We start from the raw sequence: 72,089 nt of genomic DNA, 5'->3' as shown, positions 1-72,089 counted from the left end.
GTGTCACTTTACTACAGCATGGAAAAATTCTGGGTTCAAAGCTTAGCTGGATTCTGTTTTGTAATTATTCTCTATCTTTTAATAATGTGCTGAAGTGAGTGAGAAAACACAAATATGAAATTACTGACAGCACATTTGCAAATATTTAGTGGTTCATTTTGTTAAACAATAGTGTAACATTTACAAACAGGGTATGGTAGTCCACAAAATATCTGTGTAGCAGTAGTAATGTTGCTTTTGTATTTGACCTCTCTGTAATATTGCAGATGAGAGGAAAAATTTTGCAAAGAAGCAAAGGATCTAACCTCTCTGGTAAAACAACAAAGGCATGCTCCTCACAGACTAAGATTACAGGTATTAAAGAAATTTACAATTATTTCACCCCCCAACCCCACATTCCCCATTCCCTTATCAATTTCCCTTATCAAGAGTGAAGACTTGAGGGCTGAGTGGAAAAAGCTTCATTTGAACTAGCCTGAGCAACTTCTGTGTTCATCATTTTCTTAATTGCTTTTCACTGTCTCGTCCAAGGAAGACTTTGCAAGGCATAGCTGCATGGGCTATGATGTAATGAGATCTTATTAGTTAAACAAGACCAGACCTCAAGCTTAAGCAAAATAAATTCAGATAAAGTCTCTGCCCCCTGACCCAGCTATTTTGCAATCTTTGAACAGTAAAGAAACTTGGAATCTGGTCACAGATGCCAGTGTGAAAATTCCCCTGGCTGAAGGGAGACTGTCAAATGGTGTAAAACCAGAGGAGCTGGTTCCCACTGCTTTCTGCCTTGTCCTGAAAAGCTTCTTAAAGGAGAAAAAAAAGCTGAGAAATGCAAAGGCAAGATGAACTGTATCTTTATTGTGGTGATTTCTGGTCAGAATATGGTCCCATAGGAGCCAAAACCAGCATCATAAAGTACAATCATATAGAGCTAACAAACTTACTTTATACTGTAACTTCAGCTGAGGAGCAAAACAAGACAGGATAGAGCAGACTATGAAAGAGGAAACTGTAACTAGTTCTGAAAGACCATCCAGCATTTCCTCTGAGCACATTTTTGAAGAAGAACAAATATACCCTTCTATGAAGTTTTTTGCAAAATCTGCATTGTTTTTTCCAAAAAACACCCATAGAATAATAAATATATTTACATATATATGCAATATACATACACAAAGATGCAAATATACATAATAACACATATATAATAAATACGCCTGAATAACACTGAAGAAAATACTGATTACAAAATAGAAATAAAGGATCACATATCATGTATACAGTATTTTTAGTAAGAAGTACAATTAACCCATCCTTCTCTGTCTGCTGAAGGTTTCTTTCCCTTCTCATTACTTAATGATTTATTTGAGACAAGTTGGAGGGATAATGAATGAATCAGTGATATCTTGAGATTGTATACAGTCTCCTTACTTTACAGATGGGACAGGATATTCCTACTCAGTATACCTGTAAAAACTGTAATTTTGTACACCACTAGCTCAAATAGCATCTTTGGCTAAATACTAAATCTTTCAGCTTAAGAGGTTTTTTTAACAGAATGGTAAATTTTACATCTACTTTCCAGTTAAAACTCATCATATTATTAACTACTTTAACTAAGATGTGAGAAAGGTTGTTCTAACCAATAGCTGGGATTCAGGAGGACTAATCTTTGCTCTGACACTGCTGCTTTGCAACCGGCTTTGCAAAAAAAAAAAAAAATATAGATAGAGGAGATTTAATTGGAATTTTTAGAATTGCAAAGATAATTTAAAGCTATTTAACTGAGTCTTTGTTTATGTTCTCATAATACATTTATTATTACAGTATCAGTGATGGGTTAATGTAACACAAAGGAAAGACAATTCCTCTTCACATAGCAAGTTCTTGAACTGTGGCATTCAATAACAGGACTATATTGACTACCTTTACTCTGAAAGATGTTTCTTATCAACAGCAATGTGCAAATTTATAACTGGTGGAAGGAAGGTGACCACCTGCCTAACTTATCTCTGTGGTATTCAGATATGTATCTTCCCAAGTTGCTGCTGAGAATTGTATCATTATTATGGGAATATGTTTTGAAAAAATCTTCCTCCATGGGCATTTTGGGCCCAGGTGCTTCACCAGAGCTGGGCTATCAGTGCTCATATTTGAAAACAAAACAGTGACTGCAGAAATGGCCATTACCAACATCAGGTAATCAAATCCCTTGTAAACAGTACCGAGCTTACTCTGGACAATATATTTAACATAACTAACTATCTGAGAACTAGCATTTCAGCCTGTAATTAAGAGAGTTCTGGGAACCAATACTTCTCAAAAAGAGTTGAGGATCAGAGTTCACAGTCATTTGGGTATAATTTCCCAACATGACAGGGTGCACAAAATGTCCAATATGAGCTTAATAAATAGGTATCAGAGGAATAATGAATGAAGATAGGTGTCGAAAGTTATTATGTTACTGTTGTATTTAGCACTGATGAAATCATTACTGTAATATTTTGTCCAGAGTTGGGGTCTATGGTTCAGGAATATTGTTGAAGAAGTTCAGAGAGGAGTCACAAGCCTGACTTGGGGACTGTTAATCATGATTCAGGGTAAAAGATTCAAAGTGCTCAATCTGCTTAGTTTATCAGCTGAGAATACTAAAGATTGATTTGGACCTAACCTCTAAGCTGTTACCATGGGGAATTATACAGATTTGATTATGGACTCTTAAATCTATCAAAACCATGAAATTAGCAATATAAGGAGGTAAAATAGAAGGAAAATCTGGATGAAACCATTCTAGAAATAAAGATGCATATTTTTTGCAAACTGAAGTGAGCAACATCCTATGGTCTATGGCAGATAACCTTCTCAACAGAAATCTTTCAATATTTTTCTAAAAGATTTTTTCTCAAATAAGAATTAATGTAGGCAGCTCTATCAGCTTGCTTTTTACAACAGCACTTCTGGTTTCATCATCTGCAAAAATTTCAAAAGACCAGGTTGAAATACTGAGCTTTGGGACATTGCAGCCATCAAAATAGAGGCCTTCAAATGTATTTGCACAAAACCTGTGTGTCTAAGGAAGAAAAAGAGTTCTCACTGGTAGCATATTGTTCTCAGAACAAGACTTTTTTTTTTTTTTTAATTCTAAACAAAAAAAAACCCAAAACAAAAAAAAAAAAAAAAAAAAAACAAAAAAAAAACCAAGAAAATCCAAAATTATAGGTATGGCACTGGAAGTTGTTTTACAAACATTAGACCAGCTTGTTAAGTGTATACTACTGTATAAATTATTGATAGCTCTGGAAGTAAAATGTGGGACTTTAATATTACTTACCAGCAAAAACACCTCATAGACAACAATTAATGAGTCACATCATTCAGAAATACTGAGAATTAGTAACTTTTACTATTTGTGTTACATAGAGAACAAATGGAGGGACAAGAAGTGATAAAGGTTGAAAAGAAATTCTGGAAAGGAAACAGAAAACTGGTCTCAGAAAAATATTTCTGAAACCTCTTCCTGGGCTTTTTTTTTTTTCCTTCTTTTTTTAGTAGGCAAGCTGTAAAGATGCTGGCAGGTGATATTCCTGTTCATGTGTCAGTACAAAGCCAGTGTTGCTGTGTCCAGTGCAAGAAGGCAAACTGATGCTGAAAGTACCATCTCTTTCCAACAACATATAGACTGAGCATTTACTCTGTAATTTATCCTCACTGCACTCATCTAAGGGAGAGGTAATAATGACCTTGGTTTCTTTTCAAAATGCCAGTTTAGGGCATTAGTTTATTCTTACTTAACTCCTTGAATTTCTCTATTGATGACACTTTTCATAAACCTCCTTACAGGAAAAGAAAATCTGTAATATTACAGATATTAAACAGAAAAGTATGTAGTAATTAATGAACCAAACTGTAGAGCAATATACTGCAGAATAATTTACTTTCAACTTTATACAATTTTTGTAAAGATCTCTGAAGGAAATTAATTAATGGTGCTTCAGTGATTTGAAAGGGGTACAAATAAATTATTAAATTATATTTTTATGCCAGATTGTTCTGTGCTCACAAATCTAAAATACATTTTTGTGCCATTTCTTAGAAAATGTAGGAAATGCCTTCATGTTATCAAATGGCCATTCTTATGGTTATGTTATGGCTGGAAGACAAATTTAAAGATAAATGATGAAAATGACACAACAAATTAAGCAATAATCAGCTTCCTGCACTTAAAGCAGTTTTTCTTTACAAGAAAAAACCCAAGTCCCATCTGTTACTAGCATTGAACAAAATCAACATAAAATGAACCAACAGTATTTTGGCCTTTGATCTCTTGGATGCTTTATGACAGAGGTCATAAAGAATGTAATTATTATTTGATATCAAGACAGCTTGAACTAACCTCATGTTCCTAAGGCAGTGAGAGCCTTCAGCGCAAGTCAAAATCTACTTGTGTGGAATAAATAACCCAGCTGATGGAAACAAATCCCTCTTCTCCCAGTTTAACCTGGGCTTTTGAAAACTTCTTAGTAGCTCAGAAATTGAAAATGTCATACTGAAATTTACCAGATCATGGGCATTTCCTGTTTGTTTCTGAAAGCTGTAGTTGTGATTTTTAAATCACATCATCACGTAGGTTCTGCTACTTTTAATTGTAGAGTTTTACTCCTTTTTCTCCTCTTCATCAATGGAGGTCAGCTCAAGTTGGCTGTATGTTTGGCTGCTGAGGCTCAGGAAAATTTGTAAGGCCTGTAATTCTGACATTTCATTCCTGACATTGATATGAAACAGCCCACATTTGATGAGCCTCAGAAAACACAGAAGAGAAAAGTACACACTTGGATTTTCTTTTCTCCAATAGGCAGTATTGAATAAGACTGGGCTTTGGTTTTTTACCTCCTTGAACAGAAAATTTCCAGGAATATCAGTGCTTCCTTTTTTTCTTTTAAACATTTTAAAAGTTTTTACTGTAAATTGCCCAGCAGGAATGATGGGCACATCATGATTAAAACACCTTATTTTTATGTATACAGCAGACAATCATTTGCAGCAGGCACCGTACATATATATTGTGAAAAACAGGCACACAATAGAAGTTCCTTCACAAAAGAAATGTACTTTTCCAAAAGAGTGATGTACCTGAAATACCATGTAACAAAAATATAGCAGCTAGACTAAGAACGTCAGAACCAGGTCACACAGAACCATGACCAATAATTCAGCATTTTGAGTACAAGAACAAGAAAAGAACACAATACATAAGCTTCATAATGAAAAACATAGCAGAATAAACAGAGAAGATTCCTTAACTGGCAACACTTGGAGCTGAAAGGCAGCTCAAAGGGAGATGGGCCGGGTTTTGTGCATGCCCTCACAGGATCAGGTAGCTCATAGAATAGTCTGTGTCTGAAAAAAGTTATGTGTAACTGCTGCCCAGGCAGATTGCAGGTGCTGTTTTCAGGCAGCCCTTGTACTGGTTTCCCCACCACTGAAATGAAAAACTAACAATAAACACAAATTTGAGAATCGGGAGTTGTTTTTTTTTCCTAGTTGCATGCCACTTTTACTCTGATCAATGTCTTCATGTTAGATTTGACCTCTTACTTTCCAATGTGGTCAAACACTTCTTTGCTGAACTCTACTTTCTGCTCTATTTATCACTATGCCTTAATGGCGCAATGATTATTTCTCTGCTTTTTAAATTTTGGACTTAAAATACTAAAAATGACTGTTCAGATTTCTGAGTCCTTAGCCAGAATTTTATAGACAGTTATTGTATTAGATACTCCCACAATGAGCACAATCAGCTCCATGGCCTTGTGTCCAGCTGGATGCCACAAACTCGACCTGGAGCTCAAGGCAGCATGTGAGCTGTGCCGTGAGCTCCCACACAGACCAGAGCCTCGAGCTAACAGGCAGCACAGGTGTACCCAGAAGCTGAGGTGCTGTGCAGTCAGAGCTACACTGAAACAACCCTTCTGTCTTCTGCAAATTCTGAATTTGTCACCACCTTGGCATTTGAAAGAGATTCTTAGGATCTGAGGAAGATTTCTATTGCCCTTTTGTTCTGCACACGTGCACAAAGTATAGGGACAGACCTAGCTAGTTCACAAAAATCCAGGCTACAAGGCATTGACTGTGAATCACACATCTAATAATGTCTAGTGCATGGGCAATAAAGTCCTACACAAATGGGCAAGCAAAGTTCAGCTTTTTCACAACTGAGACAGCAAAAAGTTAGATTTTCTGAAATATTGAAAGCTTAGTTCCAGTGATTTGGACAGATAATTCTGCTGCTGGGGCCATCATCACTACTTCATGACTCAGTGTTCCTTCTTCATAACAAAGAAAGGGAAAGACAATGTACAGTATGGCAGAGGATCAGGTATCAATCTCAAGCAGAGCTATGAAATTATGAACAAAATTACATAATTGGATATATATATTTCACTATGCAATGAAATTAAATAGTCAAGCTATGCAAATTATGGCATATTGTAAAGTTTATTATAACCAGAAAAAAAAAACAACAAGATTTCTGAAAAAATCTACCATCACTATTACCTAGACAAGACAGCTCTCTTTTAAACAAAGTCCACCTTTGGCACACTAGTAAAAATTAGGGTAAGAGCCCCTGAAAATATTAGACATACTATTAAAATCTGCTGCAAAACACAGTAAAATATGATTTAAGAGTCATGGGAAAATATAGCAATAGCAGTTCTTTCCTATATATTACATATTCTGAGTAGTGTAACATTAATTGGTGCAACTTTTTGAGTTTCCACAGATCTTCAGAAGTGTGTTTGAAAGTTCTTTATTCTGCTATGCAAGCTATGATAGAAAAGAAAAATGATAGTAAGAAATGTGCACACACTCTGTATTTGAGTCTGTGTAATGGCAGATCCCAATGTGGAGTGTGTGTGATGCACATTGGCTTTATGCCACATTTATGTTCTCTTGGAATTGGGGTTGACCTCAACATCAAGTTAAAATAACTTGTCCTTTCTGCAAGTTGCATTTGGTCTAGCTACAAGTAAAAATGAAACTAAGGGAAGCATTTCTTTCTGAACAAAATATGCTGGACTCACCTTTATCTATTTCCTCAATATTTTTTTTGTAATCTAAGTTGCAAATATCTGATAATGTCAGATGACCTCAGGCTTCTTTAAAGAGGTAAATCCTGGGGTAGGCAGTGTCTCATGATTAGAATAATTAATCACCAGAAAGACCAATTTAAAGTCCATAGAAATCAAAAGAAATCTATTGACTTCAGTGAATTTTAGCTCAATCTCTGGAATAACTTTGGGGTGTAACTCCTCTTGCACATCACTTCATCCATCTGCTCAGCAACTACAACTACCTATACATTTTGTGACAAGTGAGAGTCAGTCAAGTAACTCCCACGGCATTTTTCCCTTTCATCCTGTAAACTCCTTCATTAGTGATAAGCCTCTGTGCCCTGGCATCCATGTACCAGCTGAAGGGAGGAACCTGTTTGTAAACCAGATTCTTTGACATAGTTGGAACTTGGAAGGGAGGCAGCAGTACTTGGCAAACAAACTTGTAATAAGTGCACTTTGCTTGAAATGTTTATAATTTGTTCTTGAAAAATATGCTGAGAAGATGGGCACTAGACATCCTGCTCAACTTTGAAGTTCAAGTTTGAAGGTGGGGATCCTGAATACCTCCCAAAGAACATTTGAAAAAAAAAAACCCAGCCTGGTGCTCTATAAAGTAAAGAATGTGCTTGAGGAGAGGGGGCAGAGAATAGTACTAAGTCCCACTGTCATGCCATATACAGAAAAGTTACCAAGGTCCAGAGAAAGGCAGCTTCATTTATGAAGCAACAGGTTCATATGAAACCCTCCTAATTTGCTGGTAGATTCTTAATATCAACAGCTTACCAAACATCCCTTCCAATATATGTGAATACTTTCAAGCTAGCAACACACTCAAAATTTAGGCAAATTTGTAAGCAGAAAAGGAGTCTCATTTTCTGCCTCTTGCTCTCTTGAAATTGGACATGTAAAGAAGAAGTTACTTTGCTTAGCTGAGATGTATGTTAGCATATGTCAGAGATACCTACTTATGATCCACAAAGTGCAATTACAAGGAAAGATCAGCATCTAGAGGTCTTCCAGGACATGGTCTAATCAAGGAGGAAAAAATCCTCACGTGCTCAAAACGTGAAGACCTGAAGGTTTCCTCTCTTTGATGGTACCATTGTTCTGTGGACAGAGAAGAAGTGCAGGTATGGAGGGTAACCTGAACAATTTTCTGAAATCAGGCTCAGCAAACTTACTGACATTTAGAATTTGGCTAAATAAAAAGGGGGAAAGGCATGGTACTTTTATAGCTTTTATCTTTATGAACAAAGGAATTCAGCTCAATGCAGATCTCAAGCTGGCAGCTACCATATGAAGGGGAGTTGAGGAAGGTTCAAAATACTACATCCAGTTTATCTTCCATCCAGTTCCATCCTTCCACCTCCTATCAACTCCATTTCTTTTCCCTCTGTACCCCTCTTTACTGCTTTGTGCTCTTGTAATGTCAGAAGTCCTGCCTTTCCTGTAAGTCTGTAACAATCAGTGTGAACCACAAAGGAGAGAGAGACATAGAGCTTGCATAGCAAGTGGCTATCCAGACAGGAGATACCTCCTCAACAAGAAAGGTGGTTGGTTGAGCAGGGATCTGGCTTTGAAGATGCTGTGAAGCTCTGGAGGCAGGTGGAAGGCAGGAACCTGGCAGGAGCAAGGTGAGTTGGCTGAGGCTGACTTAGTGGGTAAAGCAATAAAGCGGTCCAGGGGGCTTCTCTTGTAAGGTAACTGGCAGGATCTGGAGTAGGGCCGGGTTGGAAGGCTGGACTGAGGCACGTTAGCTGGACCTTGAAATGAAGTTTCATCAAGGAGAAACAGACTCGTGTACGCCAGGCATGGTCAGTGTGACTGAAGGTTACAGACCTAAAATCCCACAGAAAAAATAAAGACCTAAACTGCAGTGACTCAGGAATCACTGCCTTAGAGTCTAAGTCAAAAGATAGATAAGACGCAAAGAGCTAAGGAAGGATACCTGGGGATTGTTGCATAAAAAGCAAAATAATAATATCACAAAAACTTCTGTGTTAAATTAAGCATGTGGCTAGTTTCAGTAATACCTAGTGGGACTGCATGAGTAAAAATAAATACACAAGATAGAAACCTAAAATAGGAAATGGAGCATAAAACTGGGAAGAATTAATACAGACTAGAATGGCCTGAGGAAAACAAAATTGGAGAAAGAAAAGAGCAATCACAATTTTAAAGGAAACAAATTAGATGCAGAAAAAAAGACACTTTATTGATTATTTTCTGTTGATGGTTTAAATATACAAAAACATATTTGCTACTGATAATGCTTTTAAGGGCTCAACTTAGAATATATTAAAGAAAGTATATTCAACTTCTTTGGATTAGTAAGCCAGCAAGATTTGCATTTAAAATAAGTGTCCAGATCGTGCACCCTCTCAGGCAGGGTTAAACCAAACCAGAAAAAATGGCAGGGTCAGGGCCAAGGCAGCTGCCTGCACGCCTGTTATGTCTGTCATTGTTTGTTTTGTCTTTCTGGACTTGTAAGCCCTTCAGGCCTGGAGCACTCCCCATGGGGCCTGGCCGACCTCCACTGCCTTTGGTGGGCACCGAGGAAGGCTTTGTTCGTCCAGCATTTGGCTCAGGGCAGTCAGGGCCTGGCTGAGACTTGTAAGTTATAGATGTGATGGCAGCAAAATATCACATACATTCACTGAGATATGGCTGTGCTTGAATGCTTTGTCTGATATTATGACTCTGTGCAGGCATGAAGTTGCATCCATGTAGAACAAGACAATATTGGGTTGACACCATTATGATTGGTGGGTGTGACTGCGATTTCACCCAGGACAGGTGAAAAGGCAGTTTAAAATCTGCTTTTAAAAGGACGTATGTTTATTTGCTCTCAGTTGTGGTGACAGGAGCTCTGCTGGCACTGGCACCATGGAGCAGCACACAGAGGAGGGTGTCCGGTCACTCTTTTGGTGGACACAGATGAATTGCTGACCTGTTTCCACGTGCTAAGAACAAGCACTACAAAGGCAGAGAAGAGTTAAAAAAGCTGCTAGAGAAACTCTGCCAACACCCACACTCACACCCTGGAGCTGGAAACACTCCATTCACACGAGAAGGCGCAGTAAACGCGCCCTGCCCGCGGCACCCTTCAGACAGCTCAGTGACCGGCTGACGGGTTAGGGTTAGGGTGGAGCGTGACCCCCGACCACCGGGGGCTCAGCCCTCCGCCCAGCCCTCAGCGTTCCGCCGGGCCCTCAGCGTTCCGCCGGGCTCTCAGCGTTCTGCCGAGCCCTCAGCGATCTGCCGGGCCCTCAGCGTTCTGCCGGGCCCTCAGCGCCCCGCCGAGCCCTCTGCGCTCCGCCGGGCAGTGCGGGCAGCGCGGCGCTCTGGTGCCCCCGCGTGGCCGGCGGCGGAGCAGGGAGGGAGAGAGGGCGAGAGCCGCCCCGGGCCCTTCCCCGCGTTCATTGCTCTGCGCCCTGTTAGCGCAGCGCCGGGAGATATCCAGGGTGGGCCTGTGCGGGGCATGCAGGGGAGCGTTCCGGGATTCAGCAGCACTGAACAGAAGGACTCTTATTTGGTTTTGTTTGGCTTCCGTTTGGGTTTGAGTTGTTGCTGTTCTGTGTGGACTAACACTGACCCCTAAGGGCAGGGCTCGGAGGAGGTTGGGGGCAGCCCGTGGTGCCTGGAGTGCAGCAGGCCGAGCTCAGCTTGTCTACTCTTGCTACTCTTTGTTTGTTTGTTTGCTTTTTCCAAACTCTGTATTCTCAGGACATATCTTTTAGAGCCATTGGGTGCAACATTTCTTTTAACATCATGCCAGAGATCAGAAATTGGTTCTGAAATGTTACAAATCTAGAGAATAAATCTCAAGGCAAAATTTTACTTCTGGAATTGGAAGAGTCTTGATGTGAATCAGGTCTGTGCCACCTTATTGGGTGTTTCATCTAGAAGCCTTGGACGTAACATGGTGTAATTTGGGCAGTTTCTCTCCATTCTGCTTATTGAAGTAAACAGTGAATAAAGTCTATCAGAGAAACTAGGAGTAAGCACAATGCTTGCTGAAGGGGTGACCTGTTATTTTATGATGCATCTGCAAAAAGAGTAGCAAAATCTGCTCATAGTGCAGATATTTACTTTTTTGGCCCAGCTTTCCCCTGTCCTTTTTGGTAATTACCATATGAGGAGCAGTATCAACCTCCTTTTCAGTTAGGACATGCAGAAAATGCTGTGGACAGCTGCTTAAAGGACCAGAGGGCCCAGAATAGTCTTCATTGCAGTCTCTATTCGTGGACCTTTAGAGCTGAAACTTAAAGTCTGAGTTCCTGCTGCTGGAAGTGAATTTCAAGTGTTACTTCCTGTGTGCAAATACGTATAATGTTAAGTGTAATTCAAGGTTGTGTTTACTGGGATTTTTTTAGGCTTTTTTTCCTCTTTTTTATTTTTTATTGTAATTTTTCTATTTCTAAGGTGTACTTTGTGGCTATGCTCTAAATTTATGCTCTGAATTTAAGAAAGCACACTGCAATGCTACAACTAGCAGTACAAAGTACTGCTTGAGCATTTGAGCAATGCTCTCAGGCACTTGGTGTGATTCTTGGGGTGCCCTGCACTGGGGCAGGAGTTGGACTCAATCCTGATGTATCCTTTCCAACTCAGCATGTTCTATGATTCTATGAAAATAAAACTTCTGTGAGTTCAGTGATAAATTTCCTCTGCTCCCAGGAAATTCAGATCCCATTGAAAGCAATAGCAGAAATTCTAGTGTTTTCAAGAGTGCAAGAAATTCCTGCTATCCTTTGCTTATACAAAGTTGTTCAGAGGGTGTGACAAACATTGCAGAGTTTTAGAGCTGTTCTTGGAAATAAATTGTTCAGAAACCCACAGGTATTTTATGTGGTCGTCTGTATTATTTCAACTAATGAATCAGCTTTGGGACTGCAGAAAAAGGCTTTATATGCTTGATCCTAAGGTTAAAGTCAGTGTATGGAGTATAAAGGCCATATACTATCTAATCCATATATACATCTAGTTTATGAACAAAGCCACTTTTTCATAGAAATGGAAAAATGCATAAATTTCATATTGGAAAAAAATTCAAACATTGCAAGCCAAGAGAGAAAGAACCAATACCATGTATTGCCTCCAAGTGGAAGACTAAGACCTGTCACATTCTGGAAATTAGTGATGATGACCCATCTTGCATATCTGAACATCTGCACACTACTTAGATCTGGCATTAGCTGGGTCACTTGCTACTTTCAGTTATAACTCCCTCACAGAGAAAGTATATTAGAAAAATCAATAGAGAAATCAATACATTTTACCCAAGTTATCAGATCTTCTCCGGATGCTTAAGTTGCTAAATAGTATTTGATTCAAATAAAACGGATCTCACATCCTTTCTATTAAACTGAAAGCTGGCATATATTTCTCTTTCCTCCCTTCGCCATTCCCAGTTGAGAAGCATTTGCACTCTAGCACCAATTTATGTGGAATTTCAATGTGGTTTTGAAATAAAATTGATTAACATTTTGTCTTCTCAATAACTGTCTTAACATCATCCCAAAAATTATGGAAATTAGATTGTATAAAAAAAATACTTTTAGTTTATTTCCCAAATTAAGTAATAATGCAGCATAATGAGGGGTTGCGCAAGGGATCTCTAGGAGTACTTGGAAAAAGCAACAGTCAGTGAAGTGGAAAAATGAGGGAACAAAGTCTGGATTTCACAGCAAACTGTTTCCATTGGATTTCATCTCTAGATATTACACTGATAGTTTATGTGCATAAAAATTATGTTCCATGGGAACACTGTGGGGTAAATTAACAGTGCATTGCACATGGATTTAAGCATGCAAATGACAAAAATAGGAGATAAGTATGAAGAAATTGTGTCCCTAAACCACCATGTACCTAACTCACTGACAAACAGGAACATTAGGAAAGAATTTTAGGACATTCTACATTTTGCAGGAAGACACATGGCTTTGCTAAAGCTGCTGGTGATGCTCTTATTTTTGGTAATGTCCTTATTCTTCAGTTCTCTTACAACAGCATTAACCTTTAGTGTAAGGCTGATTCTTTTTTTTGGCAAACAAATTCCTTTGGTAGATATATGAAAAAAGCTAAATCCAGTGACTGCATGGTTTCAGGGGTGGTAATGGGACAAAGTGCCTCTCATGGAGGTTACAATCACACCCTGGCACCCTATCAGTGAACTTCCAGTGAAATGGGAATTGCAGTCATTTCCAAAGCTTCATAACCATGTCACCAAAGACACCCACTACTACAATTTGCAATGAAGACAACCCTTACAGACAGTTCTAAGCAAGTGACCAATGTTTGAAGGAATGGAAGCACTGATGCTATGAAAAATCTGGGGAAAGGACGAGGTTATTTATACTGCATGTGCAGTTCCCCCATGCAGTATAAATAGTCTGCTTTACACAGACTTGCAAGAGAGCTGGAGAAGAACTATTTACAAGGGCATGTAGTGACAGGCCAAGGTGTTTCTTAAGCTGAAATAGGGTAGATTTAGATTTGATATTGGGAAGAAATTCTTTACTATGAGGATGGTGAAACACTGGAACAGGCTGCTGAGAGAAGTTGTGAATTCCCCATTCCTAGAAGCATTCAAGACGAGGTTGGATAAGGCTTTGAGCAAGCTGGTCTAGTGTATGGTATACCCTCCCCTGACATGAGTGTTGGAACTAAATGATCTTGAAGATTCCTTCCAAATCAAGTAGTTCAGTGATTCTGTAAGGTACTCACAGAGTAACCTCTGAGTTAGAATGTTGTTGACACAGACTGCCAGCATAGCCCAGTATCTTGTTTCAGATGCAGTCAATGCACAAAAGGGTTTCATCTTCCATCTCAGTCTCTTGTGTCAGTCTTGTGTCACTTGCCTCTATGAAGTCTGATATAAGGCACAACTTGGGATAGCAGGATGCTACTAATTCACTAGACCTATCCAGAACCTTAGAAAGATTGACCCAGCATCCCCCCTTCTGACCCATTGCCAGCCAACCTTCTGCCTCTGAAAATATCTCATTTTGAGCTGACTATTGCTGCTGAGAGGACTGAAAAGCATGATTGTACATGCTTTAATTAAAGGTCACAAGTCTGACAGGCTGTGACGTTATCTAATATATAGCTTTTCCTTTAGAGTGGCAGATCACCATTTTGTGAGGCTGTACATTTCTGAGTTCTGAGCACTGCTCACAGTTCACTCATTCACACCATTGACATGATGGATCCAAAGCAGTGATGAAACTTTGTGAGAACGCGGTATCAGCTCCTACTTGTGCCAGGTCACTGCCACTCTTCCTTTTTTACATTTTCTCCTGACTGAACCAGGTTTTTGAGAGGCAGGTGGAGTCTGTGATAAGCCAGAGTGAGCAATGTCTCTGATTCAGGAATGAACAGACTTTATACCAGAGCCTATCCCTCTCCACCCCATTGTCTGTCTTCTCCCCATTGAACAAGTGGCCCTGTCCCTTCCACATACTCAGTGTGGTGGCTTCATCTGTATAACACCTTGGTTTTCAGAAGTCCTGTTGGTTCCCACAATTCCTCTTACACTGGTGTGCAAACTGCAAAATATTAAAAAGCAACAAACAGTGGAAGCTTGTGGAGCCTTCCAAATCCAAGTCCAAAGTAAAGAGAATTCTCAAAGATAGCAATTCAGAGGACACAGAAGAAATGGGAAGCGCTTTTCCCCTTCTCAGGGCCTCTTTCTGGGCAAGTAGCTGCCAGAGAAAGGATGCAGGACTGGAGTGACACAGGAAAATGCCACAAAAGGACAGAAAGATTCTAAGTCAGATGATGAGATAAAATAGAGCAAAACTTTAGTGAGGACCGTGTACTTACATGCTGCTCTTGTCTTCTCCATCTCTTCACTTCAGCATCCCAGAAAAGTCACATTAACCTTGGCCCTCACTGGCTCCCATTCTACAAATTTGGGAGCATTTCTTTTGTTATCAGCCTTCAATAGTCATGCTGTGCTTGCTTCTCTTTCCCTCGTAACATGTGTCCTTTTGACTCCTCCAGTCAATCAGTGTTATTTGATGCTATTTAAAGATTCTGACCTGATCTGAAATACCTCTAAGAGGCTGGGATAATAAACAACTGTTAAATGATCCACACTGAACCAGGGCTAACACATTTTGAATTCTTCTTTTATTCAAAAATATGGTATTAGCACTTTAAGGAAAATGGAGATGGTTTGTTTAACTTATCAAATGAAATATTTGTCAAAAAAGCCAGGTATATTAGATATGTTGGATAAATTTCTACCACTTAGTTAAGAAAATAGGCAGTTTGACATAGCAGGTACAGAAACCCCTGCATTTAGTCTGTCTCTCTTGTAAGCCACAGAACATAAAAATTCATAAAAGTATATTTGAGGCTGTTGTCTTCACTCATATAGGCACAGAGGGCCCTATTTTTTTGTCTATACTGGCTTGCACTCTTCAGCAAATTCTGGAAGAAGCCAGAAATTATTATTTCACAATAAGTCTACATAGGTACTTTGCCTGGATGAGCCAATCACTAATGTGGAAAAGTCTTAATTATTTTGTTAAGATACTGCAGAGAAGTTTACCGTTCTGCAGACAAAAGGGTAGTTTTGTTTTAGAGTAGTTGCTGTAATAGTTTTCTGGAAAAAAAAGGTACTTGAAAAAAAATTCTGCTTTTCAGTAGAATTAAAATTTTGTTTCTTTTTTCAATATTTGTCTCTTGTAGTACTTGTGTTTCTTCTTGTACTATTTAAATCACAGCATAAATTCACAGTAACATCCACTGGCCATGTTAGGACATGTTTCTTCCTTGGTCTTTCAAGTGACAGTGTTCTGTTGAAGTGCAGCTAGAAAAATTAGCTGTTCTAGCTGCTTTTCACGTGCATACATCAAACTGCCATTCTAGGAAACAATTCACTGGCATGCTGGATGCTGGAAACTTGCCTCTGCTTTTGTTTGCTAATAGATTACTTTATTAATTCTAAAGGTTTAGCAAGCACCTTGTGTTTTTTTTTTTTTTCCCCAGCAGAGTTTAATTCATCTGTTCTCGTTCTATATGAATAGGTGTCTTCTGGTCACTGAAACATAGGACTATGCTTTCACATTCATTCCCCATACTAATTATTTGAAATGTTTGATAGCCCAAATGTACAAACTGTCATTGGTCTCTGTGGAGTTTGTCAGATTGCACACTGATGGTAGATTTTAAAAAAGCTTTTGGGCATGTTCTGAGTCTGTAAAACAATGTATTTATTCACTGTTACACATTGTGCCTATTTTCTGCTGCCTTTCACAGTCATTTATATTGGCACAAAAGGTATAGCTGACTTCTATAAACTAAGAATCACTCTATTAAGGAAAAATATAAACCAAAATATGAATTTGACAAATGAAATTTCAGGTTGTATTCTCAGAGTTATGATGGTTTTTTTCTTGCCTTTTTTTTTTAATTTTTCTGTTGTTTAGATTCTTTTCTTAACAAGCTACAGTGCTACTAACATTCAAACATTCAGAAGTCAGGTGCCTAGAGGACCAAAAGATTGTCCTGAATTTAATTAGATTCTGAAAAAAGAAGAAAGCAAGTTGGAGGAAGAAGGAGTGAGAGTCTGTATTTGTGAGTGTCTTTATGAAATCCATTTGAGAGGTAGAGGAAGATCTCTTATCTGGCCCCTGACATACTATGCATTTGCAGTGAATAGAGAAGGATGTGCTGCAGAAGGGACTGCATTTTCAGACATCCCTCCTTGCAGGAAGCTGCCCTGTGCTACTGGACTGTGGAAAGATAAAACACCCAGTTTAGTTTTCACTGACTGTGAGTTCCAAACCTTTTCAGAGGGAACAGCTTCTGCAGGAAGATCAGCATGCCTGGGAAATATCCCACGACCTGTTGGGTGGTGCATCTTCCTTAAACTGAGGCTTAAATCTTTTGGATATTATAGGAATACAGTTAAAAGCTTTGAAATTGCTGGAAAACAAATTTTGATTTTTAGTTTAAATATATACACACCAAAGAATAGCACTATTTTTTTATCTTAACTTAAGGCACAACAGGTTTACCAAAGTCCTAATATCTCTGTGCTTGTGATGCACAATAGTCATCAAGCCAGCTGCTGAATTATTTCCTTATAAGATCATTTAACTTCAAAACTTCATATTATACAGGTCACGTGCTCTGGTGATATTCAGAAGGGAATTGTCACTTTCAGACAACTAATATCAGTCATTCTTCTATCTATATTTGGATTGCAGGCTCAGGAAAGTGTGATGGCAGTTATTAACTGCTCTCAAGAAATCCACTTGCAAGATGGATTTATTTCTTGATTAATGATGGAGATTATTCAAGTATTAATTCCAGTTTTTTATATCACAAACTTGATATCATCCTTGTTCTCTCCACCCTTAAAATTACTATGATTACTCTAATTGTTAGAAAGCTATTATTTGATTCAGATTTGCAAAGTAATTATCAGCTAGTAGCACATCTGCCATTTCTCACTAAATTTTGGTATGTATTGTTGTATCTCAATTAACAAAAGATCTACTAACTGAAGCATTGCTGTATGAATTCTAGTAAGGCTTTCAAGCATGACATAAATTTTGTCCTGATTGATTCTGACTCTTACTGTGTGCTCTTTAATTTGTTGCTTTGCATTTCAGAATTGTCTGTGAACCTGGTGCTTGATGTTTTAAACAATGATTTCTTCATCTGCGGCAATCAGATGTGCATCTAGAGGTTTTAACTGATGGAGTATCCTTTATGACATTATTTCTACTTCTGCTTCATAAGTTTCATTCTCATTACCTTTTTTCTTTGATTGTGTCACAGGCTACATGGATTAAACAGAATTACAGTTTTTAATCTCATCTTTGAGTTAGTACTAGTAAGATGATGGTAAAATCATTTGTACATATCTAGCTTTTCTGTCATGAATATGAGGAGCAGTGAAGGCAGCCAACACACCAGCTATTAATACTGGAGCATCATTGATGTGATTTTTACACCCACTGTGCTTGCTATATAGATTTTTCAAGCTGTTGCAAGGTCATACCATTTAAAAATGAGATTTTGAGCACTCATAAATAAGCACAAGTGCTTGTGTGCACACCCAAACACACATACTTCAAATGTCTGGAAACATTTCTGTATTAGATAAACAATCTCAACAGCCTACTATTGAGCTGCTTAAAATGTTTCTTGTACTGAAATATACTTAGTTCAGTTCATGTGTAGCATTTCCTAGTTAATACTGTAAACTCTTCTGGATTACCAAATTCTGCTGACATATATTTTCTGTAGAAATAGTCTCATGACCTTTTTTAGAAACTATTACTGAGTTAAATTTACTATAGGTTGAGCTAAGAAATCTATCAGGCACACAGGAAAATTAGTGCAGTATGGTCTTATGACAGAAATAAAGTCTTCAAGCCACAGTTTTACTTCAGGTTCCGTTGCTTCCAATGAAATTAGTTCTTTTTTCATGGATTTTGATAGAATCAGTATCAGCAGCTGTATCTTCTTTCTATATTGTTCTTTCAGGAGTTAAAGCCTGTTACAGTATATTGGCATAAACATCATTTTGTCTGTCATGAACTGGGAATACTGGCATCCAGGGTTCTTTGACTGTTAGCTGAGCCGAAGCCATAAGAAGGTAGCACAGTAGAGCCACAGAAAAACTTGAAGTGGGAAATTCAGATTGGAATGAAAGACAACAAAGGAACACAGAAACAGAAAGAGTAAATGCTAAATGACCATGAGGAGAATGAAAGGCTGACATAATTAGTGCTGATGACCAGATCTCGGTTGTAGTGGGAACAGATAAGACACAGAGGAGTCATTCAGGGACATCATATCTAATGTCCTATTAAACATTTAGGACATTTTAGTCTGTGTAAATACAGACTAAAAGAGTTTTAAAGGCCTCAGGAGAGTCTGACCTCCAACTTTTTTTAGTCACATCATCTATGCCAAAATATCACAGGGGCAAGGTGGTCCATGGCTTCTGAGGTGGCTTTCAACCATTTCAGTAGCCTCTCCGAGGACATTTGTCACATGATGGGATGCACCTGGTCAGGAGTCAGTATTGGCAAAAAGGTTCAAAGTTGGTCTATGGTACAAAAATTGTGTAGTTTGACTCATGTCTGCATGGTCCATTTGTCATTACACAGAAATAATTAAATTTGTAAGTGATTATTGCTATTTCATGTGTAATATAAATAACGAACACTTTTTAACTTTTTTTTTCCATATTTTTAACATACACACATCAGATTATACCAACCTTGGAAGATCCTAATTAAAATTACACTTCCAAGAAATTAAAAGAATTAGCGACAGGAGGGCACACTTAAATCAATAAGCCATATCTATGTCCTTTATTGATCCCAAATCATTTTGGTGTGACTTTCATTTTCATAACCTCATTTCCGATTAGACCATCTCTCAAAGAAGCTTTGAATGTTTCCCTTTTTTCTTTTTTTCCCTCATGGTGTCACTACAGGCCAAACCTGACAAATTCTTTATGTATCCATGTACATGAGCCTCAGCACAGTGGATGAAGCATTTCTGTTCTACTGCCTCCAAAGGTCAGCTTCTATAGCCTATTCAGGGGGCACAAGACATGGATAACTGTTGGGTGAGCATAAGTCAGTGTGCATAAGTGAGTGGCTAAAGGGCTTGTAGGCCTCCCTTTCTACAAAGGTTTCATTTGTGCCCCTGGACAGTGGCTATTTTCAATATGAAAGAGGACAAGTCTCAGAGTCAGAAGTCTTGCTGGGCAGCAAATGTATCAGAAATTTGACTGTGTACTAACATTCTGTGCTTATCAATCAGAGCTATCTTAAAACTTAAGTTTTAGAATAAATATTTGTATAATCTGGTGAAGGCCAACTGCAAAGTTAGTGTTATTATCTGGCTACACTGTTACCTGTGTATTGTTACCCAAATTAAAGGTTCTCATGTTCAGGTCCAATTCTCTTAGTGCTCCTCATTAAGACATAGTTTATTTAAAGTGTTAGCAAATGTTCAAAATTTTATTTAGTGCAAAAAGAAGATGAAAGCAATTGACAGTTTTTATTTCTGAGAGCATATTTATTTCTGAGAGCATATTCTGAGACCTCCATCCCAGCTCTTTATGTCATACACTGGCATTGCATCTGTGGACTCCTAAAGTAGATCTGCTGTAAAAAGATGACCTCTATTTTATGTATGGGTATAACAGAGGATTATAGTCAAAATGCTAAAATTCTGTCTTCCTGACATTGTTATCAACCCTAGTAATACATTTCAGCTGGAAAATACTGAACTTGTCAACATGCAGTCTTTAGATATTGTGTTCTTGTTGGATTTTCTGTAATTCAGCAGCTGTAACTGTTGGTTTTGCTTCTTAGGGAGTCTCTTACACCATAAGTACTGCCTCATAAATTCCTGTACAAGCATGTAATTAATCTGTTTAATTTTCAAGAACATTTCTGTCTTCTCATTAAATGTTAATTTCCTGTATCAGAAATCCAATGTCCTTTCTAATTGGAGGATTATTTTTCAAGATCAGAAAATTATTTCTTTTTCTATGCTAAGTGTATTTGGGGGTTTAGATTCAGGTAAAATACACTACTTGATTTTCCTTTGTTATTTCTTTGAAATTTTTACTTCAAGTTGTTTTCAAATTATTACTTTGACATTTTCATCACAAAATTACATACTAATCCTACTCCTTCAGCTGAAATTTAAAAAAAAAGTATTAAGATTGCAATGTAAAGCTTTCAGACAGTAGGGCAGGGAAAAAATGGCATGTTGTCTAAATAATGTATTCATAACTTGGCCCTTACCTCAGCTGAAGGCATTAAAATATTGCCTGTAGTTGTATGAAAAAATCTGGTGTTTTGCCATATTTCATATTTCAAAGGTCCAAGGTGGACCTTTTTTCTATATCAATTAAAATAATGCAATGAGGAAATTATCGATATTTTTTGTAAAATAACTTCAAATTCTATTGGAGTTTACAGGAAAAAAGAGTGTGGCAGTTGCAGCTTGCCTTGGAGATACATATTTGCCTCTTTCATTGGCTGTCGAAATTGAACTTATCAAGATGGTCACTTGTTTCTATGTTGCTTTGTGTCGTGGGAGGATTCTGAACACTCAGAGTGGAAAGCCAGGGCAATGGGAGCTCAGCTGCTGGGCTTTGAGAACAAAAAGTGCTACACAGTGGTGTCACAAACCTGTGTCCAAAGTGAATGTGTACAGTTGACCTCTGAGTTGTAGTTCTGTGCTTCAATATGTTCCTCATCTCTCAGGTTATTTTGGAAATAAATTATATTATGGCTTCAAAGGACAATAATATAATAGTGATTGGGTAATTTTGTCTTCAGAGCAGGGTTTGAACTATGCACAGTTAGAAAGCAATGGATACCCACTGACTGATGAAGATAAAATAAATAGTTGCTTATTACTTGAAAAGAATCCTCCTCCTATGTGGCATGCAGTTGCTGTACAAACAAACAGAAAGCTAAAAGACATTGAATAAAACATAAAACATAAGAAAGCATATGGACAGCTACATAATCATAGTGGAAATATCTAAGATGGGAGTTTTCATGCTGTGGTATGTGTATCACTAGTGGTATGAAAACTATTTCAAAGTGGTCTTCAAATAAAATCTGAGCATCTCAGCAGAAGAATGTCTCCTTCATATGATTTACTGTTATTGCATTCCCACCGGAAACTGGGACAAAGATCTGGAAGGACTGGTGCATGCCACATTTCCACCAACACCACTAATCTGGTAAAATACAATTCCTTTTCCTGAGCAAACTAAAATGGTTACTTCAGGCATACAGGAAAACCGGGTAAGTGATAGGTCACAATAGCGAAAGCAGTGTGTCATGTTGTACACTATAATACCCTTCTCCAGCTCTTACTTAGGAGGGAAGATGTTGTTGAATGATAGTGTGTCATTCTGGGAATATCCTCAGGTGGGCTTCACAAGCTTTTGCCAAGTAAGCCCAGTGAGAAAAAACAGGAGCATCTTGTTCTTGCATGAAATTTTAAAGTAATTTGGTGACAGCTAAAGAACTATGAATATTAGATTTTATCCAATACATAAACTATAGCAGGCAGAGACTTTTCCCACCTACTACTCATCAAACCTTCCCTGAATCTTATCCCTAGCTTTCATTGTCATCTGGTTATAATTGCCTGGCATTCACAATTTGTGTTCCTTGGGCTTCTCACAGCTCCTTGATCAAAATGTCTATGCTCTTTGTCCCAGCTCCAGTTATCTCTGTTTCCTCTAGCCAGTCTCCCCATCCCACCTCCATCCCACCTTCCCCACCTTTGTCCAGTTCTCAGGTTTTGTCCACATGCAAGGGTACTTCATGACTGAGGCCCTCCAGTGCCTTCATCTTCATTTTCTGTGAGCAAGTGTGTCAAAGGAAGTTCTTCTAGTATTATAATTTAGCATAGCTGGGTTTTTTTCACAATAATGTTTGTTACACTTCCCTATGTGAAACTTGATAAGTTTCTGCTGCCATGAGGTTGCTGGATAGATGCATACATTTTAAAAATGTATTTAAGTGAGCACTTTATAACATCATACACTCTGTACCTATGTACATAAGTGTTACTAGGTAAACTAAAAATATAGATATAAGCCTAAGAAATAGGTGAAAATATCTGAAAAATGAAAATTTCTTAAATGGACGATACCCAGCTAATGGATAAACTCATGATTGCCATTAAATAATCATTTAATTATGTTAATTAATATGTGGCCGTGCATTTAAAAAGCAGATTTGAACTTAAAAACATATTTTAGAAAATATTACAGTTCTATTTCACCTGGAATATTTATTAATATGCACAATTATTCAAACAAGAACAAGTATACAATTTAACAATTAAAGATACATAAATGTACAGAGATTTTTTTGATCAATACAATGCATCAGAATTAATAGTGTTGATTGGGTACTAACCAATGTATCATATTAAATGAGTAGAAGAATAATTCATTATTGCCAGCAGTATGGGAGGTGACAAGTATAATTTCAAAGACATTCTTAAATGAAAAAGTAAAAAATTATTAATCCTTCCTATTCAATATAATGTAACAGTAAATATATGGTTGTACATATTTGAATATATAGTTATAAATACACATACATGTGTATTAATTTGAATCCAATAGAGCAGTAGTATACAGTAATATGATTAATACAGAACAATTTAAAAATAATTTCATTAGGCAATCATTGTGAATGGATTTACTTTTATACTGAAGTAATCTATGCCTGGCCATTGACCAGCAGAATTAATAAAAATTCATTGTTGTGGTTTCAAAGCCAATACACTTAGGTAATAATCATGGATAATCAGTGGCCTATATAAGTAATCAAGCTTTTCTGCTGTCTTTAAACATATACAAAATTTAAAAATTGCACAACATATATATTATATCTTGACAGAGTCCCAAGCTGCCTGTGAAGTTATTCAAGCACTTCAAATACTTTCTAGTACTTACAGATGTGTCTGAATGCTTCACTTTGGTGTTGTTTTTGAGAAAAGAATAAAAGGGAGTTAGGTAAACCTGGCTGAATATTTAGGAAAATATTCTGCTGCATAACTGAAGTGGCAGGAGATCCATAAAACCAGTCCCCAGAAGTGCTGTGGGGTTTATCAGTCTGTAATTGAGGTGAAAACTTCCCCATGATTAAGTGACTGTTTACATTCCACTTTTGGTATTCATGCACAAACTGCAGTCTGTCAGCATACAGAAGTTTCCACAGCGGATCCAGAAAATAATGTGTTTGGTAAAGCATATTTGGTGCTGGGCAGGAAGGATAGTGTCCCCATGGTGTGAAATAATTCCCAGCAAGGCAGTGCTCTACCTCCATTTGGTGCCCTCGCTTTCGTGACCTTCGATGTTGCCTGAAGTCCCCGTGGACAAAGTCTTTTAAGTTTGATGGGTGAATACTCCAGTAGTTTCCTTTGCCATCCTCACATCTTCCCACCTTGATGAAACAGTCATTTAGTGAAAGGTTGTGCCTTACACTGTTCCTCCAACCTCGACCTTTGTTCCTGTAAAAAGGAAAATTATCTTCAATATATTTGTAGATAGCAGCCAAATTCAGTTTATTTGTGGGGGAAGAAAGTATCGCCTTTGCAATCAAAGCTATGTATGACAGAGGTGGTTTATCCAGAAATCTTCCTTCATCCACAGTCACAGGAAGACCCTTTTTGGCATGTATGTGAGAGCTGGGAATTTGGGGTTGAATCCCTTGAGCCAGTTTTCGTTCTTCTTCTCCTACTGTACAGATGTCTAGACTTCCTTCATTGCTTTCAGAAGAGTCTTCATTCATTATAGCGGCCTGAAACCCGGCATTTATTTTAAGTGTTCTGATATTTTACTGCAAGTGGCCAGTTGAATAATTGGTCCTCTGAATATAACCAGCAGGAGAAAAGAAAGTTGGACTTCAAATGTGCTGCTCTAATGTACCCAGATTTCTATTTTATACTCTGTTAAGTCAACATCCTTAACAACGAAAACTGAACTGCCTATGTTTACAAAAGTCAAGGTGCAAGTCCTAGCTGAATGAAAAAAAAATCCCAAAATAATTATACTATGTTAAGTACAAAGATAAACAGACCATGACGTTAGCCTTTCACTTCATTATAATCTGAGAAAACACCCTTCAGTGTTCCCCATTGAAACATAATGATTAATGAGAAATTTATGGTGCCTCGATAGAGTTGCGAAAGGATCAGACTTTCCAGTGATATCCAAAACAAACTGAAACCAACATGTTGGTTCCTGTGTTCTCTACACTTAGTCAAACATGTTGTATTTAGTACAATAAACATTTGTTTTACCTGCTAATAGAAAGTACTGTGTGAAAGGAAACTACCTGTCAAATTTTATAGCTGCAGTGTAGCTATTCTTGATGAAATTGAATTAAAGCAAAAAGAAAAAAAACAAAACAAACCCAAACACAAGTTGTTCCCCTTTTTTTCTTATTAACTCTCTGATAGCAGCTAACTTTCATGCTGAGTATGCAAGTGACCAGTTCTGCCAACCCAAGAAACCGCTTGAGGGAGCAATTACCACTCAGAGTCAGAGAGTTCTGTGCTTTGTCACCCCCAAAGCACAAGCTGTCACTTGAACTTTGACATAGCCCTCAGCCTCCTGAGGCCTGCACTATTATGGAAAAGAAAATCATCTCATCTTGGAAAAGGTTGCCCTGAGAAGTTGTGGATACTCCCTGGCCTTAAGTTTTCAAGGCCGGGTTGGACTGGTTCTGAGCACTCTGGTCTAGTGGAAGGTGTCCCTGCCCATGGCAGTGGGGTTGGAACCCCAAACCTTTCCATGATTCAATGATTCTATGATGTCATGAGATTAGTCTAGGAATGTTATTAAATATGTTGAAATATGTTCTAAAGTAAAATGAAACAATGTGGTGAAAGCTTTGAAAGAGGATGTATTTACTTTTGGGTCACTTTCAATGTCCAAAATATGTATCATCAAATGAGGTCTGTGTTTTGAGGTCAAAAGAATGGCGTCAAAGATTTAACCTTACAAGGTTGAAGTTGATGCTGCTGTTCAGGTTCTTTTGGGTTCTGAAAATGGCCCTTGGTTGCTCCTTTCAGAAGCTAGTTCTGTCAAAGAGAGAGGGACATTAGGGTATCTATTAAAGTGATCCCTTTGCTCCTGATCTTGAAGTTCATACTCTGACTGATCATCTTGGTTGGGTTCTAGTAAGCCTTGTCTCAGGGCTTCAAATTGACCAACCAATGTTTCAGTTGGCAGCCTGATGTTTTTAGATTAGAAAACAAGACTCATAATCCAGCACTACAGATACTATGAGTTATCTGATATTTCTGTGCCAGAGTAGAAGTGCCACCTGCTTGCTTGCAAGATTTAATAGAACACTTTTCCAGTAATCATTGTGAATGGGATGTACCTGGTATTTTAACAGCCTTGGCTGTTCAAACATCCCAGTGATGACATGATGAGCTATTTAACAGGTTTTTTTCTTGGTCTTCAGTCTCAGCAATCATTTCTTTTGAAGGCATTCATTTGACCTGCTCTATCCCTACTAGAAATTGTCTCCCTGGAACATCCTAAAGTTGCCATCATCTTTCTGTTACTGGTAGTTTTTCATAACCTTCTGATGACTAATTTACCCAGTTTTGTCTCCTCCTCTCTTATTTGCAGCTGAATGGTTGTCAAGTCATAGCAGAAATTATTGAGATTATCTCTCAAATGTGTGATCTGGCATGTTAGACTATTTATTACAATCATGCCATTTCTGCTGTTTCTACTTTAAGCAGGTTATACCTAAAGGGGTTCCTAAAATAATAATATAAAAAACTTGATTTTAATTCAGAACACCAGATTCTCTATATTAGGTTATTTCTACTGAAATTTATGTTTTTATGGAACACTGCAGTTGTAGATTGGAGAAGGAATGCTGCTCACTATGATTGCATGTTCCTTTACCCATAGTTCCAAGAAAGAAACAGAACCAACCACATGGTCTGCTATTTTAGTAGTGACTTTGTAAATTGAAGGATTGTAAAGAATGACAAGGCATACAACCCAGATTTGGAGTGCCTACAAATATACAAATTAAATTAAGAATAAAGTAAACAATATTTATTAGGGTTTTCAGTTTTAAGGACAGGCTTTCAGAAACTGAGGAAACAGAAGTTATTAAAAGGAGCCAGTCTGAAGAATTAGAAATTTAAATGCAGTAAATGATCAAAAGTCAAATGCATGATACTTGAACTCAAATCCTATAAAAAGAGAAAAATTGTGTTGAATGGGCTCCATATCTGAACAGAGGACCAGTTCTTTCAGTAAGTGAAGGAAGATCCTACAGGGAATGAAAGACAAAAGGGTGAGCAAAAACCCCTACATTTAGAAGGGCTGCATCTCCAAGATCACAGTTTTTGGTTTTCAGATATGCCACTGAGGAAGATATTAATCCCATACTCCTGAGTGTCTTGCTTGTTTCTTCTTTCTGCACATTATTTCTGAAGTTATCTTTTATTTTCCTCTGAGTCTTATCGTTAAAGATGAAAATTCCTCCCTTTGCCCAAAACAAGATCCCAGCTAAAAAAATAAGACAAGTTCCCTGTTTTATCCTTCTTCTTTGTGGGAACCCTCTTGCCACTGCTTGAAATGTTTACAGAGCTCTTACATTAGAGAAACAGCCTTTACTCACTCAATGTCCAGTTTTATCTGAAAAGAGCAATGAGAGACAGAGACAGCATACTGTGTGTTCTTACTATGCAAACTTTTTCCAATCTGAGGAAGCACATCCTTCTTCAAATGTCTGCACACACGTTACTAAAGTATCATTTTTGTTGCCATGATCTCTTCAAAGCTGCTAAAACACTGCATGGTCAGAAATATGAGATTTCCCACAAAGCACCATAAAAATAAGGGACTGGCTTTATCAGCCAGACTTGTTCAATAGTTTATCCTGTAAATTTTTCAATAAATGATGTGTTCTTGAAAAGATGAATTGGGATAAAAGAGCGTTTGTAAATTCTGTTCCAGTAATGTAATCAGTTCTGAATTTTCACTGTACAAGGATTGTTTTTTCCTCTCCCCTTAATTTAGGTTAAAGAGAGTTTTTTCAATGTCTTAGTATTGATTGTATGAATCCAGGTCTCCCCTTACAATAATTCTGATGTTTGTTTTTATATATATATATATTTACAAAGCTTGCAATTTTTCTGCTTGGTACTGTGAAAACAAGCACATGTTATTGGAAGTGGTCTGGTTTCTATTTTGGGTCACAGAGTAGACCAGTTGCAGTCATAGGACAAAGTTTTGTTAAGAAGTCTGACAGTGCATACAATCTGTAACAAAGAGCAGAAAACAATTGAGGGCAGCCTTTGTCCTCATTCAGCCTTTATTACTAAAATTTAACTACAGTCATATGGGATTTAGAAATAAAATATTGCTCAAGTGTAATACTATCTCTTCTTTCTTAGTTTGACATGCTTTAATGTAGAATTAAAGAATTAATTGTTGTTTCAAAATAGCTCTCAAAATATGCCATCAATGTTTCTTTCTAAAGTATATAACCTTTAAAATATTTAGTCTACCTCTGGTTCAGCACTTTTGACCATTCAACAGTCATCTAGAACAGCGTTCTCTGCAAGGAGAAAATATATTTATGCCTTATCCTAATAGATTTATTTAATAGCAGTGCAGAAGGTAATACATCTCATACCACTTGCTAAAACAGTGCAGTTTTCTAGGGCACTGGGGAATGCACTGTTAGGAAGCCAAGTGGAACCAGATTTTATACACCTTGTCTTTAGTCCATGCTTAAGACATAATTGTTTTCTACTTGTTGCAAAGGTATAGCCTCTTTTCTTCCAGTTAAAGCAAAGAAAGAACAACTGGTCAGTGCTAATAATATATATGACAAAAACATTTGACTATAGTTTTTGTTGTTCTGTTGTGTGTTTAATTAGGTCCAAAGCCTGCTAATTCTGTAATGTTTTTCCCTCTAATGTTTACTATGCTGTTCAATACAGCAGCTAACCCATGTAGAGCTGTCTTATTTTCTACACATTTTTAATTCTATCTGTTGTTTCCACTGTTATTTTAACAGTGTTTAAGGACACCTGGAAACTATTTGTCTTGATTCAACATTTGGTTTTGATGTGTTCAGAGGAATGAGGCTTCATTAAAGTTGTCACATTAAAATGTTCTATAATGACCTGCTGCTGTTATACTTTGAAAGGAAATAGCTACTCTGTTGCCTGATTTAGGTATTTTAGAACACCATTTTAAAAGATGCAGAGAATAAATGATATTCTTTTTCATTATATTATTTTTACAGTGTTAATGCAATCTTTATAGGTATATGTGTGCTTGATTTGGTGAAAGTCTCTCTGTATATTTATAATAAAAATATGTGGACTTCTAGGAAAAGTTTAACTCAGTGCAAACTGTTCAGACAAGAACCAAATTAAATGGAGAAGAGACATAAACCTCTTCCCCTCTGCACTGAAGAAGCTGAAGCTAGTAGATAGGACATTATTTTCAACTAGAGTGTGGTCTCCCTCTGTTCCCAGTTGTGCTTGTTGGTCTCCCTCATAGCCATTGGTATTTCTTTCTTGTACAAAGGCAGAATCTTTTCCCTCTTTCATATTATTTCATGCACACCATTTTTCTGTTTCCTATTTTAACTGCCCTTACTAAGTACATGTTCTTTCTCTAACTAGATAATGGCACAAGACTGGAGACTTTGTCTATCAGTGTTCACTTGGATGTCAATCACCTAGACTAAACTAATAACTACACCTTTTCTCACCTTTTCTTCCCATCTCCCATACTTATTTACACCCAGGACAGAAGTAAAGGATTTGAACTGAGTGAATGGCAAGATGGATAGAGATGTACAGAATAATATCCATTAATTAATGTCACTGGCAGTAATTGATTTAAACAAAAATATGTCTTTTATATGTCTTTGTCTTCAGAACATTCTGCATCCTATCCTTCCTTCCTAAGGAGTCCTTGTCACTGCATGATGGAATGCAGTGATTTTTTTGTTAGTTTGGGCATAATATCTAGCCTAACAGCTGCTGAAGCCTCTGGAAAGGTTCTCCTTAACTGAATTAGTGCTGGACTGGGCCAAGACAAATCACTATTTGGTTTCAGCAAGCATTAAGAATAGAAAAAATTGCAACAACATTAATCAATAAATTAAAACTCTCTTTAACCAGTTTTTAACTTATTTTCATGCAGCCTAGAGGCAAAACTAGTTTCCACATGTTTTCTTTTTGTTAAAAAATACAGCATTGTAAAGTACTAGCTCAAAGTCAGTAACATTACTGGAGTGTAGGAGTTGTGTAGTTTATGGTGAAAAGCTATTTTTAAAATCTCTTCTGATATTCCTTTGTCTCAAAGTATGATTAGGGAATTAGTAATGTTTTTGCAATAGCAGGTGGGATGGCTATTGAAGGGTTTTGATGGAGCATTGGTAAGACCTGGAGATGGAGGCGATGCTTCATCAGAAAAGATGATTTGTGGTGAGATGCCATTTACCTTATTGTCTGGAAATAGACATACCTAGATGAGCTTTAAAGTTACCAGTGAAACTATAACAACAGGAGGAAAGATTCAAAGTGTCCTAAATGAAGAATTAGGTTTCTAAACTGTGCTGAAATCTGTGATGATGCTACTAATGCTGTCAGTCTCTGTCATGGTTAATTTGAAGACATTCTTGCTATATATCCTAACCTATACTGTACTATGAGATTGAGGTGTCAGCTTACTCTTTGATATAGGCAAGGGAAATAGGAAACATTAAATTATGTGATGAAAAAGGTGACATTTTGAGATCAAGATCTTTGTTCTATAAAGACTGAATCTTTCTATGCATGGAGTGCCATGAAAATGAAAGTCAAATGCTATCTGAATAAGTTGGTTAAGAAGCCTCTGTTTCATTTCATATCATGGGGAGATGTCCTGCACAAAGGTTGAACACGCGTTCAACTTCCTTCCTCCTGTTTGTAGCTGTGTGAAACAGGTTTATATTTCAGAGGTGGCTGCTAAAGTTAATTCTTTCAGTTGCTTTTCTCTCCATTTGCCTGGATTATGCTAAATGCAGTTCAGCAAGATAATTTCATAATCTAATTAATGGTGGGCTCAGCCATATTTACAATGGAACATTACAAGTTCATTTCCAGTGTACTCATCTCAATGTTTTACTGCATTCCTGGTTCATTGAAGTGGTGATGGCCACTTCTTAGCTAGAAGAAGCTGACATAGTCCTAATATCTGGCTCACTGGGTCAGCATGGTATAAAGTTGGGGCAGAATGTGACATTGCATTTTATCTGAAAATATTGAAAAAATGGCCCTGAAAATATATATAGGAATATTTTATCAATATAGAAACTTTTAATATTATGAGGTATACATCCTAATCAGAAAAGAATAGCTCCTCATTAGTGCAATATGATGATTTTCTTGTGCAACATAAGTTGATCATCTTAAAATAGCTCTGTGCAATTTAACAATGCAAAGAAGACAGTTTTTAAATGCTGTTCTTCTTAGCACATAGAGCCACATAAAAATAGGGAATACAATATTTCAAATGTATCACCAAAATTGTAACATCTAATACTGTCAGATGGAGAAAGGCCAACATAGTTCGCACACCATAGCATCTATTAATAGACCTGACTCCCTTTTGCAATGTCAACTGTAACATTAATCCTTGTTTTAAATCATAGTATCTCAAATAGCAGCTGCTACTAGTTGTACAGTTCTCTTTCAGTTTATATCAGAGAGCCCAATGGAGTCTTTTGAAGGACCTCGTGAGGTTAACAGGGCTAACTTCCTACGAGTCCCCACGGGAAATGATTCCACTTCAGACGACGAAGATGTTAATATCGACATTAAACTTCGTTTCTCCCCATGTCCCCGAAGACGGAATTCTTCAGCTTCAGAGGAAGAGGAGGCAGATACTCCCACCAACATCTCAAGAAAAGTTTCATTTGCTGATGCATTTGGGTTTGATCTTGTCTCTGTTAAAGAGTTCGATATCTGGGAATTTCCTAATACAGGACAAGAAAATTATGTAGAAGATGAAGTTTTCCCTCAGGATGAATATTTTTTCTCCCAGCAGTTTACATTACCTGCTTCTCAAGAAGAACTTTTACAAAAAGTGCGAGAGCAGAAAGTAGTGTTGGAGTCAGTCGTGCTCCTGCCTGGGATTACCTGTATGAACGGCATTATACGAGTCCTCAATGTATCCTTTGAAAAACAGGTGTATGTTCGAATGACATTGAATAACTGGCTCAGTTACTATGACATACTCGCAGAGTTCATGCCTAATTCTTGTGGTAGTGAGACAGATCAGTTTTGCTTTAAGATTTCTGTGGTGCCTCCTTTCCAGAAAGATGGAGTTAAGGTGGAATTCTGTATCCGCTACGAGACATCAGTTGGTACCTTCTGGGCAAACAATGACGATAAAAATTACACACTGATTTGTCACAAGAAAGAAACTGTGCCCAAGGTGGATAATAAATCCCAGAAAGAGGCTACAGATAGGAGTCTTAAAGGCTGCTTAAAGACAACACAAAGCAGGTGAGGTTGCACCTTAATTTTTGGTAATTCAGAATATAGCTGGCTACTTCTGACTTTCTTGTGTGCTTACTTGAGTCAAGACTGCCCATGTTATTTTCTTCTATTTTACTTTTGTTTTGTAAATGAAAAATTAGACCAAGACTTGTTTCAGTAAAGTGTTTGTATATATCAGCCAGTGATTTTCTGCAGACAGATTAGTTTAGATAATAATTTTATGCATGGCATTCATTTGAAAAGCAGTGTGAGGGTCTATAAACCCTCTATGCACTGTGTACCAATTCTGATCTCTGTAGTACAGAAACTGAGCTGATGTCAATGGGATTGTTGTTCCAGGCTAAGGTAGCTGTACAGTTAAAATAATTTGCATCCATTTCCTTTGTAAGTCAACAAAAATTTAAAAGCAAAACAAAAGCAGGGTTTTCACACAATTTATTTCATGGTTCTTTCTCTACATACAATTATTAAATCAGAAATGGTACTGGTGGTTCATAAAGCAGAAGTGGATAACTTAGGGAAGAATCCAGCAATTAAAATAGCTGGTACAAACTTTTCTGCATGTGGTTGGGCTATTCTGCAAGTTGTATATTAGGGCTATAATTCCTTTTCCCTGCCACTGGTTCATGCTTCTGTTTCACAAATGGTGAAATGAAATATGTTTTATAAGGCAGAATTGGTAATATATTAAAAAATGCATAGAATTTGTCTTCTATATACCATACTGTTCTGATTAAATATAGACAAGTAATATGTTAATTATAAAGTGGCAATTGTTAACTTATACTCTAATAGCATAGAAAGAGAGACACTTGAGAATAGTCACTTCTGTTTTCCTAATGTTTTTAATTATGTTCTTTCTGTTAGCAAAACAATGTTGCATGCAAAAATCTAATTCTCATTTATTTTCCTCCCCAAATTTACTATAAATCATTTGGACTTATGCAGAATTAAATCTGTATTTTACCTGCAATGTCCTCTTCCATACTCAGATGTCAGAACTAAGTTAACGTTGTGGTTTTGAATTTATGTTGGGGTTTTAGTTCCCATACTCTTTCCAGACAAGAGAGTGCTGTTTGATTTTGCCGGTGCCCTTGCACTGGACTGAAGTGGTAGGGAAGGGGGAACAGAGCTTCAGTAGTGGTGAGAGCTTAAGGAAGAGTGAGACAGCCAGGGCTTCCTCTGTGACGAACTTTCATTCCCAAAACCAGACTTGCTGTGCTGGGAACTTCTGCCAGCCCTAATCACACGTTAGCCCTGTGAGGAGAGGTGCACAGTACAGCTTAGGGCTTGTATCAACACCACAGGGTAGGAGCCACCCCAAAGCTGGCCCAAAGTCCGGTTCATAGCCAGTCCACAAAGCTCTCCTGACAAGTGTCCTTTGGGCCAGCTCTGGAGCCCTCAAGATGATACTTCCATGAAGGAACATCCCAGTATGTCAGAGCAGAGGGAACAATGCTTTTACAGGTCCTGTGTTGAATTCCTGACATTTGTGTCAGGTTTTAAGGAGTGTCACATGGCCTGTTCTGGACAAGTAGGATAGCCCGAGATGCCCTGCAGAAGGGCTGTGATATCAAACACCATAGGCATGTGCAGGCAGTATGACTCCAACCTGAGCTGAGGTGGCCCACAAGGAACAGATGATGGACATGGAGAGCTGAGTCTCAATTTAGCGAGCCCTGGGCTTCCAGATGGTTTCAGGAATAACCTGAAAATTTAGGTACCATTGACATCTAAGGTCAAATGACTCCTACAGGTTTAATTCCCTAAAGTTTCTCATGACAGGCATAATGCTAGCAAAAGTTGTAGAAGCCTTCCTTCTGGGGGATATTCTTTTATATGGATATATTAAATGATTTATGTGTAAGTCAGACAGGGTGATTTTAAAAAATGGGAAAGGAGATAACATGTCTTCTTCTCAATATAAAATTACCTTATCTCTAATCAGACTTTAAAAGTTGCCTCCCTCTATGTTAGACTCAAGAGGAATGCATCTGTGTGCATGTGTTTATACATATGTGTATATGTATGTATGTATACATTTATGTGTATATATTTGTTCAAATAGACACATATACACATGTATGTTTGAAATATTTAAACCAAAGTGGTTTAAATTCTTGTCTACATTAGGATCTACTACACATTTCTGTCAAACAATTAACAACCATGCACTTTCAAGACTCTCTTTAGTGACAGAAAAATGTACCGAGAACTTACAATAAATGCAAGAATGAGCTGCAACTATCTTTGGAATATTGTTTCAGTGGTCACCAAGGCTTCTGAAAGACAGTTCTGGCAGTATGTAATCCAGGACTAATTTTATGCTACAGGGACTTTGAATTCACAAGAGTCACAGCTTTTGCCAGTGCAAATGAGGTCAGCATCAGGGTCTTTTGTTTCAAAAGAACTAAGATGCCAACTTCCATTGCTCGCTTGTTTTTCAAAGTGTCTTGGTACATGTTGCCCCTTTGAGTGAGGAGGAACACCCTGCAGACATCTGCAAAAGTACCTCATTATTCTCCTTCAGACCCTCATTAAAACTCCTTTGCTTTGATATCCCAAAAAAAAGCACAGGAAAAACAAATCCCCCAAAATTGGCAAAGTGAGGCTGCTGATGTGCTGTTACTCCTTCATCTTGCATTGAGCAGTGCTGCCCATTTACCAGCTCTCCTCCACCAGCCCATCTCTCTCTCTCCTCTCAATTTGGATGATAAACTCCACAGCATTTCTATGTGCTATGCTGGCTGGTTGTAGAACATTTAGCAAAGTGGGGGAGTCATCGAACACAACCAGCTTGTCCTTGGAGTTGCAGCATTACAAATAGATAGAAGTAAAAGCAATTTTATCTATGATTCTCACAATAAAGTGACAGGTAGGGAATATTGCTATCCATACCCATGAGTTGGACATCTTAAATTAAAGATTTCTTTACAGCAATCTGAACAAAAGGATAATTTTAAAGGACACTCATTTAGGGCTCGGTTTCAAATTTAGAAACTTGTAATAACATTTTAATTGTTTTTTAACTTCTGGCTCTGAGATATTTATACTTTCTCTTAAAATGTGCAATTTACCTCTGCAGCTATAAAATAAGACAGGACAGGATCATGGTTTTTAAGCAGAGAGTCTGATCCACTTTAGGGCATACTTGTGTGGCTCATTAAATGTCATTAGCAAGGATTAGTTATGTTAGTTAACTGAAAGGAATAATATTCACTTTCAGAGTAAGTTACTGGGGAAACACAATAATATGACTATTTCAAGTTACCATTTAGAACATGATCCAGGACTAAGATGAGTGAATGAGGCCAATAGGGTGTTCTGACACCATTATTAAGAAATAAATTTTAAAAATGAGCTTAACCCTCAAAAGTTGCACCTGAAAAAAAATTATAGTAAAAAGCAAAACTGCATCAAATAATTAATGCTGAAAACTGTCTATATTTGGATATTTGGAACCACATCACTTAAAAGTCTGCCTCTTCATTTCATGTTTCATTTGCTTTTGCTTCTGTGTCTAGGTATGAACCAATAATCTTCTCTTAAAGTTTCATAACGTATTTGGTTCTAGCTATATTTTAACAATCTAAAATTATTTCCTCATAAACTTTAACAATTTTTATGGTTTTCAAAAGTCTTCAAAGGATGCACAGGGACAAAATACAGTTTGGGAAAATAATGTTTAAATTAATTAATTTATGCTTGGGTCTGTATGAAAGTGTTTGCTTAACTTGTACATAGTCAGAGATATACTTTAGGAGAAAAATTGAGTCCTAAAATTGTAAGACTCACTGGAAGAGGAAAATCTTCTACCAGTAAACAGGCCTAATTTCCATTCTATTTATAAATATAAATAAAATATTTACACATAAAATTATATATATATATATATATATACATACAAGCCAGAAAAATGTAAATTAATTGCATCAGCTCCACTCTTTTCTCTTTTTTTGACTCTCATGCTTTTGGGATATGGATGATGATTCTGAACGTGAATTCTTCTCAGTCCTCAAATTTAGACCATGTGATTTTATTGTGGACCAGGCTTCTGCATTGGTCTGATCAGACAGGAGGTGGTTGGCTGCTGTGTGAGGCAGACTCCTGCAGATCATGCTGAAAGGTGCAGAGATAGAATTATGGCAGCCATGTCCCCTGTCACTGAGGATGCTACATCCCATTTCTGTGCTTGGCCTTGGTTTGCCATCTGTCCAGAGCACAAGTGACAGCACCAGGAAAGCAGCTGATAAGCATGAGAATTGCTTTACAGGAGGGTACCGTGTTTGGACTCCTGTCCTCTGACAAGGAAGGGGAACGCTAGCATTTTTGTCACAACTGGTAGAGTTATCCTCCCTTAGCCCTCTGAGCCAACAAATATATCACTCTGAACTGATCCACAAGTGTATCGCTGTGATCCAGCTGATATTGATCCTATGCCTTTTTTTTGTAGTTGCTGAACCGTACCTTTTTTGAGTGATAGGGCATCAATTCCCATTCCTCCATGATGCCACTTTGAAACACAACACAGAATAGGGCAATGGCTCTTACAAGAGCTGCTCTATGACCACAATGCAAAAGAAGAGATTAAAACCCATGTCTGTGGGCTGCCAATGCCAACTTTGACAGCAAATATGCTGAATGGTCTCTAAGAAATTGCCAGTGAGAAAAGTTCTTCTGTGCATGAGTGCCTTTCCTTCTTCAAATGCTGATCATCTCTTTCTGATGGGAGGCAAAGGAGGTAGAACTTGCTGAAGATGCAGCTTGGCAGGACTGCATTGTGCTCACTGTGCTCTGTCTTCCCAGGCAGATGGCAGACCAGTGCCTAGGTTGTGCTGGAAATGCAGTTTTGCTCCTCTTGGCTTTTCCCACAAGCTCATGATGTGATTAAAAAAAAAATCAAAGGCTTCTGACAAAGATGTTTGGAAATAATCTCTCATGCATTTTGCTATGAAGAACAACTGTATCATTCCCATCTGGTCCATTTAAAATATGGCATTTGAATTACATTCCCTTTTAATCCTTGTTCTTTTGATTGTGTGTCACCATAATCAGGAAGGGAAAAGAAGAGCAGGAAAGGTGTTAAAACACACATCTTCTTTGTGTACCTCTGTTTAATCTCAAGGTTGTTTCTGGCATTTTAAGTCACGAGTTACATCTTGATCAGCATACAGATATGGGGTTTGACTAAAGTTTATTGCTATTAATAGGAAGTGACTGCAGTCACTGTTTTTACCAGAGAGCAGCTGCTAGAGAAGCTATCCATTCACAGGGAGCCAGCTATGAGGAACACTCCTCTCTCTGTGTTTAATGTGACTTAGTATTCCCAGACCTTCTCTTGCCTCCTGGTCATTGCCAGCCTTTCTCAGCTGTAGAATTAGGTAGGACTGGAACCAAAATAAGACTTTTCTACATACTTGAAGATCATGATTATCAGGGACACAAGATAATTATTTAAGGTGCTCTAAAATATATTATTCAGACAAGTGGGATAAAAGCAAGCTGGAGAACTGAGTTTGACTCAGCATTAGGAATGCTTATTAACAGCAACTCAAGGGCTATCTTTTGAGGAAATTGCTGCAGCCTTACTCTCCAAAGTAATTTAAAATAAGCTGAAATAAACCACTTGAAAAATATTCTATAGAGAACAATCCCACTTGGCCAGAAACTATGATCAATGTTTCTTTTCTGTTTAATCATATTATTTCAAAATCTGGACATGTATACTATTTGAAATATGAAACGTATTAAATACCCTGAAGATAGATATTTAGGTTAATGGCTTAAGTCTTTGAATGCCATCACAGAAGTGTTAAAGAAAGAGGTGGAACATGTGGATTAGAATGGCATGCACAGACAAATAGACACATTCTTCCCATACTTGTGGTCTCCTAATTGGAGAGTACCTGAAAGCTGAAAACCTGTCACATTTTTGCTTTTGTGTGCCACCCTTCTGCCATCCATTTATTGCACTAGAAATATTTAAAGAAGCTTCTAAAACTTATAGGAACGACACATGAAAATAACATGTTGTTGTACTGACAATCCTAGCAGAGTATTTACACTGGAATTTATTAGTATCAGTGGTTTCTTGTTCATTTCCATGATCTACTTTAAAAACTGCTCTCACCAATGCTACAGAACAGAAATTTGTGTTCTATTGTGTGGGAAATATTGGTTGCTACAAAGCTTTTTCAGTTGTTTGCATGAAATCATATAAAACCAGTGCTCTAATTTCTCAGCCATCATAAGTACTTGTATTATCCATGCATTGCTTGGCTTTACCCTTCTAAGATTTTTCTCAGTTGCTACAATTTCATCAGCTTATTTAAATATACCAATACTGTAACACTACTATGGCTGACTATTAGAACTTTTAAATTCAGCAACTGGCTTGATCCTGCAATAGGCGTAATAAATAATTTAATGAACATCAGGAGTCTCACTGAACTTTGTAGAATTCTTCATGTGTAAAACAATCCTTGAATGTTAATATTTACAGGACCAGATGCTCTTTCAGATTGCTGGTAAAGGACCTTTGGAAAAATAGAAGGACATTGCTAAATGAACTCCTGTATGTTCAATGATTCTTTTGTTTAGGAAGATATCTATTTTGCAAATTGAACCAGGCTGTAAATGACCATTTCAATACTCTCTCCTGTCCGCCATTCAGGTACTACATTTCATAAATGTTCACTTGGAAAAAAAATTGTTCCATTACATTCAACTTGACTCTTCTAAATGTTAGTCTTGAAAAGATGTTTAAAGTTAGTGCAACATTAGCTGAGAGCACTGGAGTCATATTTAATCATTGCAATGACTACCAGTGTCATCTGAGCTGTTTATTCTGATTATGAACTTTAAGCCGTGATCCAGTCCCAGCACCTCAACCCTGACATTGAAGCTATAGATTCAGCTGCAGTGTAGGTCCAGAGAACCAATTGCCCATGGTATTTTTAAATTTTAATCCATATAAAAAGTTGATTATCTTCTCATCTACAAAAGGTGGGAAAAATGGTCCAAACAAATACTTTGAAAGTTAAATGAAGTCCCTGCCTTAGGGCAAAGGAGAGGGTAAGACCTTTCAAACACTGTTGGAGAATGTTAGAAGTGGCTATTTGATCCCTAGACCTTCAGTGACACACACAAGAAGTATTAGTTGACATGCCAAAGCATAATAGGGGGCTTGGTTTTCTAAGTGTCTTTCCACTCTCCTCCTGATTAGTGAAACCAGCTGATACTCTGACACTAAACCTGAAGATTTATTACTGCTGGTTACCAACTGTAGTCCTAAAGGGCACTGGGCTACACAATTGAGTGGGAGCTAGGCAAAGCTGGCAGGTTTTTCTTGCCTTGCACTTAGGTGCACCAAGTGGATTGGCATTTACATTTTGTTTTGATGCAAAATTGTTGTCCCTGCAATAACTTTTATAGATGCTGGGTGATAAATACAAGATTTGCTAGGCTGAGACACTTCATATTGTGGTAGAGAGTTGGGGAGTTTGTCAGTCTCTGCAGCTACCCTAGTAAATCTGAACCAGTGTCTCCTAAGTTTTTTTCCATATCTTCTTGATAGAAATATTGATACCTATCACACAGCTGCCTTCTTGCTGTGTGGTAGTAAACATGTGAAAAATGAAAAAAGCTTATAAAAGTCTCTTGTCATGATGACACCTGGGATTTTTGTCCTATTGAGATACTTACTGAATTTACAATTGCTTCCCAAGATTTAGATCATAGTTCCCTCTCTTAAGAACAACTGTCTAAGGTTTTGTTTTTGTTGTCACCCTTTCTGTTTTCCTGCCCAGGAGTGGTATCTGTGTCTTAGTCTCACCTGGCTGCTGTCTATCTCTCTACAGTCTATCTGAGGCACTTCCCACCTTCTTGTATATGTGCCTCTGCACACTGCAGGCAGCCTCTTGGAAAATACTCTCTTCTGACACCCCAGGAAGAGACTGCTCCTTCTCTATTTTTCCCCTGTGAGATTCAGAAAAAGACCAGAGGCAACATAGGTTAATGTTTTTCTCCTCTCAGATTTATCTAAAATAGTCAAAACTTGAAAGTTTCTTTCCTCCAATATTTTAAAGCAGTGGGAAAAAGAAGCATGAGAAGAATATTGGCCCCAGCTCCTTACTTTAAAACCATTTTGATATTTGATCATACCTCTTCCAGACAAAATAGTGACCTATGAAGCATATCCTCTCACATTAGGCCAAGCCTAGCCCTCAGAAAACTTGACTGCTCACTCACCTTTTTTTCAACAGCACGGCCCTGGAGATAGATATCCAAATAGAAAAGTCCTGCATTACTAATTCACAATGTATCTCTCTGTAGACTTTCTAACACTGCCCTGGAGAATCTTTTGAAAAGAGGTTCTCCATTTATTAAATACTTAGCCCATTCTGTCAAAAGAATCAATGAATTTTCTGACCAATCCACATGTAAAACATGTGTGTAACACTTCTGAACAAGTATTGCTTCAACATGGCTACGTGGATATCACAGTCAGGTACGACAATCATGACAGAGTTATGAAAGGATCTGAATAAAGTGGCAGCATTTCTGTTTGTACTTGCTATAACTTAATTTGAGGTATAACTGATTTCTTATGCAATGGGCTCTTCTGCAGTCTTTATACCTTTAGTCATGAGATTTGGGGATAGCCAGTGTTATATCAAAGCTGTATTTGAACCTGGCTCCAAATTGGTGTTGGGCTCCTGGTTCAGATTGGATGGCACTAAAATCTTCAAATGGACATATACATTTTTTTTTACACATCTATATTAAAGAAAAAAAGTATGAATGTTTTGCTATTAAAACTCAAGGTCTTTTTTAATGAGCTAGAAAATAAAGACTAATTTCTTGGGACTTTGTTTGCTTTGAGGCGATGATTATTCTCATCCCAAGTCAGGCCAATGCATTTTGTTCTGTGCCACCCATGTCCCTGCTTCAATCATAAACTAAGACTGAAAAATGAAAATATTAGTAATTGGAAAATATAATCCCCTGGATAACACCAATCCAATAATCTTAATAAAAATAGATTTATTACAAACATTGTCTGAATCCTACTGGGAATTATCTTTGCAGAAAAATGCTTAAATTCCCTTACAGCTGCTCTCTTGATCAAATGTCCCCCTTGATACTATTAATCATACCATATATTGCTTATTCTGAGCATCTTTTTCAACTTCACTTTCCAAACTTCTTTTCTAATTTCTCCTTGTGTAGAAGTTACTGACAGATCTTTATTGTCCTTTTTCAGGCTCACCTTTTGTCTTCTTCTGATAACAGCCCCTTTTCTTAGGTGAGAAGACAAAAACTAAGGGGTATTCCCTCAAGGTGAAGAAATACTACTGTTTAATATTGTCTTCCTCAAAATTCAAACATTTCGGTGGAGGCTCTTTGTGGCTCTGTTTTCATTCAAAATGCTTGTGAAGTTTGCTTGCCTGACTCTCCTGGAAGTGAAGTCTTCCATTCCCAGGGTGGTTTCCAAACAGCAGCTGCAGTGCCAGCCTCCTTTGCCATGCCAGCCAGCAAATGCCCTCACCTGCTGCTCGAACAGTGAGTGCACCACGCCACCTCCTGCCTCTGTCCTCTGCTTCCCGACTATCAACAAGGCAGCTAATTAGTGTCAGTCCCATTTGTTGGGTGACACCTATTTACTAAGAACTAGGTTGAGCCTTCTCTAACACTGCTGGTAGTTGAAGGTCATATAAGAAAATCAGTCTTGCCTAGATTCACAATTGGGGCTCCTATTTTACATACAGCTTCATTTTAATAGGATCAGTTGTAATGGAAATGTTTTAAAATATTATTCAGTTATTTCTGCTCAGTGTTCACAGGGCTCTTCATTTATAGATGTTGATTTTGGCTGCAGTTTTTGCTTCTGAATCCTTTCCTTTGTGGTCCAATCAGTTTTGAATCTAACATAATTTTAATTTATGATTACCTACATTTTTTACATTAAATTATTTTTCTGTTGTGCTTCTATTTTTTAAGTATCTCCTGAAATCAAATAATTGCATAAACAGATGGCCATGATACTGCCACACATGACATGTAATAACAGTGTTATGGTTCAGGCATTAATAACACGACATCTGCACAAGGAGGGATCATTTGAAGCCAAAATGCTTTTAGGTGGGAACTGGCCATATTTCAGGTAAAGCCACCTGAGAAGTCAGAATTCAGGAGTGCCCATTAGGAGCCTGGAGCAAGGAATGGTGCTGGCTCTGTGCAGCCCCACAGTTCTGTGCAGCCACACTGCTCTGTGCAGGCTTGGTTTGTCTCTAATTAGTGAGGCTCTTGACTTCTGCTATACTTAAGGTCTAGTTCCCAGCACTCTGCCCTGAGTTTTGGAAAGAGGCAGTTATTTCAGCCTGAAGATGCAGCCACTGCCCAGGCCCACAGCTCTGCCACCTCCCCAGCTGTGCTCCCCAACCCCTGCCTGAACTTCTGCGCAGCTCCATCAAATTCCAACACAGCTCTGACACCCCTAACTCATATTAAGATCATCCTTTTATAACAGTATGTAAAAGCCTGAAAACTACCTAGAGCATTTCCCTGAAAAGTGTTTTAGATGAGTACTTAGTTTCCTTGCAACTTGCTTTCAGAGCCACTTTAGAGCTTTTTCCAGCTTCCCCTGACTAATGGGTTTGGTAGTTTAGAGCTCACACAGGCTGCTCACACAAACTGCCCTTTGCTCTGCTGCTCATTTCATCCTCTCCTCTAAACCCTGGGAAGACCCTTCCCTGTTCTGATTTGATGTGTCCAGTACCTCTGCCTTCTTGGACAGCCATAATTCTGTGTCCAGTTGTTTAGTGCTCTCCCTAGGGTCAAATATTAGAACTTTATTTAATTTTCTTTTATGCCTATGTCTTGTCTCTTAAAAAAAGAAACAGAGGACTGCTTTATATTCTCAGGCAGTAATGCCAATTTTCTTGCATTTTCTTTATATATACCACAGGTTATATAAACCATAGGTTATATACACATCCTCTTGTAGGGTGCACATCTTTTTTTTTTTTTTTTTTTATGCACCCTAATCTTCATACACTCCAAGTCTGGTTTGAATTACTGAAATTCTTTAGCAATCATAGCAATAACCTTTTTCTGTATTTAAATGATTTCTAAGAAGAAAAAATATATTCCCTTAATTTCTGGCAAATTCTTATCAATACCTTTATATACAAGTTGCTATAAAGATTAGCTATTCTTATCTAATTGTTTCTTGGAGTTTAAGACAGTCTCAGCAGGAGTTGCTGAGGGATGAAACTTCTAATGATGATTTAAAGCAGTGAAGTGTGTAGGCTGAAACTGAAATAATTATTGCTGTAACCCTCTAAGCACTCCACGTTCCTCAAGAGAAAATACTTTGTTCAGAACAGACCCTGAACAACAAAATGCGAAGAAAGTAAAATAAAAAAAACCTCCAACCCTTGAAGCAGGATGATAATTTAGAAATAGAATCAGTATAATGTGTAGATGTTCTCAACAACTGCTCACAAATGCATCAGACATCACAATTAAAAGGAAATAATAATTATGGCCCCATTCTAAAGTATGGAATATTCTATTCCATTCAATAAGTCATGAACACTTTAAAACCATCAGTGTAATCTACAAACCTATATTTACAACATTAAACTGGATGTTCTGCCTTTTCAATAACTGTCATCTCATCTCTATTATTTTCACCTCAGACTCTAATTGTTTCTTTTATAGTAGCTAACCTACCAGTGTCCTTGGCAGTACAGTTTATGGCTCATGCATTTACAGTAATTGTTTGGGCAATTTGCCACACAGTATAACAATCTTCACATCACAATCAGTTTTTATAATAAACAGCATTAGTTGTGAAAAATACAAGTGATGCATGATTCTTATGGTAGATAAAGGGCACTGAAGATGCCCTTTAGAAAAAGAAAGGAAAACGCTCAAGCCTTGAACTACTTGAGAAAAATACTGGTGTCACAATAGAGCTAATTAATTTGATGGTACAAACAAGAGGGGGAAAGGGCCTTGCATTCATTAGTGTCAATTCCAAATGAGAGCATACCGTTCATAAAGATAATATTCTGCCTTCATTTAGATGAAATATGCAGGTAAACAGATAAGAAGCACCAGGTCTGGCAATAACAATGATTTTTCTCTTTAGCTTTATCAAGGCTCTTTCTTTTCTACAGACACGGGCGCTCAAAGCCTGGGCAGGTACAACGTGCAGGTAGCACTCTGGAGAAGGCCAGATCCTACTGCCCCCCAGCTGGCTGGCTCCGGTGAGGCCAGCACTGCCAGGCACTCTGGGCACTGGAGCCTCTGTGCATAGCTCTGGTCTGCTCCTGGGAAGATGAACATGCACTTTATGGCTTCTCTCCACAGCACACAGGTGGTGGCACACAGACGTGTCTCGCTGCACGCGTCTCTGCTGCAGACGTTTTGTGGCCTCTCGGTTTTCAAGAGTCCTGAAACAGGAGCTCAAGCACTGATCGGTGGGGAGGCCATTGGACACACCTCCAGCAGGCAGTCTTCCATGTTAGAAACTCTCCAGAGGAGAAATAATATATTTTCCCTCTTAAGGCAGCACACAGGTAATTCTCAGCCTCCTTGTCACCTCCAGCCACATCAGGGACCCTGGGTGGTGCTGTGGCACGGCCAGGCAAGGCCCCAGCAGGCACAAAGGTGGCTTCAAGCCAGGGCTGTAACTCCTCTTCCTGAGCTCAGCTCTGAATTCCCTGGCAGCCCCAGGGCCTAAGAACTGCATGCGATAATAAATTGTGGAGTTGTTTTATTCTCAAACTATAACTTCAGATTCTGAGAACACAGATATAAGTTTAGACGGGTAGGGAGACTTGTCCCCGTAGTGAGTTTTGAACTGAGCAATATGGAGGCAAGGAATGAGCTTGTCTTTACTCATTAAATATTTAGTTCATATATTCAGTAAGTGAGATAGAATAAAATTAACTATGGAGACACCATCACAAAAGAAGTCAAAGTCTACACTTTGGAGGTCCACATCAGGATCTTTGGTGGATCCCAAACCAGAATGAAAGAATGAAGCTTACTTTTTTTAATTTTTCTTTTCTATTTTAGTTTTTGATAGTACCAAGGGTTTTTTCCCTTCTTGCATTTTTCTCTCAGTGTGAATTGGTTTTGGAAATATTTTCTCCCCTGTCCAAGTGGTATTTTAGGACCATTACAAATAGAGCAATATTTTAAAGCAAGCCAATGTTATGGGGGTTATGTTAGTAAAAAAATACCTTGAATTCTTATCCTTCTGAGCCTTATGAATAATTGAATAGAACTTTAAAGCTCTGCTTAGAACTTTACACATACAAAATTATTCTTGATCCTTTCCAAAATTCCTTTTTCCTGAGAAATTCATTCTTGTTGCATGTTTGTGGATTTTGAATAGCATTGCATACAATACTACGGAATTTTATGCTTACATGTGGAAAACCTTTCTCTAGTTTCTCACCCAGGTCTTCAAGACATTTTGCAGGCTTTCTGCTTTTGATGTGTACATAAACATAAAATATTTTTTGTTGTTGCTTGTTTAAATGCAGATATTTCCTTCTCTACTTCTTTCTGAAATTACTGCTGCTAATGATACAAAAATAACCAAACTAAGCTGCCTGCCCTTCTCTCCCCATATTCCCTTTCCCTGCTCCATAGGGTTGCAGTTCTGTGTAGGATTGCCTGTTTGGCTCCAGTGACAGCTCAAACATGAGTACTTAACTGCCCTAATTTACTTTTTGCTCCTCTGCTTCTCAGTAAAGCACTGCTGATACATGTAACTATTTCATTTCAGGGATCTCACATGTTGTTTACATCCCAGTGGCATCATTCTTCAGCAAGGCTGGCTATTTTTGGCACTAGATCCAAAAGCACTAGTTGTATTGAAGGTTGCTGCTGTATGAGACTGCTTTTAGGCTTAGAAATCTGTCCTGAAATTAAAATGTAGCTATGGTTTGATTAACAACTTGAGTCTTGCCAGCTCTTTTCATGAGGATGTTTTAGCTTTACCTCAACTTCCATACATTCAATTCTACCTTCAGGGTAGAATTTTGATTTGGTTTGAGTTTGAATCTACAGTAAAATCAGAAGCATGAAAGAATCCACAAAACCTAAGACTGTTTTGAAATAAAATAGTGTTAAATTCTTTTTCCCTTTTACATATTTTAACTAAATATTTGAGAAATATATTCTTTGAATACTTTAACAACCTCATACCTCTCTGAATTTCAGACTAAATAATATTATCCCACGTTTTCTTTTAAATATGAGATAGTGTATAATTGATCAGGTTGCATTAATTTCAGAGTTTTTCAGGCACATTTTCATCTCTCCGTAATCCAACAATTTTGGCCTTTCTTTCACATTTTTAAAAATAAATATAATATGATTTAGATATGATCTAGCATAAGTGGATATAGCACAGTGGCACCTTGAGTTATACAAACATACAGACACATTTTTAGCCAAATATTGGTGTGTGAATTAAAATCATGACAAGCTATGATAAACCCCACCCATTATGAAGTTTGTTACTCCTGGCCATAGTCCCAAACCTATTTCAGGCCAGACCAAAACACCTCCTGCTCCATAGTTAAAAATCCTGGAAGCATAACTCCCAGGGCATATAGCTGCACAGGAGCATTTGAAATAGGGCTGGACTGTGACTATGGGATCATGAACTCTTATTCCCTTTGGAAATGTGTTGCATAATCTCATTCCAAAAAATATATTCCTGTTTCCACACTTGAAACAGTTCCTTCTCAGTTTCTTGTGTCTGATACACTGATAAACTACAGGATATTCTTTTCTAATGCTTACAGATCTTCTTTTAAGTTTTCACAACAAATGTTTCTGTCAACTCTTTATATTAATGCATTAACAGTCTTGCTGGTTTTTTTGTCTTTTGAGTATTTACCCCTTTGCTGTATCAACAGAGGGCATTTATTCCTCCTCTCAGACTTTATTTTGTTATGCTGAAAATAGAACTACTCAATCTGTCTACTTCATTAAAATAGATTTTTCATCCTGCCAGTCTTCCTCTAGTCCTCTTCTGAACATGTTTTAGTTTGAATCAATCTTACTTGGAAATTTTAGTCAAATTTTCTAGAGGAGTTATTATTGGTGCCTGGTGCCACAACATGGACATTTCTTGGAAATCTTTCATACCCGGGACGACCTTCCCATTGCTGCTGAACGTTGTTTGCCTTTATATCACAGTGTCTATCTCATCTCGCACCAGTGGCTTGGAAATGGTTTCTGGCAAAGAAACTGTCCAATTTTTCTTGTTCACCTGTTTCTTCTAAGTCCTAAAGCCTAGTTTTGTGGCATAAACTCTTCCTAGTCCCTAAATGTATAACCTGACATTTTATAATTTTGAATTTCATCCCTTATCTATTATTCTGATCCTCCAGGCCTCCGGTTTCTTTCAATCCTCCTCTGTGTTGGTGATGTCTCCCAACTTCCTTTCTACCATGGATTTAATTTAACTGTGACTTCTTGTGCTTTGGTCTGTAATAACATGACTGAGTAAGTCTGATTACATGACTTGTCCTCTCTGATTCCCCAGCCACGCCTGCTAGCTCCACAGCCCAGCTCCTGGGACCCTGCTTGGCACTGAGCCCCTCTCCCACAGCCCAGCTCTTCTGCTCATCTCCCTCTTCTCCTCTTTAATTAATAAATTTCCCATGTGGCTGCACAACAAATGCTTTAATGAAGTCCAGATAACTGATTTTTAGACAAGGGAAATATAGTAATCTTATCAAAGACAGATATTATCAGGTGAGTCTGGCATTTTTATGCCATTTTCCATTTATCTATATTTCTGTTCTCATTTTTATTTTAAGTCTATTGTGAAAACTTTTCAAAGACACCTGGGCCTGTAGTTGCCTTGACACTATTTCTCTTCTTTTTCCTAAATATAGCTTCTATTTTTCAACTCTTCTGATATTGTTACAGTATAGGATCACTTGAATAGATCTGAATAGCAAAGGCTTTAAATGAATATGTATTTTCCTCTGTTGAGTATCTCATATTTGGGTTGGAGATTATCTGTTTCTCTTAATTGGAGCATATTTAAACAACAAGTTCTGCTCCCAGACTGCATGAAATAATTAAATTTTCTGAATTGCTGCTCCTATCAATTATGCCCTGCAAGATTTCTCTTCCTATAAGAATCTGCCCCACCACTAGCACTATGGTAGAAGAATTTATGAGAAGTCTTTTGTTTGTGGAGTCATTTATAGATTATCTGAAATGTTGATGAAACCTCACTTCTAAAAAATTCTTATTTTAACTTAAAATGGCTAGTTCAAAAGCTTTGACATGTCTGAGTTTATTCCAACCCTTCATGAAGTCAAAGAAATATTGTTTATTGGCTAATTTTTTTGTTGTCACTTAGATATTTTCTGTCTACTCTTCACATCTTTCATTTAACATTTTCTCTCTGGGATGCCAATTTCGTATAACTTTGGGACTTCTGAACTCCTTCACATGTCAGTCTCATTTTCAGTCCTCTTAGTCCTACTAACTAGCCCCTGAACTTCATATTTTTTCTTTCTAATGCAAAATTACAATGATAACCTGTTTTCAGTCCTGACTTATTTTTATAACTCAAGACAAGTGAATGATAATTTCATCAAGAATGAATCATATGAGCATAGGTTTTGGGCTTTTTAAGCTGGTAGAAATTCAGAAGTTCCTGTTGAACTTTATGAAGAGGTGCCCCATTCAGCTGAATGAGAAAAAGCAACAGAGCTTCTGCAGGCTTATGGCTACTTATGCTGGAATGGAATTGCATAATCTGACATAATGGATTTTTTTTCTAGTTGCATTGTTCTAACAATACCTGGATGACTTAAAAATAAAATTTAACATTTTTTAACAGAATACAAATGTTGTGTCTCTCATCATGTAGGCAAATTTAGAGTATACTTCACAACAAAGTGCAATAATTAATTGCTGAAACAAAAACTTAATTAATATTCTAATTTAAAAATCTGCTCATGAAATTCTGATACTGATACCTTTTCAGAGAAATATGGAGAAAAAACTTACAAACTAGACAAACACTTTCTAATTGCCCTTGTTTGATGAAGGGGCTAATTTTTATTGGCTTTTGGGAAGTATTTCAGTCCTTAGGATATACAAATAGGCTTGAGGTTGTCCTGTAGTTATATGCACCCATAGCCTCAAAGTATCATTTCTTAAATTGAAGTAGTGATTTAAATTACTTTTGTTTTATGCTCCTTGTGATCCTCAAACACTACAGTATCAATATCCTTAATTTAAGCCAATTTTAAATTTCCCATGAGAATAATTATAGGAGGACAGATATTTCTGATCTAAAATTAAATTAAGTAAAATAACTGCTACATTGACATTCCCTGCACTCAGCTATTTGCAGGGCAGGTGTGCACAAACAATGGGGTATAAACCAGAAATCTTTATAAAATTAAGTGCAATAGGAGAGAAATTATGCTACAAGCCCTGCAGTGTAGCTGTGAGGCTGTGTTATCATTGCCATACTTCACCTGTGTTGCTGTTGTGAAAAGAAACTTGTTGACCAGGGCTGCAGATGCTACTAGAACAAAATTTAAGGAAAAATTCTGCTCTAATCAGCAAAAGTAAAACTGAGGGGCTTGGATCACACATACATTGAGTGTTACAGTCCCAGCCACTAAAACTCCATAACTACATTCCAGTTTGAATTTAGAGTTACAAGGTGAGAGTCATGCAGCTTTAGAAAATGGCCCAAGATGTAGGTTCAGGTTCTCTTTATGGTCAGTCCCTTTCAGAGGTAAAAAAGTGCCTTCATGGGATTTGTCACCCCATCTTGCTCATGATTCCCATGTTAGAGGGAGTGAATCTCCTTTTGGAAGTGATAATCTCTCACCTCTGATAATAGGGATGATATACAGGACTGCCTGAACACAGATGCTTAGAACAATAAGGCTAGATAAGGTAACACCATCCTGGCACCCATAATTATCCATTTTGAAGCATCTTTATACCTGTACATTTAAAAGTTTATAAAATAGGTACTCAGCCTTAACATCCTTATTCAAACACTGTGCCTATATTTTTACCCTGAAAAATTTAATTAAAAAAATTTAAAAATTCACTGCATCGGTAACACAGGAAATGGGGCAGAATTCAGTTCTCCTTTCTCCAAGGTATGAAAATTAAGCTAAAGAGTAAGGATCCTGCTTGTACATCCAACTACATCAGGAGTAGGCCAATCTGCCCTCCAGTTTTTCCCCAGCTGTTCTGTATTCTGGTAATCTGGGTATTTTTTGCATTAATGATGTGCAGTGGGGTTTTTTATCACAGGAGGGTGGTGGCACTGCTACTTGGATGTCACAGTAGTTGCTATGAACTCTAGCTAGCAGTAGAATGTTAAGCTGGATATAGGCATTAACAGTTCCCGTTCTTCTGGGAATGCTTCTTGCATGAAAAAATTGTCAAACTCTTGTTCCTTTAAGAAGTAGACAAAAGTCCCTTGTAGCAGCAAGTGGTGCCATCCCTGCTTTCCAAGAGTTGTGGCATCCATATGGCTGAACGCTGTAGGCAGTCAGCTGCATTGAAAGAAATGCAGACCCTTTAGAATGCTCTTTTTTTCCCCACTGGAAAGCAGTGGAAGGTTTCCTGCTGGGCCCATGTTGTTTTGGGATCATTGTTTTGGGGTGATGATTCAGTTCATGTGTTATACATGTCTTGGCTCCTAATATGGGGCTTTTTGCAGACACCCCAATAGCACCTAAATGTTTTGATGCATCTGTATCATGGCTAAACCCCAACCTACACAGTATCCAGATTTATGGAAGCAGGTGAGTGAAAAAGATGCAAAAGGGCAGAAGAAAATTGGGAACTAGATTTAACACTAGGCCAAGCCTTTGAACAGTAAAAAAAGCCCAACCAACAAAAAAACCAACCACCCTCCCAAAACCCCTGTGTATAAATAATAAGCACAAATGGTTTATATTAAAACCTCCACAGATCAACTCAAAAAGTTGGATCTGCCACATTTTTCAGAATTAAATGCAGATTATAGCAACTGCAGGCAGGGGAAAGGACAACTCAGTGTGAGTGGAAGAGTGAAAATCAAATGGAGGATATGCACATACCAGAATTCAAGAGGGACATGACATTCATAGAGATTGCAAGAATATTTAGTATTATTGCAATTAATGGTGAAAAAGAATCCCTGAGAGAGCATTAAATCTTGTGCTTCAAGGACAGCTTCTAACAAAAAAATGGCCGAGAGGAAATTTAAGAGGGCAGTGCCAATTACTTCAAGTATTTTCCTACAACAATTCTACATCTTCCCCTGAAGTATCTGATAGTGGCCAGTGTCAGAGATCAGATGCAAGACTGGCAAGAGCTTCTGTCTGCTTAGGCTGGCAAACCCTATAAAGACTGGTTTTTAAAAAGTTGGTGACAGTAGATGTCTACATTCTTTTAATAGTGTATAAATTTAGCATCCTCCTTCTGAATTAAGCATTTAGGTGGCAGAGTTAATGTTATATCAATTCAAATGAAAGACACTAGGAGAAAATAGAAGGGGAAAAGATTAATATTTGAAAATTAGAAAGTAATTTTCAGTAACAGAGGTGGACGGCTGGTTGAAAATCACATAAATTAAGACCTACAGAAAAAAAATTCTCCTCATAGAGGAGTCATTAGGAGTGATACAATAATTTACATTTTACATAAGTGACATTCTCTTAACATTTTTTTCCTTTTCCACTAAAAATTAGATCCCTATAAGCACACAATTCGAACTGCTAGCAGTTCAATTGATATCAGTTGATATTGATGAGGTCTGCAGGCACTCAGCATCTCTCTGTAGGTGTTTTTTGTGTTCAACCTGGCCTTTTTTTTCACTGCCAGCAAAGCAACAGAAAAAATTGCACTGGCTGAGGAAGGCAGAATTTGTTCCTGCTGGCCAGGCATAGTTTAGCAACAGGATTTATACACATGCAGGGAGAATATTTTGATTTATTTCAGGTAACAAAGATGTTTTTTTCAGCCATCTCTGTAAATATATAAATATTTGAAAAACACAAGCAAGAGGGAGTCCTGGCCTCTTGAACACATATATCCTTCCAGACCCTTGCCTGACCCCAAAATTATGCTCTCCTGTCACTGACCCATCTAATCACCTTTGTGCTGCTTTCTCAGAAAAGGCCTGGGAAAACCCATCAGATTTGCAATGTTATCTGAAGGTCAACACATTCTCATTTTCTCAGCCAATTCTTTCTTATGACCAAGCCTTAATATCAGGTCACTCAAAAAGCACTACATTTTATGTAGCTGTTATTTTCAGAATTTCAAATAGCATTAAAATGTTGTGTAATTAACCAGTAGTCTTTATATTTGAGTCTAAGGGGAATCAGAACAATAATTTTTGCAGAATAACACAAGAAGTTTCTTTTTGTTTCACAGAAAAGAAGAAATATTGGTAACGTCTGATGGTGGCACATGGAATAACTCAAGGACTTCAGGTACAACGCCCGGTTTAATTAGTTCTTCCTTACTGCACATGTTAATTAAAAATAGTGTAACAACCAACATCATGGAAATTATTCAACTGTTTTTTTTAACTCTTCAGACACAAACATACCAGAAATTGTTTATTCACAAGCAGAAGACAAAGACAAGAAACTAGGTAAAGAAAATATAAAAGACAAAAATGCAGAATACAACCAGGGTGATCACAAAGATGATGAAAAAGAATTAGAGTTGCTGGTAAGTGTTATACAATTATATCTACAGTATTAAATGATTTGAATCCATTTACGCTTCAAAGCTGGTGAAATGCCCCCTTTTAACAGAGCTGACTGATGTACTAATTTACAAATGTAAAGCCTTGGTCTGTACTTACACTGAATCTCTAACTGATTCAACAATAGAAGGTGCTTTGATTTCAGTATAGTGCATCAACTTTTTCTGGTCTTAAATTAATGACATATCCCTTTTACTTCTTTACCTGAGGCTCTAAAAGACAGTTCTAAGGAATTAGAAGGGTAACATTTAAAAAAATCTTCCCTCCTATTTTCTAGGATGGGAATATTTTTAAATATATGCTTTCTATTTATAATTTTTTTAATATTTATAGTACTGTTTACTTATGAGATTTTTGAAATTATAACAATAAGAGCATAGTAAGTATATATATATTTATATTAGCAGATTCTTCTGTATCAGTATTTTACATTATATTTTTTCCAATGAATTTCACACTCGGTGAACATTCAATCTATTTGGATTTGTGTGCACGCATGTGTGTGTGTGGTTTGCCTTGCATTTTTCAGTATGAAAGAAAAAATGGCAATAAATGAGACACATACAGCAATCTATTATTCCCAGTGTCTGTTCTCAGCTCATATCATTTGGGTGCACAGATTCATAATCACAGATTATAATAGCTATCACCTGTGAAAATGTGAATGCTGAATCAGATAAGAGAGAAAGATGGGAACCATTCTTTTTTTTCTTGCTGATGGAGAGAAAAAATTCCTCTCATTTGAGTATAAAATTTTCTTGTCTTTTACTTTAAAAAGTTGAAAATTGTTGCCTATTGTGGGACCTTTCACTGCCTGAAAGTCAACGTTTTGGTTCTTTTTTCTTTATGGCGAAATGTGCAAAGGAAGACCTCTAAATCCCTTGTTGTTCTCAGTCCACCCTTTTACAAAAAAGGGGATCAAATATAACCATTTGTTTATCAATTGCCAGACTTGTCCGTACAATAAATGAAGGGGGAGCTATAATTTAGATGTTAATTTGCACTGTGCGCTCTTTAATGAATTAAACAATGAAGGCTTATAATACATGGAAATAAAACCAAATCTTTGAAACACACAGGCATTGGCTCACAAGACAGCTGTGCAGTTGACAAGTAACATGAGCCTTATGTGAGAAGAAGGGGAAATCGTAAGATTTGCATATAATTATTGAGATCATGCAAATGTCAGTTATGAGGAGGGGAAAAAAACACAGGCATCTCACTGTTAAATCCTGACAGTTGGCATCACCGAAGAACTCAAATACACTTGAGCACTGGTTGGCAGAGGGTCATTAAAACAGAATTTGCAGAGACATTAGCTCCCTCACTTTTCTTTGAGTGACGTTTTACTATTAATAGTTTGCAGAGGCTTTGCAGAAAACATATTAATAAGAGAAACTGTAATGGGGGTATCTACAGCAAGTGCAAATGTATAAAGGGGTGCCCAAGAAGCTAGCCTCTAATTGATCAGCCAGTGCTATCAGTGTGACTGCTAAAGTGAGAAGAGAGTGCAGTGACAAGCAGGCATAGCTGAATAATACAATATGATATTTGGGAGCTGGGAGGGAGAATGATTAGTTTCTGGCCTTTTACTTCGCTAATCTCATTTCCAACTCATGTCTTACCAGATTGTCTAAAAACAGTCTGGTTTGAAGCCTGTAAAATGGTCCCTGAGAGAAATGAAGCTCAGATAATCCTTACAGTATTTGTCAGTGTGAAATGTGTCTTTGTTTTACTGGACAATACTGTACATTACCGGACACTGATGTACTGTATCAATGCCCTTGTTTAAGCACCAGTCCTCCCCCCTCACCCCATGGCTTCCTCTCTCCAAATCAAGAATCCAATGCATAGTGAACAAATTAGCCTGCCTTTAAGGAAATATTCTCTTCAGATTTAATTTGTATAAAATCCACTAGCAGCTTACTGAACTCATGAATAAAGAGAGAGGGTTCTGAACACTATTTTATTTCCTGCTCCTTTCAGCACCACCATAAAGCTCATTACCTATGTTAAAAAATACACGCAATGCAAATTTTGCAAATGGTTTGGAACATGTTTCCATAAAAGCTTTGTTACTGAAAACAAAACTTTCCATAATGAAATCCTGCCTCCTTCATTCGGCATATTTTTGCAAAGCATTTTTTCATCATTCTTTTCTATTCTATTGTTTCAGTTAAATCAGCACTTCACAGGAGCTAGAGGTACCTCTTCCAGAGATGAGAGGAATTTATATACAACAGAACCAATTAATTTTCCAAGTGAAACTGAAAGATTGGTGAAAAACCTAACCTGTATAGAAAGAAGCAGTGACTTGCACCCCGTGCCTATCGGTTCCTCATCTGAAAACACTTTACATGCGATAGGAGAAGAATTAAAAGATAAAGCTAAGTATTCTGTAAAAGATTATAATAATCAGCTACCAGGGAAGGAAGTCACTGCTGGCTCAGTAAACAGCTATGAGCGGTCCTTGGAACATACTGGTACCAGTGAAAGCCTTTTATCGGCAAAACATTTTCCTCTGACAAAGCAGAATGAGGCTACCAATGTTATGGCTACTGGCTCAAGCCGACAAGGAGAGAGGCACACAGATATTTCAAAAGATGAAATAGACAGTTCCTCGGGAAGTAAGATGATGGAGAGGTTATTCATCAGTGAGGATGCTGCTGGTACCTCAGAAGGGGCCTGTGAAACGAGACCAGAAACCATTTCACCAGAGCATGACGAATCCATGCAATTAAATGCACACATAGCAAGGGCGCTGGATGGTAATGCTAATCCAGCTCTGGAGCACCAGGCACCACAAATGTCTCACCAAACTTTGGATTCATTGTCGCCAGATGCTGACAAAAATGAAGGAAAAATCAAGATGATTGAAAGCAAAGTTCAGGTACACTTAAAAGAAGATTTGTATGCCGGCACTTTTGCATGTGCTGGTGTCTCAACAGATTCCACACAAAAAAAAGGAGTTAGTGAAATGTCAGATTTAGGGAAGCAGAAGAAAGTAATTGAAGTAGCAGACTTGACATCAATCGGTGAGGAGGAAGCTTCCAAGCCTTTCAAGGCACACAGGAAACACAATGCCAAAGCCCTGAACCCAGCACCTCTGCCAGCTGAGAACAAGCAGGCACCGAGGGCCACCAGGGTGGATGAAAAGCGACCTGAGGACACTCAGGAGCACAGAGGATTCAGGAGATTAAAAGACAGAGAGACAGACAACATAAATAAAGGGAGACCAATCGGAAGGGAAAGCGAAGCAAACTTTGCAGAGCAGAGGTGGCAAGAAACGGGGAGTGAGATTCGGTGGAGAGTGAGGGAGACCATGGAACCTCAGACCGCGACTTCCACAAAGGAGCTGTTTACCTGCCAGGAGGCAGAGAGTTGTGAAAAGTCTTCTGTCTCTGAGCAGGGTATTACAGAGAAAGCAGAGGCAGGTACAGCTTATATAATTAAAACAACATCAGAAAGTGCTCCAGAAAAAATGCCTGGCAGTGAAAAAGCAGTAATTGCTAAGCTACCTCGAGAGACTGCACTAAGTGACAGGCCCACAGAGGAAAAGGAAACAGCGTTTGATACACATGAAGGGAGAAATGATGGTTCACATTATGCTCTTTGTCAACTCAACACAGTGGGTGTATTATATGACACTGAATTTGAAAAGGAATCAGTTTTAGGTATTTATAATGCATGCGTACATGAAACACTGCAAGGAGAAACGAAGTCTGTCTGCAATAGCAGGGAAAAATGTGCCAAAGCACAAGCAGACAATATTCTACCTGTAGGACAAGCAGTAAAGGCTTCTGCTATGGAAAGGAAAGATTTGCAGGAGGGTTCATATTCAGGAGTACCTAAAAGTTCCCTGAGCACTCAGAAGCCTCTATACCACGAGAAAGCAGAAGAGCTCTATAGGGAAGAAAGGGATGGTGATACACTTTCCTGTTTCTGTTCTAAAGCTGAAACAAAAATGCCACCTTCTGGTACAAATACTGTGCCTAGTTACCATTATAAAAGCTCATCAGTGCCATCTTCAGAAGGGCCCACCGTGGAAAAAGGCATGGAGCACCTGTGTAGACAATTTGAATCCAAGGTTGCTGCTGAATCAAGGTACAATTTAAATCTAACAAATGAAATAACATGTCTTAACAAAAGCTTCTCTCCTGAAGTTGAAAAAGGAGAAGTACCTTCTGCTTCAGACTCAGCAATTTCTGGAGAAGGAAGAGGAAGGAATACAGGTCAATTTTTCTGTCAAGCAGAGCTCCAACAAGAGAGGTCATGGAGGCCAGAAGTTTTAATTAGTAAGTCTACCAAAGAAAATGGAGGAAAAGACTCTCCAGCTGATCATTTAATAACAGGGGGGAAAACACTAAACTGGCTTGATGACTCACAGAAAGAAAGCCAACACGCTTCTGATTCTGCAGATATTTCCAACCAGAAGAGTGAAGCATTTAACTTACCTAGGGAGTCTCCAGGTTTAAAACATAATGCTTTCAAAATATTCTATTTCTTCTTGTTTCTTCTATTTGCTGCAACACTCTACCACTATGATTTGATGGTCTGCCTTGCACTCTACCTGTTCTCTTTGTATTGGCTATACCATGAAGGAAGAAGAAACAAGGAGTCTATTAAGAAGGAATAACACTGACTGTCAGCTGTGCTCAGGATCCATGGTCAATAATCTTCAATTCCACCAAAGCATTTTCACTGTTAAAGAGTTTATTCTTTGTTAGAACCAAAGTAAGATTTTCACAGCAGCATCTTTTATTAAGAGATTACATATGAAGTTGAGCCTTCATATAAGTAATTAAACTATGCAGGACCATTATGTTTGGATCATTAAATACCTATATGAGTATGAGTTCTGAAGCACGTCAAGTTAAAATGAAGTACAGCTGTTGCTTCTTAGCAGGATATGAAAAAGCAATGCTTCATGTCTCTGTAGTACTTAAACCCACCATTTACTTGCCTTAATTTCTTTTGCATTAAAGCTTCATATTTTTCTGGGAATTTTTTTCCCAAGATTCTGTGTGGTACATAACAACACAAGAAACAACATAAAACCTAAGTCAGTATTTTGGTGCTGACATTGCAGTTGATAATCTGCTAGTGTAATTAGCCAATGCTCTAAGCAATGCATCTGTTGATAGTTTAATACAATTTCCCAAATTTTTATTTCATTATTTCGACTTAGAGCTTCAGCAGTACTCCTGTTTGAAAAATGTAAGGCTTTGACTTCAGTAAGGTCATGTAACTTCCAGGATGTAACTGCATAGCAGAATAGATGTGCTGTTTCCACCCTGTAAAGATTGAAGGTCACAGACACAGGCCTCTTACTGATCACTCATATGTACAAAAGTTTTTGGGTTTTGCAAATGAGGACTGAGTAACATGATTGAGAATTTTACTGAACTTTTATTCTCGGCAAAGCCTTTGAGTGATATTTTTCATCAGAATTGCTTGAGCATATCTACAAAGCATTAAATAAATTTTACAAATGAATGCTATAACTGTGTGGAGCATGTCTGAATTAGATTTACTGTTTTTTTTCCTATGGCTTGCGACCTAGAGCTAATCAAACACCAAGAGAAAACACTGGGCATGACCCTCCTGTTCAGTGAGGCTGCTTTGTCTGGTTTGAGTGAGGCAGAAAAGACTAAGGAGATCCCAAATTGATCTTGTGCAGCAGTCCTGTGGGGCAGACACATGGGCAGCTTTCCAACACTGTGGGTGTCCCACACAAGATCAAGCCCAAATTTTGTCCATAAAGAAAAGAATGGACAGGTTATGATGCTCTTCAGCCATTTCCCAGAGGATGGCCACAGATGCTATCACAGGTAGGATATTAAAAGAAGCACCAAGACTGCATAATGTTGCTGAAGCCATAAAAATTAAGAAATAAAAAAGAGTTGTTTTAAAGCTCTGTTTGTTTCACTTTCCTTACTGCCACTGTGAAATACCAGAACTGTGAAAGTCTTGGTTGCATTATATGGCTGAAGCGACATAATAGCAAAATTATTTTGTTGTTAGCTTAGCTCTTAAATAAATGTTTTAAAGTCCATGTAAAACTTATTCACATGATTCGGGATGATAGGGCACTCTGCTACAGGAGGCACCTTGGCATTCCTGTTCTGCTGGGGGGTAAAAATTCCAAACATTTTCATTTAGTAGTGCATTCAGTGGGGTGAACAAGTATGTGTGTGATCTACTGCTGGTTTGTGTTTTGATGGCTGGATACCTTGGCAACTTTTGACAGCAATCTATGAACGAGTTATAGCGATGGACTAGAGGCATTAAGGAGCTACATGGAAGGCTGTGTCCAGATGTTCAAAGGTATATATGAGGAAAATATTCATAGAGATAAAGAAATGAATTCAATACGCATTAGGAGATGAATCCAATAAAAAGCTTAGGCTTAGACTTAAAGCAGGATTGAAGTTAAATCAAAGTAAGTCCAAAGTAATGATTGCAGACCTTCCTTTATGTGGAGACCACAAATGCTGAAAGAACCTATCCTTTTCATGATGTTTATACATCTTCAAAAGTCACAACATTGCCATACTTCTGGTAGTTCATTTCCTGCAGAATGACAAGTCCCTGGTCTAAGTGGATCAGATTTTCAGCTTCACTGGGATAGAGACATCAGGTATTTCTTTACTTCCCAGCGTGGTGGAAGCTCTGAAATAACATCTAATATATTCTGACAGAATCAAGGTCCTCAGATAGAGGGATAAAAAGTGAAGAAAGCATCCTGCACCTGTCCTGCTGAAAGTGTCACAATGAAGTCAAGTAACAGATTCCTCAAGTGAGAGAAGTCAAAGATATTGGACACATTTCAATCTTCAGTTAAAACAACCATGGCAGAAATTAGAATCTTTAGATTCAGTTAGCTGTTAAAAGCCTCTAATCTAATTTACCACATAGCTCTTTAAAACAAAATTAATAAACTTCAGAGCAAGGACCAAAGTCCAGGTTCCTGACCAGTTACATCAAAGCTCTATACACAGGATTCAAAGGATTACAGGATTCAAATCTATCTTCGGATATCTTCAGCTTTACTAAACCTAGGCCTTTCATGCAGCAGAATTTAGTTTAACCATTTAACCATTTAGTTTAAGCAATTTGTAATGTCCATTTTTTAGAGAGGACTTCATCTGACACAGTCTAAATCCCTGAGCACTGACATAGCTAAAGAACTTTAAAGGTCTTGGACACGTGCCTTATTTTAAGCAGAGCTGAACAATTCAGTCAGCATGGAAGTAGAAAAGTCTGGTTGTGTTTTTGTATTGAATCTTGGGGATTCTAAGCAGTGTGTGTTTTAAGGATCCTTTTGCTCCTTCACATGGAAACATGGATATCCCATAGTAGAACCATACATTTGTGTGGTAGTTGTCTGTATGTAATCTGCAAGGTGAAAATTTTGTTTCTCATGCATTTCAACCCAAAATATTTGATTCATTGTCAAAGGCTCAGCTCAGCTGATTGGAGAGCAAGGAAAGGGGTTAGGGATGATTGGTGGGCCCAGGACCATGGATGGAGGAAAGTCAATGAATTGAATCAGTCTCTGGACAGAAAAATGTTGCAGAGAGCTCAGGAGAGACAATATGACCTGAAAAAAAAATGCAAGAGATAAATAGAGAGGATCTATTAATACAGACATTCATTAAAAATTAGTGGGCTTTTAATATGTGTCACAATGTGTTTTAAACAATTCCTAAATATCAGCTATCATTTGGCTAAATTACTTCAGTCTCTACAGAAATTGTGCTTTAAACAGCTGTATTCCTGTATCCAACAGGTTAAACATTAGAGGTTGCCATTTTAACACATACAGTCATTCAGAGTTGGAATTTAGGGTAAATATTTGAGTGTTAGAGTAAGCATATTTCATCTACACACAAGTGGAATACTGTTAGCATTTCTCAGATTTGGATTTGGATTTTATGTTCTATATTTAAAATATTTAATCAGTATATCATACCTTATGATTGCAAAACAGGACTCTAGACTGATCTGTGAACACAGGTGCCCGAACTTTAAAGTATGTATGTGCTTAAAACAACAAAGCAAGTAATTTTATCTTTTTTTTATTTATTATTTGATAGGCTATCTTTTAAAAATCCTCTTACTTTTGTTTCTAGTATGGAAGAAACACCTTTATAACATTGGCAAAATATTGGGTTTTACTTACTTCAGGGAATAAGTGGTTTGTTGTGCTCTTGCAGTGATTCATAATAAGCTTGCCTACAAGGTAGCAGTAACATATTTCTACTAATACTTTAATTTCTAGTAGATTCTAGTTATTTCTTCAAGCAATGCAATAGAAAGGTGTGATCCTATATGGTAGGGTAATCCTGAGCTCACAAAGGGTTCAACTCTACTAAAATATAGTGATCAAAAAAAAATATAATTGCAAAGACTTCCTTGCATTATTGCAAGGTATATGAGGTGTAGCTACATTCCATATCATGGGAGGTATGTCCCATGGCTATTATCCAATCTGCACATGTAACAAATAAATTAATTTCCATATTGCAGCATGTCTAATCTGTTGGATTGGCTTAAATATAAATTCAGGGCAGAAGAGAGAGGAGTGAGAAGAATTTCTGCATTCAGATTCATTCTGCTTGGAGGTAGTCAGAACAAGCTACATCATTAATGACCTAAGCACTTGTTGTTGCTAATTGCTTGCTGGTTCTTATCAATCAGTGACTTTTGGCTCAACAGAGGATAGGCTCTGAAACAAGCTACAGCCTTTAAAGGCCTAGTTAATACTGGAAATGAAAAAATAAAGAGGACAGAGTATGAACTAGATCCATGAAGGAAGGTTAATAAGAAAATGTTCTGAGTCACTTAACTAAATTTTATATGCCCAGTGGTATCTACACCCCTGAACAAAACACCTAAACTCTCTAGTCATTGAACATATGAATGAGAATCAAAACAGACAATGTGTTAAATATGGAACTGCCAAAGTTTTCCAATAAAAACCTCTGATGGCAGAGTTAGGTCTTACATGCATGCCCTGCCAGTGGGATTTAGTTGCTGGATGGCAGGGACATGCTTTTTTCAGGTCAGGTTCCATATTCTGCAGACCTCTCATGCACTGATATACATAAACAGCTGCCTTCAGAAAAAGGACTTTTTGCAGAAACAGAGTTTTGGGACTGGAGAAAGAGAAAGTTTAACTCCTTAAGCCATAGATTGGAGGGATATTTGGATATAAACTTTGTTCCAAGAATAAATCATGCATTTTATGTGAAATTCTATTTAGATAAAGTACAAAACCAATACCAAGACCTTTACATATGTTCAGTGAGGTTTACTTCTTCCTTAGACTATAAATTTACTTTTCCAGGCCTACATCATTGCCTCATGAACCAGGCCTGGGGAATTGTTTTAGCCATGAACTGTGAATTTCTCTCCTAGACGTACAAAGGTGCTTCAATCCCAGCACAGTTCCACTGCAGGCAATCATGCCCTTTTGTGACTCCCAGCAGAGTTTTCTAACACTGGCAGCTCCTCTGAGAGCACTGTCTGCAAAGGAGACCTTAGAACTATAGGGATAATGGCAGGACTCAGGATGTTTTCTGATCTAGGAGGTCTTGATGCTGCTGAGGATTCAGAATTCAGGTAGGTGTCAGGGGAGATTTTTTGACCAAAACTACACATGCCTGAGTGAGGACAGTATTTCTCAAAAACATGGGGAGATTGAAGGGAATAGATAATTTCTGCATTCAGAGTAGGCATGAACTAGGTGAGCTGAGATATCCAACAAGTGTGATATGTGTGATTTGGTGGTACATATGTGATATGTGTGCTCATGAGTGTATGGGTGGCTCTAGGAAAGGGGAATGGAAAGGTGACGACTAGATTCCATAGAAGAATGGAAAAGAAATAGTAAACAGAATGTCTAATTGGAAAGTTTCTGAACAGCTTTCTCTAGAGACGTGAAAGTTTAATAAGTTCTGAATAGGTTGGACAGATAACACAAATACATTATTAGTTATATAAAGTATAAAAATTGAAATACACACTAACTTCTTTTTGTAACTTATGAACCGCCACTTAATGGAATTATAGTGGGGAATATCTTGCCCTTGACCTTAATATTCAATGATTCAAGACTAGAGCATTGCTCTGAGGACTAGAAAGACAGCCTCCTTCTCAGGATGTTATAATCCTCCAAGGGGGGACAGCCTCAGGCTGGAGCCACAAACCTGCCTCATGGCTGTTTATGCAGGTCAGTCCCCAATGACATGAGCTATGTGTGTGAGGAGAAAACAAGAATATGTGTCAGCCTGTGCTTATTAGTGCAGAAATATAAAACTGTCTGTAAATAGTAAAGCTCCCACAATCCCTGTGTTTTCTGGTATAGTTCAGAGCCATGCAGGAGCTTTGATTTTCTCGCAGTACGTATGGCTGCAGGAGGACATTTAGATTCCTAAGGACCACAGGGCATGAGCATGTCTTGAGTGTGTGTGATGACAGGGAGATCATAGAGCATACAGGCTCATTTAAGCCACTCTGCAAGCTGTATCTATGTGGAAATTTCTGATCCTGTCTACCAGTGATCTTTCTGGGGCTGCCAGCTGCTTGTGCTCCTGGCACTACCTTCTCCAGTGGAGGACAGAAGGCAGCTCCATACTGCAAAACTTCCAGGGTCTCTGACGGGGAAATGAGAACTGCTGAGGAAAAGACAAAAGCTACCTTATTAAGTCCCCTTTATTAGGGAGGAATCCTTTCTGTTTTTAGGGCAACCATGGACAATTAGGAGCAGCCTGAATGCTTTAAAGACAAAAAACAATGACTGGCTTGGGGGAAAGTCCTGATTAAGCTCCTCAGAAACTCCTTATTTATTCATACAAGCTATGTGCCTGTCTATCCCTCTGTGCAATGAATGAGCCAAGATCCATGACTGATAAAGGACAAGAGTAGGAGGACTCTTGTGCAGTTTCATACCTCCTTGAATGGTCTAGGCTGTTGAATGGCTTGGGGCAGCTAGGCACACCTAGCAATGCCTATGGGAAGTGTCTCAGCAGCCACAAAGGGTCTTGGCTTGCACCTATGTAAATTCATGTTTTGGGAGACAGAAATCAGGCTTTTATAAGAGCTTTATAAGATTAGGTATGAAAGACAAATACTACTTGATAAACTACTGGTTTATCAAGCAGTTTTATACAATTTTGTGATGTAATTTTAGTGTATAATCCCTCTATATAATGCAGCATTTTTGTAGAATTATGGCAGAATTACTAATGAAACCTAGAGAATAGAGGAAAGAATGGAAGATAAAAATTGGAGGAAAAGAGAGGGAGAAAGCAAGAAAGCAATAAAGCAAGCATGTGCCTGCACTGTTCCATAGTAGACAAGCGATTTATAAATGGGAAAATTATCTTTTTCGAAGTTCAGGTTGAATTTGTGATCACCACATCACTGTTCTTTAAGCCATGCTGCACTCCAGAAAAAGGCACAAACACAGACAAGTCTTTTCATTTCCCTCCTGGTATGTTAGTAACAAAAAAAACCCATCAGTATTAGAAGGCCAGTTAAATAAAGGCTATGCTCCTGGGGGCAGAGGCAATGCCTCTCTTAACCTTGCAGGTGAGGTGGGCAGGCTGCTGTAAATGCAGTGTTTGGATGGTGTGGCCAGGACGTGCTCACAGTCTGCTTTGCTGGGACTCAGCTCTGTGTGTTTCACATACACCCTCTCATGTGGCCATCAGCAACCACTTAAGCTACCTGTGTCCTTGCCTTCAATCTCATGCTGGTGTGCATGGTAAACTGCATGTAGAGCAATTCACTGTGTTATTCATTACATGATATACAATTTGGTATAAAGAAATGTTTAAATAAACTGCTATTATCTTGAAATTATCAAACATTTGAAGACATACAGTGTAAGAAACTCAACACTATCAACTGCAGTCATGACCTTTTAGACTAACTAATCTAAACAGACTTACACCTGTGGCTGTACATCATCCTTTAATGTAGACATATCAAGTGAGAAACAAACATGGTGTTTTTTATAAAGTGTGCTGTCTGATATTTCATAAGGCAATAGCATGACTTGCCATGTGCTTTCCTTTTAATTCTGCAAAAGTCAAGAATTTGTACATTCAATAAAAATTGATTTTAAATTAATGACACCTGTAATCTCATTTATTATATTTTTAATAAACCAATGCTGAACTGTGTTCCATTGTGTGGATACAAAGCTACATTTTCTGCTATGCACTAGGCATCACAATTTTCACATTTGTTTGTTCCATGAGATATTTAGCCCCAGTCATACTGTTGTGGGTAAGTTTTCTTCACAGCCCACAGGGCTTGAAGCAATGGACAGCTCAGGTGCCCATCAGCTGGAAGTGCAACCCAGAGCCCTGAATAATGTTTCCGTGCTCACTGTGTAATACAATGGAAAATGAGCTGTTCCAGAGTGACATCTCAGAAACCCACTGGATGTGGACTCATTCCCCTTTTGAATAGAAAGGTACTCAGTGAATTTAAATGAATTCAGAATTAGGTAGAAGCTGCAGTCCAGTGTACACAGTGTGGCTGATGTCCCAATACTCTGGGGAGTCTTAGCCCTAGAGAGCTTCCTGCTCCAAACTCCAGGTTGGAGATGACTGGGCTGCCCCATCACTCCTCTGCACATCTTCATTTCCTTCTCTGGAGTCATAAAGGGGAAATGACATCAGTATATGCCAGGTCTCTTGATTAGGGTGACCAGAAGATCATAACCTGGGGCACTCTGGACCCTGCCTTCCACGATTCACTGTATTATGACCTTGGCTTTACATTACTCAGATCTACTTGGTTCTTGTTTTAAGCATTTGAGACCTTAATTATATTTAGATAAACATTATTTGGCCTTAGTGCATGAGAAGAGACAGTATTTTGAAAGAAAATTTAATGGTAATTTAAGTTAAATTAGTAACAAAAATTTTTGTCTACCTTTCAATACCTAACTTGTCTCTTTCTTGACCTTATTTGCCTCTTGTCTGGCATTACAGCCATAATTAAGACAACTTCCTTTTCAGATGCCGAGTTGGTGAAAGATGGCTGGGGATACAATTAGAGGAAACCAAGAAGTTTGATTCACATCTTAATCTAAATTATAATGGTATAGAAATTATAAAATACAGTTGCTGGTTCCTGGATGGGATGAAGTTAGCATACTCAAAATCTATTCCTTGATGATGCCCCACGCCACAATCTACAACCACAGCACCTGCTAAGGGGGATGGAATAGAGGGTGGAGCAGAATGGAGAGACTGTGGCCAGGCTCTGCTGGAATCCTTGCCGGGTGGTACTTTGAGCTGAGGTACTTTTGAGGTACTTTGCAGCTGAGAAGCTGCACAACACCTGCCAACCAGGGGAGTTAGGAGATGTCTTGCTGTTGAGCAAACAACCGTGGCAAAATCACTCTCCTCAGATTATACCCTAATTGTAATCCTAACACACACCTGCCTCCCAAAGTTACCCACCTCCAAGGTATGACCACCCCTCACTGGGCATGCACTGTATATGCTTTCTGACTGTATCTTTAAAAGTGAAGCGGGAGAAGTTTACACCCATCAGTAAACAAAGAATTTATTAATAAAGTCACTCAAGCTCCACCTAAACACAAAGAAATAGTATAAAAGTTGAGAATAGGGGGAAAATTAGGGAAGGCTCCATTGCAACTGCTGAGGTCAGTCAATGGGCCTGTCTTCTTCTATGTAGGGATGGCTATTGACATCCCTGTCTGTGCTAAATAATTTTTTTGGAGCTTTTCTGTGTATTGCTTTGAATGCATTTTTGCAGTCAGCTACTATCACCAACAATCCTTGAAGCTTGACCTGTCACAATTTTATATTAATAAAGAGTGTTACTCTATCAGTGTGGGTCCTCCACAGGCACTGGCAGCTGCTGGCAGTGGGTTATACTCAAATAAGAGGAAGATCCAGAGGGATCATAAAGTGGAAAGACCTGCTGTGGGGTCTCCCTTTAGCTGTTGGTGTGTTTCCCTGACTGAGTCAGTCAAACCACCCTCTGATCCAGCAGCGCTGCTCAGTCAGAATGCTGACACCGCGTTGGGCACAAGGGCCTTGCCTTTCCTGACAGATAAATTAAATACTAAGGTTCAAGTAAACCTCCCCAAACTAAGGGTCCAGGAAATCTCCCTTTTTTGCACATTACCCATTCTTTAATAACTATGTCCTCCTGTTTGTATTTCACAAGCACTCCCATTCAATTTGACATTATGAAGACTGCATTTGGGTTTTTTTACTTTAACTTAGTACAATGACATATTTATTCAAATACATAGCAGATAGTTTACTTATATACAAATAAAACCATACCAGAGTATAAATTACCATTACATTAGTGGTAAGCAAATCATGGTTGAAAGTGGACAGCTGCAAAATACACTGGTGCTGGCAGTCAGGCAGGTAGAGCTCTGCTATGGTGAGTCTAGATAGAAGTGAGTACAAAAGCAGAGAATTTAAACTCCTGAGCCTGGAACACCTATGGAATGGTTTCTCTTCTAAAGATGCAGTCCTACAGTTGCTGAAGTTTTCAGGGAAAACCTCTCTAATTACAACATTCAAAATTGCAACTCTCCTTCTAAAACCTACCTTGCTGTGTTCACAATACTCTTCCTCATGCCTGGCATCACAGACAAAGCTGTTTAATAATCACTCTGTAATTGCCCCTCCTGACATGAAGGCTCCTGCAGCTGTGCAGAGATGCAGGTGTGTCAAACCAGTGCATTGCAGACAAGTGGAGGCTTGGTCTGCTCATACTCTGGGTCTGCAGAGGCTGCTCTCCTGATGGGCAGAGGTGCCTCAGCACACTGCCAAGCTTGATCCGTGAGCCCTCCCTGGGATGAATTGCTCTGAGCTACTGAGATGGGAAAGCAGTCTTTGGTTTGCACAAAGGATGGCACAATGAGCCCACATCTGCTTGGAGGAAACAAAGACATAAATACATACATAAACTGGATAATGGTGAAGGTGCTGAAGAGCTGAAGGTGGATGGACAAAGTCAAGCCAGCCTAATTATTCCACAAACCTGAGTCTGAAATACATAAACTTTAGACAAATTCTTCACATAGATTTGTTCATAAAACCTTTTTCATATAAATTGTAAATAAATTTTATAATGTGCATATAATTTTATAATTTCATATTAATTTTAAAATGTGCATAAGTTAAGTTTCATTGTGTCATTTTGCAATGTCACAAATGCAGTTTCAAGAAATTGATGAAAATTTCATAGTGATGCTTACAACTGAGTCACTCAAATTCATAGCAGAAAAATCCTTCCAATAAAAATTTGAGGATTGGACAGCAGTGATAAAAAAAAAAAATCCTATTTAAAAACCACATGCCTAGGACACAACCTGTGGAGCAGGTTTATGTTACCTGAGAGTGAATGGAAGGTCTAACAAATTGCACTGTAGGAGGCTTTTGGTAAGTTTGGCTACAGGTTTTTTAACATGTTACAGTGATAAACCATTTTGTTATACCTCATTAACAGCCTCTATTTGCTATTATTTCTTTTGCTCTGTATTATGAAGAGTGGATATTTTGGGCTGAATATTTTCCCATATAAAAATTCTTATGGCTGCAGCTACATAATCATCTCTTGCAAATGAGTGGAAATTAAAAACACTGAATAAAATGACAGATACAACAAGGATATTTTCTGAGGTGCCTGCCTGGTGCCTAGGTGCAGCAGAAACCTCCACTGAGCTATGATTTCACAGAATCACAGAATAAGCTAAGTTTGGAGGGACCCATGAGGATCATTGAGTCCAACTCTCAGCTCTGCCCAAGAGTCACACCACATGCCTGTGAGTACTGTCCAAATGCATCTAGAACTCTGACAGGCTTGGTGCTGTGGTCACTGACCTGGGGAATCTGTTGCCCAAACACCCTTTTTCTAATATCCAACCTAAACCTCCCCTGACACAACTTCAGGCCACTCCCTCAGGTCCTCTCACTGGTCACCACAGGGAAGCGATCAGCGCCTGCCCCTCCTGTTCCCCTCATGAGGAAGTTGTAACTGCAATGGGGTCTCCCCTCAGTCTCCTCTTCTCCAGGCTGAAAAGACCAAGTGACCTCAGCCACTCCTCAAAAGGAGGTTTCCCTCAAGGCCCTTCACCATCTTCATTGCCCGCCTCTGGACACTCTCTCATAGTTTTATATCTTTCTTGTATTGTGGCACCCAAAACTGTCCCAGCACTCAAGGTGAGGCTGCAGGAGTGCAGAGCAGAGCAGGACAATCCCCTCCTTTGCCTGGCTGGTGATGCTGTGCCTGATGCACCCCAGGACACAGGAGGCCCTCCTGGCTGCCAGGGCACTCAAATTCAACTGGCCATTGACCAGGACCCCCAGGTCCCTTTCTGTGGTGCTGCTTTCAAGTTTCTCATTCCCCAGTCTGTCCATACATCCAGAGCTGCCCCATCCCAGGTGCAGAATCTGGCACTTTCCAATGTTGACCTTCATTCGATTGGTGGTTGCTCTGCTCTCTGTGTTGTCAGGGTCTTTCTGCAGGGCCTCCCTGCCCTTGAAGGAGTCAACAGCTCCTCCCAGTTTTGTGTTGTCTGTGAGTTAGCTCAGTACAATGAGCTAACTCACAGACAACAATGTACAATGTCCAAGTCCTGTATGAGGATGTTGAAGAGCACAGGGCCAAGGATGGAGCCCTGTGGAACCCCACTAGTGACAGTCACCAGTCTGATGTCACCCCATTCACTGTAACCCTTTGTGCCTGACTCATGAGCCGGTCGCTCACCCATCACATAAAGTGTTTATCCAGCTGAGTGCTGTACATTTTGTCCAGAAGGATCCTGTGACAGACAGTATCAAATCTGTGCTGAAATCCAAAGGGCTTACATCAACTGGCTTCCCTCGGTCAGCTGGGTGGGGTTACCTTGTCATGACTTGTCATGTCAGCTTTGATAAGCAGGACTTTCCTCTTGCTGGTTGTAACCAATGACTGCCTTGTCTTTCAGGTGTTTTTCAATACCTCTGAAAATAACCCTCTCCATAACTGTACCAAAGTGAGATTGACAGTCAACAGACTACCCCTATAGTCCAAGGTTCTCCTTCATGTCCTTGAAAATCTAGACAATATTTGCAGGGTTCCAGTCAGCTGGGACCTCTCCAGATTCCCTAGACTGCTCAAAAATCATGAAGAGAGATTTTACAATGACATCAGCAGCTTTATGAGGATTCTTGGATGAATCCCATCATGCCCCATAGATTTATAGGGATCCAGCTGGAGAAGCAGATCCTGCACAGTTTCAGGGTTGACTGAGAGTTGATCATTCTCACAGCCATGGTTCTCCAAATCAGGGCACCGAGACCCCCTTGGTCCCTTATCCATGTTGAAGACAGGCAAAAAACACCTCTGTTAAACACCTCTGCCTTGTCCATGTCCATGTTTGTGAGGTGACCATCCTCATCCTGTAATGGGTCAATGTTAATTTTACACCTGGCAAATTGCCATTAATATATTTGAAGAAATTGCTTTTATTGTACTCCACAGTTCTGGGCTCAACTCCAGTTGAGCTTTGGTTACGTGAATTTTCTTCTCCCTACAGTGGCAAACAGTATCACTGTATTTGTCCCATATTATCCGACCTTGCTTCCACTGGGCATACACTTTCTTAATTTGCCTTATTTTCAAGTGAAGAAATCAAGTTCAACCGAGCTGACTTTCTGCCTCACCTGCATGACCTCCAACATTTGGGAATTGCCTGTTTCTCTGCCTTTAGGAAGGGATGTTTAAAAAGTGATCAGTACTGATGGACTTCAACACCTGCAAAAACATTTTTCGAGGGGACCATACTTCGTAATTCCCAGAGCAATCCAAAGTCTGCCCTCATCATGTCCAGTAGCTGGAGTTTTGCTGCTTTTGCTCCTGTCAACAGGAGCAAATTTTTAAATTAAATTGCTTTGTGGTCACTGTGGCTAAGGTAGCTGTGAATCACTGCTTCGCTCAGGAGATCCACTCTGTTTACAAGGAGCAGATCAAAGAATTGAGAGGAAAGGAAGAGACAGAACAGAGAAATAGCAGAAAGGAACTGTCTCTCAGCACAATCCCACAGTACCTGAGTGGATTTCCTAGCAGAAATCTCTCCCTGACTTATAAGGACTACTTAGGCCAGCAATAGCTTTCCCATTCAGCATCTATCCTCCTGCAGAGCCTAGAGGATACAAGACAGGTAGGCTGGATTTGGGTGACAAATCCCAAGGCGACTGGGTCTGTCCTTTATTGAGTGCAGACACATCCCCTAGTTATTTAGCTGACAAGCAGGTGGATGAGAAATATTTAGGGTATAAAAGCAGTAAACTGGAGTGGAATTTGGTTCACTGCTTTGCAGCATACATGTAAGCTGTCCATGCTTAGTACCACATTTTTTTCACAGCTTGAACATGTCTTGGAACACCAAGGTCCAAATATTCAAGTCTAAGAAGGAACAGCTATTTTTTTAAAGGTAGGGATAGTGAAATCAATGAAAGATGCTTAAAACACCTCTGAATTAAACTCTTTGAGTTTAATTAAATATATGCAATTTTTTTTTTCCTTTTGCAAAATACTTTCAGAGCAACTACAATATTGCTTTCATTCTAACAAGTAAGGAGGTTTCAAGGCGGAAGGTTGTACTAGGGACAATGTGAAAGTTACAGACCAAATAGGGATAAATATCTCTAAAACTTGCTGACTGTTTCATCTGCAGGAAAGAGGGATTGCAGGCTGCTGGCAGCTGACAGGAGCCAGAGCTCAGGGACGTGCTATGTGACTGTCCCAGGAGCCAAAATATTCTCTGACATCTCTAGCAAAAAATTACCATCATTATTACAATCTCTTGCATGGCATGGATCATGGAACTTCAAATAAAAGATCCCAGAATAAGAGACAGTGTCTCTTTAAAACAGACTTACTCTTGATTTAAGGCGAGTGAATGAGAATGCTTTGTATCCTTTGATAGTTTCTTCCAGTGGTTAATTATACTCATTGTCAAAAATGCATATCTTTGTTCTTTATTTGGATGTCTGCTAATTTCAAACAGGTGTTTTCTTTTGATTGTGCAATTA

General features: G+C 38.3%; 1 protein-coding gene across 1 annotated transcript; it reads left to right on the top strand.

Annotated features, from left to right (window-relative positions):
• The first annotated feature begins 31,407 nt into the window (after positions 1–31,407).
• Positions 31,408–57,631, top strand: PPP1R3A (protein phosphatase 1 regulatory subunit 3A). The gene is made up of 4 exons (XM_071424322.1): positions 31,408–32,201; positions 52,656–52,714; positions 52,822–52,958; positions 55,172–57,631. Exons 1-4 carry the CDS (start codon positions 31,408–31,410, stop codon positions 57,629–57,631), a joined length of 3,450 nt encoding a protein of 1,149 aa, XP_071280423.1.
• Positions 57,632–72,089: the final 14,458 nt, after the last annotated feature.

Source organism: Agelaius tricolor, unplaced genomic scaffold (genome assembly GCF_023055355.1).
Source record: "Agelaius tricolor isolate 1412-34295 unplaced genomic scaffold, bAgeTri1.0.p SCAF_3, whole genome shotgun sequence".
In the NCBI taxonomy this organism is placed as follows: Eukaryota; Metazoa; Chordata; class Aves; order Passeriformes; family Icteridae; genus Agelaius; species Agelaius tricolor.
This window is presented reverse-complemented; position numbering and strand designations above follow the sequence as displayed.

Excerpts from the sequence above, each read along its gene's own strand:
- PPP1R3A (XM_071424322.1), top strand. The coding sequence starts at position 31,408 with ATGGAGTCTTTTGAAGGACCTCGTGAGGTTAACAGGGCTAACTTCCTA. Across the intron at positions 32,202-52,655 it reads TTAAAGACAACACAAAGCAG|AAAAGAAGAAATATTGGTAA; the intron begins GTGAGGTTGCAC and ends TTTGTTTCACAG. Across the intron at positions 52,959-55,171 it reads AAAAAGAATTAGAGTTGCTG|TTAAATCAGCACTTCACAGG; the intron begins GTAAGTGTTATA and ends CTATTGTTTCAG.